At 37.9% G+C, this 72,089-nt stretch overlaps 1 protein-coding gene and 1 non-coding gene across 4 annotated transcripts; both read left to right on the top strand.

The window, feature by feature from the left end:
* Positions 1–46,548: 46,548 nt before the first annotated feature.
* On the top strand, positions 46,549–46,656 carry LOC112793900 (small nucleolar RNA R71). The gene has a single exon (XR_003198587.1). It is a non-coding gene; the product is annotated as a small nucleolar RNA R71 (small nucleolar RNA).
* A 9,358-nt stretch (positions 46,657–56,014) lies between these two features.
* On the top strand, positions 56,015–59,523 carry LOC112790752 (uncharacterized). 3 transcript variants are annotated; one of them, XM_025833290.3, is made up of 9 exons: positions 56,033–56,467; positions 56,562–56,627; positions 56,888–57,052; positions 57,323–57,445; positions 57,705–57,787; positions 58,109–58,250; positions 58,407–58,436; positions 58,745–58,814; positions 59,033–59,523. In XM_025833290.3, the coding sequence occupies exons 3-9, from the start codon at positions 57,050–57,052 to the stop codon at positions 59,104–59,106; spliced, it is 525 nt and encodes a 174-aa protein (XP_025689075.1). In that variant the 5' UTR covers positions 56,033–56,467; positions 56,562–56,627; positions 56,888–57,049; the 3' UTR covers positions 59,107–59,523. The 3 variants fall into 3 exon arrangements, with proteins under 3 accessions (XP_025689074.1, XP_025689077.1, XP_025689075.1); XM_025833289.2 differs by lacking the exon at positions 56,888–57,052 and having other exon boundaries at positions 56,015–56,467; positions 56,562–56,593; XM_025833292.3 differs by lacking the exons at positions 56,888–57,052; positions 58,745–58,814 and having other exon boundaries at positions 56,015–56,467; positions 56,562–56,593.
* Positions 59,524–72,089: the final 12,566 nt, after the last annotated feature.

Genomic DNA, 72,089 nt, shown 5'->3' with positions numbered 1-72,089 from the left:
TAGAGGAAAAAGTGATCGTTACTAATGTTCTCGAACCCACATTCTCACTTAACGTTAACACCACTAACGTCCTAACTAACGTCCATGCCTAACTCACACTTTTTTGCAAGCAAAGCTGAGCCCACTGAAGGTTGTAACTGCTTCAACTCAAGATCAAAGGCCCATATCCAAGACTTGAAGAACTTACTAGAAGATCAAGAAGAGTAGTATATATAGGAGTGGTTTTGAACTAGAAGGGAGCGGGGCAATTTGGAGAACTACACCTTGTATATTTACTTTTCTGCACTTTTCTAGTTACTGGGGAATGTACTCTTCTCTACCATTTTCCATTTCCAGAGCTATGAACAACTAAACCCCATTTTATTGGGTTAGGGAGCTCTATTGTAATTTGATGGATCAATTATAGTTTACATTCTTCTTCCTCTTTCTTTTCTCTTGATTTAATAGAAAGCTTTCGATCTTAATTCAATTGGTTAGTTGTCTTGGAAGAGAAACTCTCCATAATTGGATCTCCTCTGAGCCTTGGAAAAGGGATGAGGAGATCATGCTAGAAATGCTTTCTCGTGTTGGACCAAATTGGGGTTTGGACGGATATAGTGACATGTAATCCTCCCAACACTTTGATTTGGAAATACATGTGCTATAATCAGTGACCATACTTCATCTATTCCTATGAGCAATTAAATCAAGGAATTGGGCAATTGTTCAAGCTTAGAGAGATTGGGTTGCCAAGGAATTGGGATCAAATCACCTAAGATTGCCAAGGAGATTAATAAATGCATTGATTGAGGAAGAGATGAGAATGAATTTGATCCGGAGAATGCAACATCTCCTAAGCCCAATGAATCCCCCATCTCTGATCTTACACATTCTCTTTAATTTCTGCCATTTATCTTCATGCTCATTTTCCCAAATCCCCATTTATGATTCTGCAATTTACTTTCTGCACTTTACTTTCCTGCTATTTAAATTTTTTGCAATTCTCAACTCAATTTCTGTTAGCTCAACTAGCACATCTTCCCAACTAAAGTTGCTTGACCAATCAATCCATGTGGGATTCGACCTCACTCTATTGTGAGTTTTTACTTGACGACAATTCGGTATACTTGTCGAAGGAAAATTTGTTGATAGACAAGTTTTCGTGCATCAAGTTTATGGCGCCGTTACCAGGGATTGATTTTGTATCGACAATGATTAAGTTGGAAGTTCACTAGATTGAGCATTTTCTTTTGATTGTTTATTTTACCTGATCAATTACTTTTAGTTTCAGTTATTTCCTTCCTCATCCCCTTTCCCCTCTTTGTTTTCTTTTTCTTTGTTATTATTTACAATTCTGCTCACTAACCCACTAACTGTTTGATAAATTGCACCACTCATACTAACAGCCACTCTAACAAGAATAATCTCTTCATTTTACTTCTTGTTGTGTGCTCTATTAGTTTTATGACAGGGAGAAGAAGTCGAGCTTCAACTTTCTTTGATTCGGAACCTGAGAGGACCTTCCTTAGATTAAGGAGGGAAGCAAGAGGGAAAAGAGTTGCTGGTGTTGAAGAAGAAGAAGAATACTTTGAAATAAACATGGAGGAGAACACGGAAAACAACCATGAAGGAGAAGCTCACAACCATGCCAGAGAGGGCCCTGTGAATCATGCTGGGCAAGAGAGAAGAGTTCTAGGCTCTTACATCAATCCAAACCCAGGAAATTGTGGAAGTAGTATCCAAAAGCCAACTATACATGCCAATAACTTTGAATTAAAACCCCAGCTCATCACCCTTGTTCAGAACAATTGTTCATTCGGAGGGAGTGCCCAAGAAGACCCCAATCAACATCTAACCACCTTCCTAAGAATATGTGACACTGTGAACTCTAATGTTGTTCATCCGAATGTCTATAGACTACTTTTGTTTCCTTTTTCACTCAGGGACAAAGCATCTAAATGGCTGGAATCTTTCCCGAAGGAGAGTTTAACAAATTGGGAAGATGTGGTGAACAAATTTTTTGCAAGATTCTACCCCTTAAAGAATTAACAGGCTGAGAGCTGAGGTACAAACTTTTAGGCAATAAGATGGTAAAACTCTCTATGAGGCTTGGGAGAGGTTTAAGGACTTAACAAGAAGGTGCCCACCAGACATGTTCAATGAATGGGTTCAACTACACATCTTCTATGAAGGTCTTTCCTATGAGTCAAAGAAAGCCGTGGACCATTCATTAGGGGGCTCTCTAAACAAGAAGAAGACCATTGAAGAGGCAATAGACGTCATTGAGACTGTACCTGAGAATGACTACTTCTATGCTTCTGAAAGGAGTAACACTTGAGGAGTGATAGAGCTGAACCATATGGATGCACTGCTGGCTCAAAATAAGATAATCACCAAGCAGTTAGCTGACCTTACCAAGAAGGTGGAAGAGAATTAAGTTGCAGCAGTCATCACTTCAGCACCAGCTCAAGAATGAGTGAATGTAGGAGAAGAAGGTGACTGGAAACAAGCCAATTATGTTGGGAACTCACCCAGGCAGACCCATGATCCATACTCCAAAACTTATAATTCTGGTTGGAGAAACCACCCTAATTTTGGGTAGGGAAACCAACAAGACCAAGGCCAAGATCAGAGACGCCACAACTACAATTCCAACAACAATACAACTCACCAACACCCATCACAGAGATCATATCAACACCCACCTAATCACCCTTCTCAACCTCCTAACCTCAACTCACCATCCCCAACCGAAGATAGACTCTCTAAAATTGAGACTTTACTTGAAGATATATGTAAGGAAGTTCAGGACATTAAAGCTTTCTGGGAAGAAGTGCGATCTAATATGCAGAATCAAGATGCTGCCATCAAGAAACTTGAAACACAAATTGGCTACTTATTCAAGCAAGCTCCTGGTCACAATATTCACAGCAACACTAATTCAACTCCAAGGGAGGTGTGTCAGGCCATCACCCTCAGAAACGGGAATGAATTGAAGAAGACCTACAAGAAACCACAAGAGAAGAAATCGGATGAAGAAGAAAAGGAACAAGAGGAAATTCAAGTCTCCACTCCAAAGTCACATCAGGAAGGAGAAGCACCGAAGCCAAACTTCCAAGAGCCCTATACCCTTAGCAATTAAAGAAGAAGGGATAGGACAACCAATTCTCTAGATTCTTGGAAATCTTCAAGAAACTACAGATTAACATACCCTTTGTTGAGGCAATAGAGCAAATGCCACTCTATGCCAAGTTCTTGAAGGAATTGATGACCAAGAAAAGAAGCTGGAAGAACAATGAAACTGTGGTACTAACCGAAGAATGCAGTGCCATCATCCAGCACAAATTGCCCCAGAAATTGAAGGATCTTGGGAGCTTCCAAATTCCTTGTATCATATGGGAAATCACAGTTGAAAAGGCTTTATGTGATTTATGAGCTAGCATAAATCTGATGTCCTTAGTAATGGTGAAGAAAATGAGGATTGATGAGGCCAAACCAACAAGAATATTCCTGCAACTAGCAAACCGATCATTCAAGTTTCCTCACGGAATAGTAGAAGACTTGCTGGTGAAGGTGGGAGACTTTATCTTCCCAGCAAACTTTGTAGTGTTGGATATGAAGGAAGGAACCAAGACTTTTATCATCTTAGGCAGGCAGTTTTTAGCCACTACTGGAGCCATCATTGATGTCCAAAAGGGTGAACTTGTCCTAAGACTACATGAAGAGAAAATGATATTCAATGTGTTCAAGTCCATGAGTTACCCACAGGACTAATTGGGAGAATGTATGAGGTTAGACTCGGTGGATGCTGTAGTACAAGAGACTCTTGAAGAAGAAGAACTTAAGGGGTTAATAGAAGAAGAAGAATCAACATCAAGCAAAGAGGTTGCAACAGCTGAAACTCATGTTCAGAGCACACTAGAGGAGAAGGATGAAAGGAAAGAAGCACCCAAACTTGAACTAAAGGCATTGCCACCCACTCTCAAGTATGCATACTTAGGAAAGAATGAAAGCTATCCAGTAATAATAAATTCATCCCTCATCCAAGAACAGGAGGAAGAGTTACTTCAAGTCTTACAAAAGCATAAGGATGCCATTGGATGGACACTTGCTGACTTGAAGGGAATCAGTTCAGCCATATGCATGCATAAGATACTATTGGAAGAGGATGCCAAACCTTCCATTCAACCCCAAAGGAGGCTGAATCCAGTTATGAAGGAAGTGGTACAGAAGGAAGTCATGAAGCTGTGGCAGGGAGGAGTAATCTACCCAATTTTGGATAGCCCATGGGTCAGTCCCGTCTAAGTGGTCCCCAAGAAAGGAGGAAACACTGTGGTACCCAATGAAAGAAATGAGCTAATCCCTACAAGAACTATCACAGGATGGAGGATGTGTATTGATTACAGAAAACTCAATAAAGCCACAAGAAAGGATCATTTCCCACTTTCCTTCATGGACCAGATGTTGGAAAGACTTGCAAGACACGCATACTATTATTTTCTAGATGGTTATTCAGGATATAACCAAATAGTGGTTGATCCAAGAGACCAGGAGAAAACATCATTTACTTGCCCATATGGAGTGTTTGCCTACAAGCGCATGCCATTTGGGCTATGTAATGCGCCAGCAACTTTTTAACGCTGCATGCTTTCCATCTTCTCGGATATGATAGAGAAGTTCATTGAAGTTTTCATGGATAACTTTTCAGTATTCGGAGATTTCTTTCCTAATTGCCTAAATCATCTGGCCTTGGTATTAAAAAGATGTCAAGAGACCAATTTGGTCTTGAATTGGGAAAAATGCCACTTTATGGTGACAGACGGAATAGTCCTTGGCCATAAAGTTTCTAACCAATGTATTGAGGTAGACAGAGCTAAGGTGGAGCCAATTGAAAAATTACCTCCACCAAGTGATGTCAAGGCAATTAGGAGCTTTTTGGGGGCATACTGGCTTCTACAGAAGGTTTATTAAAGATTTTTCGAAGATAGCCAAGCCCTTAAGCAATCTCCTTATGCCTGATACACCATTTATCTTTGATGAGAAGTGCATGCTTGCATTTGAAAACTTGAAAAAGAAGCTATCCTCGGCTCTTATCATCACTCCACCTGATTAGAATTTGACATTCGAACTGATGTGTGATGCATTTGATTTCGTAGTTGGGGCAGTGTTAGGATAGAGAAAAGAAAATTTGGTGCATGTCATATACTATGCCAACAAGGTCCTCAATGACACTCAACGAAATTATACCACTACCGAAAAGGAATTACTGGCAATAGTTTTTGCATTTGACAAATTTAGATCATACCTCATTGGCTCTAAAGTGATTGTTTTCACTGATCACACAGCACTCAAATATCTATTTGCCAAACAGGAGTCAAAACCAAGACTAATCAGATGGATCTTATTGTTGCAGGAATTCAACATTGAGATTAGAGATAAAAAGGGTGTGGAGAACAAGGTAGCAGATCATCTATCCAGGATTCCTTGTCAGAAAGGTGCTACACATGATATAAGTGTAAATGAGTTCTTCCCAGATGAGCAGTTAATGTTGGTTCACAAGGCACCCTGGTTTGCAGATATTGCCAATTTTAAGGCAGCTGGTGACTTGCCTCCTGGAATCAACAAACATCAAAGAAGAAAACTCATCAATGATGCTAAATATTTCATTTGGGATGAGCCATATCTCTTCAAGAAGTGATCAGATGGAATTATCAGAAGGTGCATTTCAGAAGAAGAGGGACGAGAGGTCCTGTGGAGTTGCCATAGTTCTAGTTTTGGAGGTCATTTTGGAGGAGAAATAACTGCAGCAAAGGTACTGCAATGTGGGTTCTTTTGGCCCACTATCTTCAAGGAAGCTAAGGAACTGGTAAGGAGCTGTGACGAGTGCCAGAGGGCTGGAAACTTGCCTAAGAAAAATGAGATGCCACAGCAATTCATTTTAGAAATCGAACTGTTCGATGTATGGGGGATCGACTTCATGGGACCATTCCCGACCTCATATTCAAACAAATATATTTTGGTGGCAGTGGACTATGTATCTAAGTGGGTGGAAGCCGTGGCAACCCCAATAAATGACAACAAGGTGGTCATAAACTTTCTTAGAAAGAATATCTTCAGCAGATTTGGAGTTCCACGAGCCCTCATCAGTGACGGAGGGAGTCATTTCTGCAATAGACCATTGGAAACCTTACTCCTAAGGTATGGTGTGAAGCATAAGGTTGCCACACCTTATCACCCCCAAACAAGTAGGCAAATTGAGATATCCAACAAAGACTTAAAAAGGATCTTGGAAAAGACTGTGGGGGCATCAAAAAAGGACTAGGCGAAAAAGCTAGATGATGCTCTTTGGGCGTACAGGACAGCCTTAAAAATACCAATTCAGATATCCCCGTATCAACTAGTGTACGGAAAGGCCTATCACTTACCATTAGAGTTGGAGCACAAAGCCCTTTGGGCTCTCAAGATACTAAACTTCGACAGCACTGCTGCTGGTGAAAAGAGGGTCTTGCAGCTGCAAGAACTGGAAGAGTTTAGGTCTCAAGCCTATGAAAACACTAAAATCTATAAGGAAAAAGCAAAAAGGAGACATGATCTCAACCTGGCACCAAGAAGTTTCGAAGAAGGACAACATTTACTCCTCTACAACTCCAAACTGAGGCTCTTCCCTGGAAAACTCAAATCAAGGTGGTCCGGACCCTTTTTGGTCACAAAAGTCTCACCTTATGGACACATAGAAATCATGGAAGAAAGCTCAAGGAGGACATTCACTATGAATGGAAAAAGACTCAAACACTACTTGGGCAGCATGGGGAAAGACCCCAAACAGAAGTATAATCTCAACTAGAGAAGCCACCGTCGAGCTAGCGACGTTAAAAAAGCGTTTTGTTGGGAGGCAACCCAACCTGAGGTAGTTTCTTTTCATTATTATCTCAATAAAGGATTCAAGTAAAATTTGCTGTATTATGAGGAGCTAAGTTTGGTGTTGCACACCAAAACCTTCCAAGGGTGAATGTGACACTCTAAGTTTGGTGTTCCACCAAAGACCCCACATGAAGAGTGCATTGCAACCCTGCGTTGATAAAGCATCTGCTCTAACAAACAGAGAAACTACTTGACAAATGTTTAATCTCTAATGCATAGTTTGCTTTTCTGATTCATAATTGTTCTTAATAAAAGCATACGAGGTTCTGCATGTATTCAAATTGTTGCATTAGGCAAGGAACTAAGTTTGGTATTCTCACACCAAATTAAGTTCAGAAATTCACAAGCATACATACATGCTAACCATTTTTCAAGTGCTTGGGGAAACAAGCAGCTTCCAATAGTTTTACAGGAAGTCAATCAATCTCCGGAAGGAACTATACATCATCATCCAAGGAAGACATCAAGAGGTTGTATTGAACTCTCTCTGAGTGTAACGCTTTGATTGAAAGTATGATTGAATATTATTCTCAGGGATATCCATATTCTGCTTGTTCTCTCCTTAATCACATATAAGTTTGTTGGTCTAGGTCCCTGGCTTTCCATTGTCATCTTGCTTATATGTATGCTTGTCCTTTTAAGTCAATTAAAAAGAAAATGTTATGAAAAAAAATAAGAGTGGGTTCATCTTGTGAAGTGAGTTCTTAAGTTTCTGGTATGCTAATTAATTAGCTAAGTTGGTTCACCAGCAAGGTAATCAGGCAATTATATGCTCTAAATCACATGCTTGGAACACATCCTTTTGAGACCAACCAAATAACATGATCCTAATAAGAAAAGAGAAAAAACAACAAGAGTTTGAAAAGGAAAGGAAAACAATAAGAAATAAGGCTAGGCACCAAGGGTTTGAATATTGAGGCATATGTCTGTGGTGTTCTTGTGCAAGGGATATGCTTGGATGAATAAGCTCTCAGGGGTGCCTTATCACTTGGTAACTTGGGTTAACTAATCCAGGATTATCAGCTGAAAGTCGACTATCAAGAGCAACCTTTGCTACAAAGCACTTAGTAACCCAAAGAGGTGCTGGGCACCAAGGTCTCAAGAAAAAAAAATAACAAACCATGTGCCTGTGATGTGCATGTATGGGGGAAAGATACTTGAGGGAGTAAGTCCTTATGGGTGTCTCAACACCTAGCACATTGAACCAACTGGTTCGGGAGTGTTGGCTGAAAGCTTATCTTAAAGAGTCGCCCTCTCACAGAACACTTAGCCTAAAAAGAAAGCAATAAACCCTGGAAAAGAGGGGAGGATCAATAAATAAGAAGTCTCAAAGGATGCAATCAAGCAAGTATTCAAGGCCATTATAAGGACCTGAAGACCAGTGAAGGAATGAACCCAAGTTGTTATGCATGAAATCCCATAAACCAATAACTTGACTTCTATAACAATGGATAGTTCATCTTGTTCGTTCATTCATTTTTTCTATGTTTTAGTACTTGCTTAGGGACAAGCAAGCTTTAAGTTTGGTGTTGTGATGCCAGGGCATCTTGGCCAGTTTCACTGACATTTTCTTTACTGTTTTAGGGTAGTTTCATGCATTTTCTTAGTAAATAAGCAAGTTTTGGATGAAAATACACTTACACCTTGATTCAAGCAAACATTGTGAACTTTACATGATTTCATGAGAATTAGGCAGGAATTGAATAATATAATTGATGATGCATAATCTCATGACTTGGAACAGAGCTTTGATGCACTTTAATTGCTTGATGTCAGGACAAAGGAAGCAAGAAGGAGCCACGTTAGTTGTCACGTTAAGCTAATTAATGTAACCACTAACGTGGAATGGGAACAAGCTTGTAGCGTTAATGGAAAAAGTGATCGCCAATAACGCCTTCGACGCCATCATAACCCACGTTAGTTGCCACGTTAAGTACATTAACGTGGTAGCTAACGTGGAGGAAAAGAGAAGCTCCAATGTTAATGGTAAAAGTGAATGCCACTAACGTTCCACAAAGGCACATTTAGCCACGTTAATCAAATTAACGAGAACTCTAATGTGGGGGAGAGGAAGCAATCACCAACGTTGGTGACATTCACCTTTGTCACTAACGTTGGACTAAGCCAAGAGTGCCCACGTTAGTGGTCACGTTAAGACCACTAACGTGAAGAGTAACGTGGAGCTAAGCTTGATGGGCCAACGTTAGTGACACTCACCTTTGTCACTAACATTGGAGATGGCAGTCACCACCACGTTAGGGGTCACGTAAATCCAGTTAACGTGAACTCTAACGTGGGAAGGAGGAGCATTTGGAGCATTAGTGACAAAGGTAAGTGTCACTAATGCTCCCGAAGCTTAGGCATGCCCACGTTAAGGGTCACTGGAGAATGTATATTTACTTTTCTGCACTTTTCTAGTTACTGGGGAATGTACTCTTCTCTACCATTTTCCATTTCCAGAGCTATGAACAACTAAACCCCCTTTCATTGGGTTAGGGAGCTCTGTTGTAAATTGATGAATCAATTATAGTTTACATTCTTCTTCCTCTTTCTTTTATCTTGATTTACTATAAAGCTTTTGATCTTAATTCAATTGGTTAGTTGTCTTGGAAGAGAAGCTCTCCATAATTGGATCTCCTTTGAGCCTTGGAAAAGGGATGAGGAGATCATGCTAGAAATGCTTTCTCGTGTTGGACCAAATTGGGGTTTGAACGGATATAGTGACATGTAATCCTCCCAAAACTTTAATTTGGAAATACATGTGGTATAATCAGTGACCATACTTTATCTCTTCCCATGAGCAATTAAATCAAGGAATTGGGCAATTATTCAAGCTTAGAGAGATTGGGTTGCCAAGGAATTGGGATCCAATCACCTAAGATTGCCAAGGAGATCAATGAATTCATTGATTAAGGAAGAGATGAGAATGAATTTGATCCGGAGAATGCAACATCTCCTAAGCCCAATGAATCCCCCATCTCTGATCTTACCCATTCTCTTTAATTTCTGCCATTTATCTTCATGCTCATTTCCCCAAATCCCCATTTAAGATTCTGCAATTTACTTTTTGCACTTTACTTTCCTGCTATTTAAATTTTCTACAATTCTCAACTCAATTTCTGTTAGCTCAACTAGCACATCTTCCCAACTAAAGTTGCTTGACCAATCAATCCCTGCGGGATTCGACCTCACTCTATTGTGAGTTTTTACTTGACGACAATTCGGTATACTTGCCGAAGGGAAATTTGTTGAGAGACAAGTTTTCGTGCATCAATGTAGTTTCTAGAGAGAGAGAGGCTCTCTCCTCTCTCTTAGAATTTAGGATTTGGATTCTGATGAGTGGATAATTTATACGCTTTTTGGCATTGTTTTTAGTATGTTTTTAGTATGTTTTAATTAGTTTTTAGTTAAAATTCACTTTTCTGGACTTTACTATGAGTTTGTGTGTTTTTCTGTGATTTCAGGTATTTTCTGGCTGAAATTGAGGGTCCTGAGCAAAAATCTGATTCAGAGACTGAAAAGGACTGCAGATGCTGTTGGATTCTGACCTTCCTGCACTCGAAGTGGATTTTCTTGAGCTACAGAAGCCCAATTGGCGCGCTCTCAACGTCATTGGAAAGTAGACATCCTGGGCTTTCCAGCAATGTGTAATAGTCTATACTTTGCCCGAGATTTGATGGCCCAAACCGGCGTTTCAAATCAGCTTCACAATTCCCAGCGTTTAACGCTGGAACTGGCATAAAAATTGGAGTTAAACGCCCAAACTGGCATAAAAGCTGGCGTTTAACTCCAGGAAAAGTCTCTACACATGAAAGCTTCAATGCTCAGCCCAAGCACACACTAAGTGGACCCAGAAGTGTATTTTTACGTCATTTACTCATTTCTGTATACCCTAGGTTACTAGTTCACTATTAATAGGATCTTTTGACTTTGTATCTGTACCTCATGACACTTTACACGTTTCTCATTGTATCTTATACGGCATGAGTCTCTAAACCCCATGGTTGGGGGTGAGGAGCTCTGCTGTGTCTTGATGGATTAATGCAATTACTACTGTTTTTCATTCAATCATGCTTGCTTCCATTCTAAGATATCACTTGTTCCTAAACCTGATGAATGTGATGATCCGTGACACTCATCATCATTCTCAACTATGAACGCGTGCCTGACAACCACCTCCGTTCTACCTTAGATTGAGTAGATATCTCTTGGATTCCTTAATCAGAATCTTCGTGGTATAAGCTAGAATTGATGGCGGCATTCAAGAGAATCCGGAAGGTCTAAACCTTGTCTGTGGTATTCTGAGTAGGATTCAAGGATTGAATGACTGTGACGAGCTTCAAACTCCTGAGGGCTGGGCGTTAGTGATAGACGCAAAAGAATCACTGGATTCTATTCCAACCCGATTGAGAACCGACAGATGATTAGCTGTGCTATGACAGAGCGCGTTGAACATTTTCACTGATAGGATGGGAGGTAGCCATTGACAACAGTGAAACCCTACATACAGCTTGCCATGGAAGGAGCCTTGCGTGCTTGAAGAAGAAGACAGTAGGAAAGCAGAGATTCAGAAGATAGAGCATCTCCAAAACCTCAACCTATTCTCCATTACTGCAAAACAAGTATTTATTTCATGTTCTTTTACTTTTCACAATCAACCCTGATAATTATTGATATCCTGACTAAGAGTTACAAGATAACCATAGCTTGCTTCAAGCCGACAATCTCGTGGGATCGACCCTTACTCACGTAAGGTATTACTTGGACGACCCAGTGCACTTGCTGGTTAGTTGTGCGGAATTGCAAAAGTGTGATTGCAATTTCGTGCACCAGATTCCACTTAAAGGATTTAAGATTTCTTCTTTTCAAATTACAGGTTCAATGTTCTTTTTATTTATTTTCTCAATTTGGTTTATGAACTCTTTATGTTTAGATTGATTTTCTTAATTAATATAATTTGAGGTATTTCAGACTTATGATTGTTTTACTCTATTTATGATTTATTTTCCCTTTTGGCTTTGCTTAATTAATTGGTAACACTTGAGTTATCAAACTCAGCAGTAGTTGAAATTGGCAATTGCTGACTAATTTGTACTCTAATAACTCTAGTATTTCTATAGGAGTTGACTAGGACTTGAGGATCAAATTAATTAGTCTGCTTTACTTTCCTTTATATAGTAAGGGCTAACTAAAGTGGGAGCAAAGTTTAATTCTCATCACACCTGATAAGGATAACTAGGAGAGGACTTCTAATTTTCATACCTTGCCAAGAGTTTTCTTAGCTATTGATTTATTAATTCCTGCAATTTATTTCTCTTGTTCAAACCTTTCAAAAACCCAAAAATACTATTTTCCATAACTAATAATAAAACACACCTCCCTGTAATTCCTTGAGAAGATGACCCGAGGTTTGAATAATTCGATTTATAAATTTTACTGGGTTTATTACTTGTGACAACCAAAACTTTTGTAAGAAAGGATTCTCTGTTGGTTTAGAAACTATACTTACAACGCGATTATATTTGTGAATTTCTTTACAGATAGAAAATTTGTTCGTCAATCTCATCCGAAATCGACCTACAGTTTCAGGTAACCCTCGGAACATTGGCGCCATTGCGGGGGAACCTGAAAGTCATCCCACCACCATGGCAGACGACCATGACAACGACCACGATTTGGATCTAGAAGACAGAACGCCGCACAAAAACGTGGACACTACACCAAAAGATATCCCACAACCTAACGGAGACAAAAATTCACCAAACCCGGGAGCCCTTGAGACACTTCAAGATCATTTAAAACAACTTGAGGAAGAAGCTCAACATCAGCGAGAAGCTGGGAAGGACCTACAAAGGGAGATAAGGCGACGCTGGGAATTGGAGGACAAACTCCTAAAACTCGAAGCCGATCTCAAAGTCAAGGCGACTCGATCCACTCACGAGGACAACTCCCACAAGGACCAAGATCCATTTACCAAGGAGATCATGAAGACCAAAATCCCAAAAGACTTTAAATTCTCGGATATGGCTTTATACGATGGCATGGCAGATTTCAGCTATCACCTCAGTAATTTCAGGAGTCGAATGTAACTAACTGACGCCACGGACGCAATCTGCTGCAAAGCCTTCCCGACTACCTTAACAAAAATAACGATTAAGTGGTTCGACAATCTACCCCCCAGGTCCAGCTCAAACTTCGATGACCTAGCCAAAAAGTTTCTAGCTAGATTTTCTATTCAGAAAGAGAAAACCAAGCACGCCCCAAGTCTATTAGGAATCAAACAAGGAGATCAGGAAAGTCTCCACAGCTACATGGAAAGATTCAACAAGGCATGTCTAGACATACAAAGTCTGCCCACAAAAGCGGCCATCATGGGCCTCATCAATGGCCTACGAGAAGGGCCTTTTAGCCAATCCATATTGAAAAAACATCCTGCATCTCTAAATGAGGTACAAGAACGAGTAGAGAAGTATATCAACATGGAGAAAAACTCTCGACTAGGAGAGACCTCAAAATCCGGATTCTCCTACTCCTCCCGAGATAAGGACAAAGAATCCAAGAAAAAAGAAGATCGACATGGGGAAAAGATAAAAAAATACCACAATTATACCCCTCTTCGGGTATCCCTTGTGGATGTCTACAGAGAAGTATGCCATACTGAAAAGATACCTCCAGCTCGACCACTCAAAAGCAAAAGAGGAGGAAACCGGGCAGAATATTGTGAATATCATCGAATCTATGGACATTCCACCAACAAATGTTTCAACCTAAAAAATATCATAGAAAAACTGGTAAGAGAAGGAAAATTAAATTGGTATTTGGCAAGCCGAGCAGACGATCCCAGAAAAAGAAGAAGGGATGAAGATGTCGGACAGGCAGAACGACCACCCTGTACACCCGAGAGACACGTCCACATGATACACAGAGGATTTACGGGAGGCGAGATCTCCAAATCATCTCGCAAAAGATATCTTAAAAAAGTATATCATGTCGAAGGAAAAAAGGAAACACCCGACATCCCCACAATTACTTTTACCAAAGAGGACACATACGGCATCATCTCAGGACACGACATTCCTATGGTCATCACTATCGTATTGGCAAACGCAAATCTCCACCGCACATTGATAGACCAAGGAAGCTCCACCGACATCTTATTCAAAACTGCCTTCGACAAACTCGGCCTAGAAGAAAAAGAACTTAGAGCATATCCGAACAGCCTATTCGGATTGGGAGACACCTCAGTTCAATAACTTGGATACATCTCACTACAAATGACCTTTGGAAAAGAAAACCAGTCAAGAACACTTAAGATAGACTACATCGTGGTCGACGTAAGTTTAGCCTACAATGCCTTAATAGGTCGGACAACATTGAATCAGCTCAGAGCAGTAGTCTTGACTCCACATCTATGCATGAAATTCCCAACTGCAGAAGGAATAGCTACAATAAAAGCAGACCAGAAGATAGCGCGCCGCTGCTACAACGAAAGTTTAAACCTCAGAGGTAGAGGAAAAGAATTCCACACAATCAAACTCGGTGGAGCTCAGAGGCGGGAAGAAATCCCCCCACAACCCGAAGGTGAAGTAGAAAAAGTCCAGATCGGAGATATCCCGGACAAAACAACCAATATCGGTACAATTCTAAAAGGATACATAAAAGAATCACTCGTACAGTTCTTACGAGATAACATCGACCTCTTTCCATGGAAGGCTGCAGACATGCCAGGCATAGACCCCAAGTTAATGTGCCACAAGCTAGCAGTCTACCCAGGATCTCAGCTAGTACAACAAAAATGTAGAAAGCTCAGGCCAGAACGATCCCAAGCTTTGGAAAAGCAGGTACAAGCTCTACTGGAGGCAGGATTCATAAGAGAAGTCACGTACCCACTATGTCTAGCTAACGTTGTCTTGGTGAAAAAATCAAATGGGAAGTGGCAGATGTGCACCGACTACACTGATCTCAACAATGCCTGCCCAAAAGATTCTTATCCACTCCCAAGTATCGACGCTCTGGTAGATGCCTCCTCCGGATATAAATACCTCTCGTTTATGGACGCATATTCGGGATACAATCAAATCCCGATGTATCCACCCAACCAAGAAAAAACCTCATTCTTAACCCCAAAATCAAACTACTGCTACATCGTCATGCCTTTTTGACTTAAAAATGTGGGAGCTACTTATCAGAGATTAATGAATAAGATCTTTATGGATCACATCGGAAAAATCATGGAAGTATATGTGGACGACATGTTAATAAAGACACAAAGTGAAAAGACGCTGCTATCCGACCTCACCCAAGTATTTGACACTATAAGAAGGCATGGCATGCGACTTAATCCTGCAAAATGCACCTTCACAGTAGAAGCTGGCAAATTCTTGGGTTTTATGCTCACACAAAGAGGAATCGAGGTGAATCCGGATAAATAAAGTTGCTACCTTTGTTTTTTTCGAAATAAAGTTGCTAACAGAGAAGCAACTAAAAAGTATCCAACAGTTACCACAAACTATAAAATATAAAAAGTTCAAAGCCCACAAGCCAGGCTATACATAAAAACACTAAAAAAGGATCATTGAGGGTTCGAAGATTTCTCGGCTGCATTAGCACGGGGTGAAGGAGGGCGAGTCTGAATAGGCACCGCATCCACCGTCCCATCATCTTGGTTCAAGATCTGACAATCAGGATCTAACTCGGGACAAATAACTGCAGGGGTTAAAGAAGTCGGCGCAATAGAGACCTTGGCGGAAGGCACAGGAGGAGGATCGACATCATTGGTGCGCGTAAATTGTAATCATCAATGGCGCCATCAACATGGTTCGCACAATTGTAATCTCAACTCTTTATCACAACTTCGCACAACTAACCAGCAAGTGCACTGGGTCGTCCAAGTAATAAACCTTACGCGAGTAAGGGTCGATCCCACGGAGATTGTTGGTATGAAGCAAGCTATGGTCACCTTGTAAATCTTAGTCAGGTAGATTCAAATGGTTATGGATGATATACGAATAAAGCATAAAGATAGAGATACTTATGTAATTCATTGGTGAGAATTTCAGATAAGCGAATGGAGATGCTTTGTCCCTTCCGTCTCTCTGCTTTCCTACTGTCTTTATCCAATCCTTCTTACTCCTTTCCATGGCAAGCTGTATGTAGGGTTTCACTGTTGTCAGTGGCTACCTCCCATCCTCTCAGTGAAAATGTTCTACGCACCCTTTCACGGCACGGCTAATCATCTGTCGGTTCTCAATCAGGTTGGAATAGAATCCAGTGATTCTTTTGCGTCTGTCACTAACGCCCAGCCTTCAGGAGTTTGAAGCTCGTCACAGTCATTCAATCATTGAATCCTACTCAGAATACCACAGACAAGGTTTAGACCTTCCGGATTCTCTTGAATGCCGCCATCAATTCTAGCTTATACCACAAAGATTCCGATCAAGGGATCTAAGAGATAAACATTCAAGCCTTGTTTGCTTGTAGAACAGAAGTGGTTGTCAGGCACTCGTTCATAAGTGAGAATGATGATGAGTGTCACATAATCATCACATTCATCATGTTCTTGGGTGCAAATGAATATCTTAGAACAAGAATGAGCTGAATTGAATAGAAGAACAATAGTAATTGCATTAATACTCGAGGTACAGCAGAGCTCCACACCTTAATCTATGGTGTGTAGAAACTCCACCGTTGAAAATACATAAGAACAAGTTCTAGGCATGGCCGTGAGGCCAGCCCCCATGATCTAAGATAGCATAAGACTAAAGATAGCTACCAAGATGATCTAAGAACTAAACGTCCAAAGATGAGAATACAATAGTAAAAGGTCCTATTTGTAGAGAACTAATAGCCTAGGGTTTACAAGGATGAGTAAATGACATAAAAATCTACTTCCGGGCCCACTTGGTGTGTGCTTGGGCTGAGCATTGAAGCATTTTCATGTAGAGACTTCTCTTGGAGTTAAACGCCAGCTTTTGTGCCAGTTTGGGCGTTTAACTCCCATTCTTGTGCCAGTTCTGACGTTTAACACCGGGCAGTTTTGAGCTGATTTGGAACGCCGGTTTAGGCAATCAAATCTTGAGCAAAGTATGAACTATTATACATTGTTGGAAAGCCCAGGATGTCTACTTTCCAACGCAGTTGAGAGCACGCCAATTGGGCTTCTGTAGCTCCAGAAAATCCACTTCGAGTGTAGGGAGGTCAGAATCTAACAGCATCTGCAGTCCTTTTCAGCCTCTGAATCAGATTTTTGCTCAGGTCCCTCAATTTCAGCAAAAAAATACCTGAAATCACAGAAAAACACACAAACTCATAGTAAAGTCCAGAAAAGTGAATTTTAACTAAAAACTAATAAAAATATAATAAAAACTAACTAAAACATACTAAAAACATACTAAAAATAATGCCAAAAAGCGTATAAATTATCCGCTCATCACAACACCAAACTTAAATTTTTGCTTGTCCCCAAGCAACTGAAAATCAAATAAGATAAAAAGAAGAGAATATGCAATGAACTCCAAAAACATCTATGAAGATCGGTATTAATTAGATGAGCGGGGCTTTAGCTTTTTGCCTCTGAATAGTTTTGGCATCTCACTCTATCCTTTGAAATTCAGAATGATTGGCTTCTATAGGAACTCAGAATCCAGATAGTGTTATTGATTCTCCTAGTTAAGTATGATGATTCTTGAACACAGCTACTTTATGAGTCTTGGCCGTGGCCCAAAGCACTCTGTCTTCAAGTATTACCACCGGATACATACATGCCACAGACACATAACTGGGTGAACCTTTTCAGATTGTGACTCAGCTTTGCTAGAGTCCCCAATTAGAGGTGTCCAGGGTTCTTAAGCACACTCGATTTTTTTTTGTATTCACTGCTTTTTCTTGCTTCAAGAATCATTTTTATGATTTTTCAGACCCTCAGTAACATGTCTCCTTTTTCATCATTCTTTCAAGAGGCAACCATTCATGAACAACAAATTCAAAAGACATATGCACTGTTTAAGCATACATTCAAAAAACAAAAGTATTGCCACTACATCAAAATAATTAATCTGTTATAAAATTTAAAATTCATGCAATTCTTCTCTTTTTCAATTAAGAACATTTTTCATTCAAGAAAGGTGATGGATTCATAGGACATTCATAACTTTAAGGCATAGACACTAAGACACTAATGATCATGTAATAAGACACAAACATGGATAAACATAAGCATAATTTTCGAAAAACAAGAAAATAAAGAACAAGGAAATTAAAGAACGGGTCCACCTTAGTGATGGCGGCTTGTTCTTCCTCTTGAAGATCTTATGGAGTGCTTGAGCTCCTCAATATCTTTTCCTTGCCTTTGTTGCTCCTCTCTCATGATTCTTTGATCTTCTCTAATTTCATGGAGGAGAATGGAATGTTCTTGGTGCTCCACCCTTAGTTGTCCCATGTTGGAACTCAATTCTCCTAGGGAGGTGTTGATTTGCTCCCAATAGTTTTGTGGAGGAAAGTGCATCCCTTGAGGCATCTCAGGGATTTTATGATGAATGGGATCTCTTGTTTGCTCCATCCTTTTCTTAGTGATAGGCTTGTCTGCCACCTTATAGAGTTCTTGGGCTATAACCTCATGAACTTCTACTTCCTCTCCAATTATGATGCTATGAATCATGATAGCCCGGTCTATAGTAACTTCGGACCATCCCCTAGCCACAGGCTTGAGGTCATTCCTTCTCAATTGAACCGGCTTTCCTCTTAAATCTCTCTTCCATTGGGCGCCCTCTTCACAGATGTCTATGAGGACTTGGTCCAATCTTTGATCAAAGTTGACCCTTCTAGTGTAAGGGTGTTCATCTCCTTGCATCATGGGCAAGTTGAATGCCAACCTTACATTTTCCAGACTAAAATCTAAGTATTTCCCTTGAACCATTGTAAGCCAATTCTTTGGGTCCGGGTTCACACTTTGATCATGGTTCTTGGTGATCCATGCATTGGCATAGAACTCTTGAACCATTAAGATTCTGACTTGTTGAATGGGGTTGGTAAGAACTTCCCAACCTCTTCTTCGGATCTCATGTTGGATCTCCGGATATTCACTCTTTTTGAGTTTGAAAGGGACCTCGGGGATCACCTTCTTCATGGCCACAACTTCATAGAAGTGGTCTTGATGCACCCTTGAGATGAATCTCTCCATCTCCCATGACTCGGAGGTGGAAGCTTTTGCCTTCCCTTTCCTCTTTCTAGAGGTTTCTCCGGCCTTGGATGCCATAAATGGTTATGGAAAAACAAAAAGCAATGCTTTTACCACACCAAACTTAAAAAGTTTGCTCGTCCTCGAGCAAAAGAAGAAAGAAGAGAGTAGAAGAAGAAGAAATGAAGGAGATGGAGGAGGCTTTGTGGTTCAGCTAAGGGGAAGAAGTAGTGTTTAGGTTGTGTGAAAATGAAGGAGTGAAGATGGGTTTATATAGGAGTGGAGAGAGAGGTAACGTTCGGCTATGTGAGGGTGGGTTTGGGAGGGAAAGTGTTTTGAATTTGAATGGTGAGGTAGGTGGGGTTTTATGAAGGATGGATGTGAGTGGCGAAGAGAATAGTGGGATTTGATAGGTGAGGGGTTTTTGGGGACGAGGTATTGAGGTGATTGGTGAATGGGTGAAGAAGAGAGAGAGTGGTGGGGTAGGTGGGGATCCTGTGGGGTCCACAGATCCTGAGGTGTCAAGAAAAATTCATCCCTGCACCAAGTGGCGAGCAAAAATGCTCTTTATGCCAATTTTGGCGTTAAACACTGGGCTGGTGCCCATTTCTGGCGTTTAACGCCAACTTCTTGCCCTTTCCTGGCGTTTAACACCAGTCTGGTGCCCCTTTCTGGCGTTAAATGCCCAGAATGGTGCCAGACTGGGGGTTAAACGCCCATTTGCTGCCCTTACTGGTGTTTAAACGCCAACAAGGTCTTCCTCCAGAGTGTGCTATTTTTCTTTCTGTTTTTCATTCTATTTTTTCTTTTTCAATTGATTTTGTGACTTTCCATGATCATCAACCTACAGAAAACATAAAATAACAAAGAAAAAATAGATAAATATAACATTGGGTTGCCTCCCAACAAGCGCTTCTTTAATGTCAGTAGCTTGACAGTGGGCTCTCATGGAGCCTCACATATGCTCAGAGCAATGTTGGAACCTCCCAACACCAAACTTAGAGTTTGAATGTGGGGGTTCAACACCAAACTTAGAAGTTGGTTGTGGCCTCCCAACACCAAACTTAGAGTTTGACTGTGGGGGCTCTGATGAGCGGATAATTTATACGCTTTTTGGCATTGTTTTTAGGTAGTTTTTAGTAAGTTCAAGCTACTTTTAGGGATGTTTTCATTAGTTTTTATGTTAAATTCACATTTCTGGACTTTACTATGAGTTTGTGTGTTTTTCTGTGATTTCAGGTAAATTCTGGCTGAAATTGAGGGACTTGAGCAAAACTCTGAAAGAAGCTGACAAAAGGACTGCTGATGCTGTTGGAATCTGACCTCCCTGCACTCGAAATGAATTTTCTGGAGCTACAGAACTCCAAATGGCGCGCTCTCAACGGCTTTGGAAAGTAGACATCCAGAGCTTTCCAGCAATATATAATAGTCCATACTTTATTCGGAAATTGACGACGTAACTTGGCGTTGAACGCCAAGTACATGCTGCTGTCTGGAGTTAAACGCCAGAAAAACGTCATGATCCGGAGTTGAACGCCCAAAACACGTCATAACTTGGAGTTCAACTCCAAGAAAAGCCTCAGCTCGTGGATAGATCAAGCTCAGCCCAAACATACACCAAGTGGGCCCCGGAAGTGGATTTAAGCATCAATTACTTACTCATGTAAACCCTAGTAGCTAGTCTAGTATAAATAGGATAAGTTACTATTGTATTAGACATCTTTTGACAGTTTAATCTCTTGACTATTCGGTCACTTGATCATGGAGAGGGCTGGCCATTCGGCCATGCCTGAACCTTTTACTTATGTATTTTCAACAGTGGAGTTTCTGCACACCATAGATTAAGGGTGTGGAGCTCTGCTGTACCTCAAGTTTCAATACAATCACTATTACTTTTTATTCAATTCTCTTTTATTCTTATTCCAAGATATACATTATACTTAACTTGATGAATGTGATGATCCATGACACTCATCATCATTCTCACCTATGAACGCACGTGACTGACAACCACTTCCGTTCTACCTTAGGCCGGGCGCATATCTCTTAGATTCCCCAACAGAATCTTCGTGGTATAAGCTAGATAGATGGCGGCATTCATGAGGATCCGGAAAGTCTAACCTTGTTTGTGGTATTCCGAGTAGGATCCTGGGAATCCGGAAAGTCTAACCTTGTCTGTGGTATTCCGAGTAGGATTCCGGTATTGAATGACTATGACGAGCTTCAAACTCCTGAAGGCTGGGCGTTAGTGACAAACGCAAAAGAATCAATGGATTCTATTCCAACCTGATTGAGAACCGACAGATGATTAGCCGTGCTGTGACAGAGCATAGGAACGTTTTCACTGAGAGGACGGGATGTAGCCATCAACCATGGGTGATGCTTCCAGACGATTAGCCGTGCAGTGACAGCGCATAGGATCATTTTCCCGAGAGGATTGAAAGTAGCCACCGATGATGGTGATGCCCTACATACAGCTTGCCATGGAAAGGAGTAAGAAGGATTGAAGGAAGAGTGAGTAGTGAAGCAGAGTTTCAAGCGGAGCACAGCATCTCCATACACCTATCTGAAATTCTCACTATTGATTTACATAAGTATTTCTATCCCTTTTTATTTTCTATTTTATTATTAATTTTCGAAACCATAAACCAATTTAATCTGCCTAACTGAGATTTACAAGGTGACCATAGCTTGCCGCATACCAACAATCTCTGTGGGAATCACAATTTCGTCCACCAAGTTTTTGGCGCCGTTGCCGGGGATTGTTCGAGTATGGACAACTGACGGTTCATCTTGTTGCTCAGATTAGGTAATTTTCTTTTCAAAAATCTTTTTCAAAAATTTTTCTTTTATTTTTCGTTTTTCCAAAAATATTTTCGAAAAAAAATAATAAAAATACAAAAAAAATCATAAAATCATAAAAACCAAAAATATTTTGTGTTTCTTGTTTGAGTCTTGAGTCAATTTTTAAGTTTGGTGTCAATTGCATGCTTTAAAAATTTTTTCTTGCATTTTTTGAAAATTCATGCATTCATGGTGTTCTTCATGATCTTCAAGTTGTTCTTGACAAGTCTTCTTGTTTGATCTTGAGGTTTTCTTGTTTTGTGTTGTTTGTTGTTTTTCATATGCATTTTTCGTTTGTTAGAGTCCATGCATTAAAGATTTCTAAGTTTGGTGTCTTGCATGTTTTCTTTGCATCAAAAATTTTTCAAAATTATGTTCTTGATGTTCATCATGATCTTCAAAGTGTTCTTGGTGTTCATCTTGACATTCATAGTGTTCTTGCATACATCTTGTGTTTTGATCCAAAATCTTTATGTTTTGGGTCATTTTTGTGTTTTTCTCTCTCATCATAAAAAAAATTCAAAAAAATAAAAAAATTATCTTTTCCTTTTTTATATCCTAATTTTCGAAAATTTGAGTTGACTTAGTCAAAAATTTTAAAAATTAGTTGTTTCTTACAAGTCAAGTCAAAGTTTCAATTTTAAAAATCTTATCTTTTCAAAACTTTTTCAAAAATTAAATCTTTTCCTTTTTTTATTAATTTTCGAAAATTTTTTTAAAATATTTTTCAAAATCTTTTTCTTATCTTTTACATCATATTTTCGAAATTTAGCTAACAAGTAAATGTGATTGATTCAAAAATTTGAAGTTTGTTACTTTCTTGTTAAGAAAGGTTCAATCTTTAAATTCTAGAATCTTATCTTTTAGTTTCTTGTTAGTTAAGTAATTAATTTTAATTTTAAAAATTAAATCTTTTCAAAACTAATTTCAATCATATCTTTTTAAAACCATATCTTTTAAAATCATATCTTTTCAAAAAAAATATCTTTTTAATCTTGTCTTTTCATATCTTTTTATCTTATCTAATTATCTTATCTTTTTATCTTATCTTTTTCAAAATTTGATTTCAAAATATCTTATCTAACTTATTTTCTTATCTTTTTCAAATTTGACTTTTTGGTTATTTCTTATCTTTTTCAAAACCACCTAACTACCTTTTCCTCTCTAATTTTCGAAAATACCTCCCTCTTTTTCAAAAAAATTCTTTTTAATTAACTAATTGTTTCAAGTTTTAATTTTAATTTTAATTCATCTTTAATTTTCGAAATTACTAACTCCTTTTCAAAAATATTTTCGAAAATCCCTCTCTCATCTTCTTCTATTTATTTATTTATTTACTAACACTTCTCTTCATCTCTTATCACCTCCCCTATCCTTACTCTTTATACAGACTATTCATCCCTCTCCTTCCATTATCCCCTTTCTTCTTCTACTAATAATAAGGATCCTCTTTACTATGACATAGAAGATTCCTCTTCCTTTTCTTTTCCTCTTCTCTTTCATATGAGCAGGAACAAGGAAAAAGGCATTCTTGTTGAAGCTGATCCAGAACCTGAAAGGACTCTGAAGAGGAAACTAAGAGAAACTAAATTACAACAATTCAGAGACATAGTAGAGCTCAAGGACATCAATGGTCCTTCAAGAAGGCGCCACCCTCACTAAGGTGGACTCATTCCTTGTTCTTAAATTTTTCTTCTGCTTTTCATTTTTTTTATGTTATATGTTTATCTATACTTGTGTCTTTATTACATGATCATTAGTAGTTAGTAACTATGTCTTAAAGTTATGAATAAATCCATTAATCCTTCACCTCTCTTAAATGAAAAATGTTTTAATTCAAAAGAACAAGAAGTACATGAATTTCGAATTTATCATTGAATTTAATTTAATTATATTGATGTGGTGACAATACTTTTTGTTTTCTGAATGAATGCTTGAACAGTGCATATTTTTGATCTTGTTGTTTATGAATGTTAAAATTGTTGGCTCTTAAAAGAATGATGAACAAAGAGAAATGTTATTGATGATCTGAAAAATCATGAAATTGATTCTTGAAGCAAGAAAAAGCAGTGAAAAAGAAAGCTTGCAAAAAAAAAAAAAGTGGCGAAAAAAAAATAAAATAGAAAGAAAAAGAAAAAGCAAGCAGAAAAAGCCAATAGCCCTTAAAACCAAAAGGCAAGGGTGATACGTACAAATGATTTTCACGTACAACCGGCAAGTATACCGGGTCGTATCAAGTAATAAAACTCACAAAGAGTGAGGTCGATCCCACGGAGATTGGTAGATTAAGCAACTTTAGTTAAATGGTAAGTTTAGTCAAGCGAACATGATTTTGATTTTATGAGCAATGTGACTTTTGAACATAATTACAGGAATTTAAATGGCAATTAGGAACAAGAATGTAGAAATAAAATGGAAGTAAATAACTGAAACTTAAATTGCAAGAAACTTAAATGACATCAAAGATAAATTGCAAGGAATTAAAGGTTGCAGAAATTTAAAGAACATAAGAGTAAATAGCAAGGAATAAAGAAACAGAATGTAAATGACAAGAACAATAAATTGCAAGAGTGTAGAAGGGAAATTGGGCAATGGGTATTCAAACACTAAGAGCAAAAGAAATGAAAATTAATGATAGAGAGAATCATTAGGGATCAGAGATGCAAGTTCTCATGAATTGATGTTAGGCAAATCCTTCTCAATCATGGGTATAGATCCATGGCAAGTGGGTAATTGAATCCCAATCTCTTGGTGATTCAATTTCTCTCAACATAACCAATTGCCACTCTCGTGATCTAATTGTTCATGAGAAGAGATGAAGCTCAATTCTAATCCAGCCACACAACTCCCATAATCTCAACTAAGGAAAGTTACATCTCACATACCAACCAAGGTGTATTGATTAAGGAAATCATGAAAGGATGAACTCTAAACTGAATTATGTGGCTCATTTCTTAAATTCACCACACAATTCTCATAGATTAACCCCTCTCTCGATGGTGGTTGAATCTTTGAAGAACAAGAGTTTCCTCTTTGGATTAACCACTTGAATTAAGGAGGAAAAGAGGAGTTCATCAATGCATTCAAACAAGCAGAGCTCTTCCCCCTAATGAAAGTGGGGTTTAGTGAATCATAGCTCCAATTTCAACAACAATTGCCATAAACAAAAATTAAACTAAGTGTGTAGAAAGATGAAGAATAAAAAGGAAATGCTCAAAGACTCAAAACTGAAATTGAGAATTCAAAAATTCATAGATGAAAACTACAAATTAAACTACACTACTACTAAGGAAGAAGAGAAGGGGAAGTGAAGAAGAGTGTATGAAGGGGAGGGGTCCGAAGACCCACTCTCAATGGAGTGTGCCAATTCACAGAATTTCAAATTGGTCTCCTCCGTCCCCCTCCAATCCAACCCCTAATTCTATGAAACTATAGCCTTTATATAGGCTTTCCTAAATTACAAATTGAAATGAAATTAAAATCAAATTACAATTAAATGAAAATCAACTATTCTAGATGATTCTTGTGGCCTTGATTGATTGAGATTTATGGGTTTTGCTTGCTTGAGGTTAGCTAGCTCATGAGTGGAGTTGATGCCCTTTTAAGGAAAACAGAGGAAGCAAAGCTTGTTTACATCAATTCTGGCCCAGTGAACGAGCGTTATTGGCAAACACGCCAATGTTATTGCACGTTGGCAACGTGCTCATGGGTTTCCTGGGCTGGGGCTTGGTGATGGGCGTTGCTAGCCCAAGTTGTTGCCAAACACTTGGCTCTTCTTCTTGGTTTCACTTTTCATGCTTAATGTTGCCTAAACTTTGAGCTTCAATCCTTTGCTTAAATATGAACTATGATATATCATTGGAAAGCTCTTGATGTCTACTTTCTAATGCCACTGAAATCACCTCATTTGGACTTTCCTAGCTCAAGTTATGCTCCATTGAAGAGGGCAAGGTCAGGCTGCCCTGGTTGGGCGTTTTTTGCCAAACACTCCACCAATAACGCCCATGACAACGCCTCTAGCCCAGATTTCTTGGCCTGGGCGTTGTTGCCCAAGTTGCCAAGGAACACGCCAGGCCATTTTACCCTTGGCAACGTGTTCGACTCCCCCTCCTTGGCCTACTCATGCTTCCTTGAATTTCAACCTCATTTCCTTGTTTTTGGGGCCTAAAGATGACTCTGATTCGAGCTTCAATTTCATGCTCCACTATAGACTATTATATATGGTTGGAAAGCTCTGAATGTCAGCTTTCCAACGCAACTGGAATCACTCAATTTGGATCTCTATAACTCAAGTTATTCTTGTTTGAAGATGACAAGGTCAGGCTGCCAGGGTTGCCGGCGTTTTTGACAAACACGCCTTCACATTCTCAAGTTGGCAACGTGGGTTACCTTCTAAGGCTGCTAAGCTTCGCAGGCGTTGCTAGAAAACACGCCTTCACCTTCCCCAAGTTGGCAACGTGGGTTATGCCTCCCAGGGAGCCAAATTTTAGAAAGGGCGTTGCCAACTTGGATTCCAAGTTGCCAACATGTTTAGTTTCTGAGGTTCCAAATAAAGCCAGCTTTTGAAGCTTCAAACGAATGCCAATCCCATACTATGATATATGGTTGGAAAGCTCTTGATGTCTACTTTCAAATGCCGTTGGAATCACCTCATTTGGAGTTTTGTAGCTCAAGATATACTCCATTGAAGGAGGTAAGGTCAGGCTGTCCAGCTCACCAGCGTTTTTGGCAAACACTCCTTTGTTCTTTCAAGTTGCCAACGTGCTAACTTATGCTTCCTAGCTCCAAGCATTGCTGCGTTGTTGATGAGCACGCCAATGCATTCCCAAGTTAGCAACGTGCTCTTCATTCCCAAGGTTGCCTAGCTTGCCTGTATGATGCGTTGCCAAGGAACACGCCTTCAGAACTTGGCGTTGGCAACGTGCATCTTCCTTTCCTGGGCCAAGTCTTCTATTCAGCATTGTTTGCCTGCGTTGTCCTCAAACACGCCCCTCATCTCTAGGCTGGCAACGTGCTCGAGGCTCTGGACTAGCTCCCCAAGGTTGCTTGCTGCGTTGCCAAGGAACACGCCTTCAGAATTTGGCGTTGGCAACGTGCTTCACACCCTTCCTACCCAAGCCTTCTTGCTGCTGGAGTTGTCACCAAACACGCCTTTGTTGGTGGCGTTGGCAACGTCCAAATGAGCTTTCCAAGTTGCTTGGTGTTGCCTTCAAACACTCACCCTTTCTCCAAGTTGGCAACGCCAACAACTCCTCTTCTTCTTGCCCAGTTTGCTTCATTCTTGCTTCAATGCTTTCTTGTTTCATCACCTATCATTAACCAAGGAAACATCCTCAAAGTCTTGCCATCTTATGCAATAATTTTCAAGGGAATCATTACATCAACTTGTTTATAAACTTCTTGAATATTTGCATGAGTTTGGCCAACATTTACCTTGTTCTTGGTGTTTTAATGCATGGAGGTAAAACTCATCAAAATGCTTGTTTATTTCAAAGAAAGTGAATGAAATTAAGCTAAAACTACTTAAGCTAACTAGCTAATATAGCAAATATGCAAACGCATCACAACACCAAACTTAAACCTTGCTTGTCCTCAAGCAAGAAAAGAATCATGCAATAGAGATTGACAATCCAAGGTAAGAAGAATAACAACTCAATGTTCATGGTAAGCTAGTTTTTCTAAGAATGCTACAATCACAAAAGAGATGTAAATGATTGATGCTTCTATCTAGCTCAATTTATGAAATCTTTTTCTTATATTTCTTCCTTGAAACAAGCTTTTGATTTTCTTATTAGCTTCTCCTTTTGGGTGCTTTGCCCCATGAGTTGATAACAAAACTACGACTCTAAATGCTTTGTTTTCAAGTATTACCACTTGATACATAAGCACCACAAGCATTTAATTAGAGGACTTCATTAAGCACATTTATTTCTTTTCTTGACTCTCTAATCATTGATACTCAGAGCCTTGAGCTTTGAGGGAGTGCTTTTGCACTTGAGCCTAGCCTTGACTTCTAAGTGTTTTGTTTTCAAGCATTTTACTTGATACATAAACACCACAAGTACATAACAATGAAATTGTCATTGGTACTCAAAGCCTTCAGCTTTCTCATTCTTTCCCTTTTTCTTTTCTTGCCTTAATTGCATTTGCTTCTTCAAGGTTTTCATGATTTTCAAAAGATTTCACAAAATGTCCTAGATGAAAACTTCAATTAAATAAAATCTAATGTACTTGAGCAACAATCAATCATACTAGCTTTCCAATACTTGTATGCACATACTAAATTCTTCTTTAATTCCTTGTTTGTTTATGATCATGATGCTTTTTTTTTTTGCTTTTGAATTCACAAAACTCAAGTTGGTAGTCATAATGCCACAGCAACATATTGCAAATCAAAATTCAAGCTATGCTTATTCATACCACACATGCATATAAAGAAGGTAATAAGACAATCATACAATTTAAAGTGCTGGAAACAAATGAGAGAAAAAAAAAGAACTTTACAACCTTGTAATTTATCTTCTCTATTGTTGTCCTTTTCCTCCTTTTCTTTCCCTTCCCACACCAAACTTAGAATGATTGCTTGTCCTCAAGCAACAATTAGAACCGTGGCTATGGGGCTAAGATAGATCATGAATGTCTTACACAATGAAATATTAGTAGCACATGTGTTTCAAGTAAGCAAAATTAAAGATAACAATTAAGGCACAAGAGACAAAGACATTTTGATTGCAAACTTAAGAAGGTGAGCACAATACATTGCATAAAAGATAAGTGGCACACCAAACTTAGTGTGACACTTTCACTTGGAATTAATGCAAGTATCCAGTAAAGATTGGAAACAAATTTTGTTGCATAGCAACACCAAACTTAGAATGCAATCATATGTCAATTTATTTGAATTAAAACTAAGCAAATAAAACTATTGTATGTTAAATACAATCACCAAGCTAAGAATCTGTCATGAATAAGGATCTCTTGGTAATGTATTAACAAAAACAGTTAATAAGCAAACTAAATGAAAGCATTTAAAGATAGAAAAATAACTAAAGCAAGTAGAATGCAAAAGTGTCAAATCAAAAGAAAAAACTAAAACTGCAGAGGCATTATGATTATGCAGACAAGTAGTGTTGCTTGAATAAATTGCATAGAAAATAAATGGCACACCAAACTTAGAATCTTGGTGTGTCACTCTCATTTTTGATTTGATGCAATCATCCAAAAAGATTGAAAACAATTTGTTGCAAGGCAACACTAAACTTAGAATGTAACCATATGCCAATTTATTGAATTTAAATAAAACAAAGAACGAAAACAAAGCAGAGAAGAGAAATTATACCTATGGTTGACATGATGTTCACTTTCTTCCTCTTCTTCCAGTTTGTTAATAGGAATGACCTTAAGGAGAAAGGAGATTCAGCTAGTGTCCCCTGTCTTGGCCTCTCCTCAGCAAGCTTTCTTTTGTTAATGGCTTGATTGAGCTTGCTTGCTGGATCAGGGGGAGGATTGCTTGTGGTTGACCCATTTTTCTTCATGAATATTGTCCTTGATAGCTTGGTCACAATCCTCTTCTTGGTGCTTTTGTTAATTGCCTTCACTTCCTTGAATCCAAGTCTTGGTGGTTGTGTGATTGTTGGAGTCTTCTTTTCATCAAAAGCCTTTTGAATTTGTGGTTCTATGAGCCCTTCCTTTTTGCACTTCTCTGTTTCAGTTGAGTGTGATTTCTCTTGAGTGTCTTCCTCACGTTCTTGCTCTTCCACTTCTTCTTTTACACTCAACATTTGCTTTAACAGCTCAATCATGGAAGAGGTTTGTTGTTCTTCCCAAGATTTTTTCATCTCCTCTTCATATTTTTCGATCACAGATTCAAGGGAAGTTTGTGATGGTTGTGAATGTTCATGTTCTTTTATCACCTCAAGTTCAATTTCATTCTCAGCCACCTCATTCTTCATTGAAATTTCACTTGACACATGGACCTCTTTTCCTTGTTTTTCCACTTCCTCACTCACAAATTGGTCTTCATCCTCAATGATTGGCAATCCTAAATGTTTCCTTATTTTCTCTAAGTGCCCATCTATTTTCTCAAAAAGGCTCTCTCGTTCCTCCCAATATTGTTCTTGTCTTTCCAAGAGTTCTCTGGACGTTTGAAGGAGGTCCTCAGCTACTAGCTTAAGAGATGAAGGTTGAGAGAAGTTTTGTGGATATGGATGTGTTGTGGTGAGGTTGTTTTGAGTGGTATGGAATGAATCTTGTGAATTGTGGAATAAGTTTTGTGGTTGGTGGAATGAATTTTGTGGATGATGAGTTGAATTGTATGAATTTTGGAAGGAATTTTGTGTTGAGGCAAACTCAAATGGTGAAGAATTTTGATATGAAAAATTTGGAGGTGAGGTTGGATAATTAAGAGGTGATGGCTCTTGATAAGTGGAATATGGGCTCTCAAATGCTTTCTGGTTTTGCTCCTCCCAGGCACAACTTGAAGAATTGTTGAAATCATCATAGTATGGACAATCTTGTGGTCCTTGGGAGGAATCTTGCATGAATTTGTTGCAAGCATAATCAAGAGATGATGTCTCTTGATGAATAGCATTTGGAGAATTAAAATTCCCTTCCCAGCCATAGTTTGTATCAATGTCATAACAGCATGGTTCACTTTGTGGCTCTGGGAGGAAATTCATTTCTCTTAATTGTTCACACTTTTGTTGATATGTCCAAACACCATGAGGGTAATGACATAAATCAATTTGTGGCTCTGGAGTAAATCTCCATGGATTGGAGTGCTCATAATTTGCAAGTTCTTGGCGATACTCCCAGCCACCATTAGAGATTGGTGGTGGTGGGTGATATCCCAGAAAGTTTGTTTGATCAAAAGATGAGATAAACTCCATTTAAGTTTTGTAGAACACAATCACAAAGCAATTAAAATACATGTCTCAGATGAGAATTTCTTAGTGAGGCAATAACACAAACACCTTAATGTCAAAAAGAAAATAAAAAAAAAATTAAAAGAACTGTACAAAGCAAAAACAAAGAAAATGCTTAATCTAAACTACCATTCACTTAATCATTGTCAATCTTTTCCAATCCCCGGCAACGGCGCCAAAAACTTGATACGTACAAATGATTTTCACGTACAACCGGCAAGTATACCGGGTCGTATCAAGTAATAAAACTCACAAAGAGTGAGGTCGATCCCACGGAGATTGGTAGATTAAGCAACTTTAGTTAAATGGTAAGTTTAGTCAAGCGAACATGATTTTGATTTTATGAGCAATGTGACTTTTGAACATAATTACAGGAATTTAAATGGCAATTAGGAACAAGAATGTAGAAATAAAATGGAAGTAAATAACTGAAACTTAAATTGCAAGAAACTTAAATGACATCAAAGATAAATTGCAAGGAATTAAAGGTTGCAGAAATTTAAAGAACATAAGAGTAAATAGCAAGGAATAAAGAAACAGAATGTAAATGACAAGAACAATAAATTGCAAGAGTGTAGAAGGGAAATTGGGCAATGGGTATTCAAACACTAAGAGCAAAAGAAATGAAAATTAATGATAGAGAGAATCATTAGGGATCAGAGATGCAAGTTCTCATGAATTGATGTTAGGCAAATCCTTCTCAATCATGGGTATAGATCCATGGCAAGTGGGTAATTGAATCCCAATCTCTTGGTGATTCAATTTCTCTCAACATAACCAATTGCCACTCTCGTGATCTAATTGTTCATGAGAAGAGATGAAGCTCAATTCTAATCCAGCCACACAACTCCCATAATCTCAACCAAGGAAAGTTACATCTCACATACCAACCAAGGTGTATTGATTAAGGAAATCATGAAAGGATGAACTCTAAACTGAATTATGTGGCTCATTTCTTAAATTCACCACACAATTCTCATAGATTAACCCCTCTCTCGATGGTGGTTGAATCTTTGAAGAACAAGAGTTTCCTCTTTGGATTAACCACTTGAATTAAGGAGGAAAAGAGGAGTTCATCAATGCATTCAAACAAGCAGAGCTCTTCCCCCTAATGAAAGTGGGGTTTAGTGAATCATAGCTCCAATTTCAACAACAATTGCCATAAACAAAAATTAAACTAAGTGTGTAGAAAGATGAAGAATAAAAAGGAAATGCTCAAAGACTCAAAACTGAAATTGAGAATTCAAAAATTCATAGATGAAAACTACAAATTAAACTACACTACTACTAAGGAAGAAGAGAAGGGGAAGTGAAGAAGAGTGTATGAAGGGGAGGGGTCCGAAGACCCACTCTCAATGGAGTGTGCCAATTCACAGAATTTCAAATTGGTCTCCTCCGTCCCCCTCCAATCCAACCCCTAATTCTATGAAACTATAGCCTTTATATAGGCTTTCCTAAATTACAAATTGAAATGAAATTAAAATCAAATTACAATTAAATGAAAATCAACTATTCTAGATGATTCTTGTGGCCTTGATTGATTGAGATTTATGGGTTTTGCTTGCTTGAGGTTAGCTAGCTCATGAGTGGAGTTGATGCCCTTTTAAGGAAAACAGAGGAAGCAAAGCTTGTTTACATCAATTCTGGCCCAGTGAACGAGCGTTATTGGCAAACACGCCAATGTTATTGCACGTTGGCAACGTGCTCATGGGTTTCCTGGGCTGGGGCTTGGTGATGGGCGTTGCTAGCCCAAGTTGTTGCCAAACACTTGGCTCTTCTTCTTGGTTTCACTTTTCATGCTTAATGTTGCCTAAACTTTGAGCTTCAATCCTTTGCTTAAATATGAACTATGATATATCATTGGAAAGCTCTTGATGTCTACTTTCTAATGCCACTGAAATCACCTCATTTGGACTTTCCTAGCTCAAGTTATGCTCCATTGAAGAGGGCAAGGTCAGGCTGCCCTGGTTGGGCGTTTTTTGCCAAACACTCCACCAATAACGCCCATGACAACGCCTCTAGCCCAGATTTCTTGGCCTGGGCGTTGTTGCCCAAGTTGCCAAGGAACACGCCAGGCCATTTTACCCTTGGCAACGTGTTCGACTCCCCCTCCTTGGCCTACTCATGCTTCCTTGAATTTCAACCTCATTTCCTTGTTTTTGGGGCCTAAAGATGACTCTGATTCGAGCTTCAATTTCATGCTCCACTATAGACTATTATATATGGTTGGAAAGCTCTGAATGTCAGCTTTCCAACGCAACTGGAATCACTCAATTTGGATCTCTATAACTCAAGTTATTCTTGTTTGAAGATGACAAGGTCAGGCTGCCAGGGTTGCCGGCGTTTTTGACAAACACGCCTTCACATTCTCAAGTTGGCAACGTGGGTTACCTTCTAAGGCTGCTAAGCTTCGCAGGCGTTGCTAGAAAACACGCCTTCACCTTCCCCAAGTTGGCAACGTGGGTTATGCCTCCCAGGGAGCCAAATTTTAGAAAGGGCGTTGCCAACTTGGATTCCAAGTTGCCAACATGTTTAGTTTCTGAGGTTCCAAATAAAGCCAGCTTTTGAAGCTTCAAACGAATGCCAATCCCATACTATGATATATGGTTGGAAAGCTCTTGATGTCTACTTTCAAATGCCGTTGGAATCACCTCATTTGGAGTTTTGTAGCTCAAGATATACTCCATTGAAGGAGGTAAGGTCAGGCTGTCCAGCTCACCAGCGTTTTTGGCAAACACTCCTTTGTTCTTTCAAGTTGCCAATGTGCTAACTTATGCTTCCTAGCTCCAAGCATTGCTGCGTTGTTGATGAGCACGCCAATGCATTCCCAAGTTAGCAACGTGCTCTTCATTCCCAAGGTTGCCTAGCTTGCCTGTATGATGCGTTGCCAAGGAACACGCCTTCAGAACTTGGCGTTGGCAACGTGCATCTTCCTTTCCTGGGCCAAGTCTTCTATTCAGCATTGTTTGCCTGCGTTGTCCTCAAACACGCCCCTCATCTCTAGGCTGGCAACGTGCTCGAGGCTCTGGACTAGCTCCCCAAGGTTGCTTGCTGCGTTGCCAAGGAACACGCCTTCAGAATTTGGCGTTGGCAACGTGCTTCACACCCTTCCTACCCAAGCCTTCTTGCTGCTGGAGTTGTCACCAAACACGCCTTTGTTGGTGGCGTTGGCAACGTCCAAATGAGCTTTCCAAGTTGCTTGGTGTTGCCTTCAAACACTCACCCTTTCTCCAAGTTGGCAACGCCAACAACTCCTCTTCTTCTTGCCCAGTTTGCTTCATTCTTGCTTCAATGCTTTCTTGTTTCATCACCTATCATTAACCAAGGAAACATCCTCAAAGTCTTGCCATCTTATGCAATAATTTTCAAGGGAATCATTACATCAACTTGTTTATAAACTTCTTGAATATTTGCATGAGTTTGGCCAACATTTACCTTGTTCTTGGTGTTTTAATGCATGGAGGTAAAACTCATCAAAATGCTTGTTTATTTCAAAGAAAGTGAATGAAATTAAGCTAAAACTACTTAAGCTAACTAGCTAATATAGCAAATATGCAAACGCATCAAAGGGTAAAAAAGATCCAAGGCTTTGAGCATCAATGGATGGGAGGGCCCAAGGAAATAAAATCCAGGCCTAAGCGGCTAAATCAAGCTGTCCCTAACCATGTGCTTGTGTCATGAAGGTCCAAGTGAAAAGCTTGAGACTGAGTGGTGAAAGTCGTGATCCAAAGCAAAAAGAGTGTGCTTAAGAGCTCTGGACACCACTAACTGGGGACTCTAGCAAAGCTGAGTCACAATCTGAAAAGGTTCACCCAGTTATGTGTCTGTGGCATTTATGTATCCGGTGGTAATACTGGAAAACAAAGTGCTTAGGGCCACGGCCAAGACTCATAAGTAGCTGTGTTCAAGAATCAACATGCTTAACTAGGAAAGTCAATAACACTATCCGAAATTCTAAGTTCCTAGAGAAGCCAATCATTCTGAACTTCAAAGGAAAAAGTGAGATGCCAAAACTGTTCAGAAGCAAAAAGCTACAAGTCCCGCTCATCTAATTATAATTAATATTCATTGATATTCTGGAATTTATAGTATATTCTCTTCTTTTTATCCTAATTGATTTTCAGTTGCTTGGGGACAAGCAACAATTTAAGTTTGGTGTTGTGATGAGTGGATAATTTATACGCTTTTGGCATTGTTTTTAGGTAGTTTTTAGTAAGTTCAAGCTACTTTTAGGGATGTTTTCATTAGTTTTTATGTTAAATTCACATTTCTGGACTTTACTATGAGTTTGTGTGTTTTTCTGTGATTTCAGGTAAATTCTGGCTGAAATTGAGGGACTTGAGCAAAACTCTGAAAGAAGCTGACAAAAGGACTGCTGATGCTGTTGGAATCTGACCTCCCTGCACTCGAAATGGATTTTCTGGAGCTACAGAACTCCAAATGGCGCGCTCTCAACGGCGTTGGAAAGTAGACATCCAGAGCTTTCCAGCAATATATAATAGTCCATGCTTTATTCGGAAATTGACGACGTAACTTGGCGTTGAACGCCAAGTACATGCTGCTGTCTGGAGTTAAACGCCAGAAAAACGTCATGATCCGGAGTTGAACGCCCAAAACACGTCATAACTTGGAGTTCAACTCCAAGAAAAGCCTCAGCTCGTGGATAGATCAAGCTCAGCCCAAACATACACCAAGTGGGCCCCGGAAGTGGATTTAAGCATCAATTACTTACTCATGTAAACCCTAGTAGCTAGTCTAGTATAAATAGGATAAGTTACTATTGTATTAGACATCTTTTGACAGTTTAATCTCTTGACTATTCGGTCACTTGATCATGGAGAGGGCTGGCCATTCGGCCATGCCTGAACCTTTTACTTATGTATTTTCAACAGTGGAGTTTCTGAACACCATAGATTAAGGGTGTGGAGCTCTGCTGTACCTCAAGTTTCAATACAATCACTATTACTTTTTATTCAATTCTCTTTTATTCTTATTCCAAGATATACGTTATACTTAACTTGATGAATGTGATGATCCGTGACACTCATCATCATTCTCACCTATGAACGCACGTGACTGACAACCACTTCCGTTCTACCTTAGGCCGGGCGCATATCTCTTAGATTCCCCAACAGAATCTTCGTGGTATAAGCTAGATAGATGGCGGCATTCATGAGGATCCGGAAAGTCTAACCTTGTTTGTGGTATTCCGAGTAGGATCCTGGGAATTCGGAAAGTCTAACCTTGTCTGTGGTATTCCGAGTAGGATTCCGGTATTGAATGACTGTGACGAGCTTCAAACTCCTGAAGGCTGGGCGTTAGTGACAAACGCAAAAGAATCAATGGATTCTATTCCAACCTGATTGAGAACCGACAGATGATTAGCCGTGCTGTGACAGAGCATAGGAACGTTTTCACTGAGAGGACGGGATGTAGCCATCAACCATGGGTGATGCCTCCAGACGATTAGCCGTGCAGTGACAGCGCATAGGATCATTTTCCCGAGAGGATTGAAAGTAGCCACCGATGATGGTGATGCCCTACATATAGCTTGCCATGGAAAGGAGTAAGAAGGATTGAAGGAAGAGTGAGTAGTGAAGCAGAGTTTCAAGAGGAGCACAGCATCTCCATACACCTATCTGAAATTCTCACTATTGATTTACATAAGTATTTCTATCCCTTTTTATTTTCTATTTTATTATTAATTTTCGAAACCATAAACCAATTTAATCTGCCTAACTGAGATTTACAAGGTGACCATAGCTTGCCTCATACCAACAATCTCTGTGGGATCGACCCTTACTCTCGTAAGGTTTATTACTTGGACGACCCAGTACACTTGCTGGTTAGTTGAACGGAGTTGTGAACTATGGTATTGGCATCATGTTTTTGGCGCCATTACCAGGGAATGAAAAGCAATAAATTTTGCAAAATGGAATAACAAGTGAATCACAATTTCGTCCACCAAGTTTTTGGCGCCGTTGCCGGGGATTGTTCGAGTATGGACAACTGACGGTTCATCTTGTTGCTCAGATTAGGTAATTTTCTTTTCAAAAATCTTTTTCAAAAATTTTTCTTTTATTTTTCGTTTTTCCAAAAATATTTTCGAAAAAAATAATAAAAATACAAAAAAAATCATAAAATCATAAAAACCAAAAATATTTTGTGTTTCTTGTTTGAGTCTTGAGTCAATTTTTAAGTTTGGTGTCAATTGCATGCTTTAAAAATTTTTTCTTGCATTTTTTGAAAATTCATGCATTCATGGTGTTCTTCATGATCTTCAAGTTGTTCTTGACAAGTCTTCTTGTTTGATCTTGAGGTTTTCTTGTTTTGTGTTGTTTGTTGTTTTTCATATGCATTTTTCGTTTGTTAGAGTCCATGCATTAAAGATTTCTAAGTTTGGTGTCTTGCATGTTTTCTTTGCATCAAAAATTTTTCAAAATTATGTTCTTGATGTTCATCATGATCTTCAAAGTGTTCTTGGTGTTCATCTTGACATTCATAGTGTTCTTGCATGCATCTTGTGTTTTGATCCAAAATCTTTATGTTTTGGGTCATTTTTGTGTTTTTCTCTCTCATCATAAAAAAAATTCAAAAAAATAAAAAAATTATCTTTTCCTTTTTTATATCCTAATTTTCGAAAATTTGAGTTGACTTAGTCAAAAATTTTAAAAATTAGTTGTTTCTTACAAGTCAAGTCAAAGTTTCAATTTTAAAAATCTTATCTTTTCAAAACTTTTTCAAAAATTAAATCTTTTCCTTTTTTTTATTAATTTTCGAAATTTTTTTTAAAATATTTTTCAAAATCTTTTTCTTATCTTTTACATCATATTTTCGAAATTTAGCTACCAAGTAAATGTGATTGATTCAAAAATTTGAAGTTTGTTACTTTCTTGTTAAGAAAGGTTCAATCTTTAAATTCTAGAATCTTATCTTTTAGTTTCTTGTTAGTTAAGTAATTAATTTTAATTTTAAAAATTAAATCTTTTCAAAACTAATTTCAATCATATCTTTTTAAAACCATATCTTTTAAAATCATATCTTTTCAAAAAAAATATCTTTTTAATCTTGTCTTTTCATATCTTTTTATCTTATCTAATTATCTTATCTTTTTATCTTATCTTTTTCAAAATTTGATTTCAAAATATCTTATCTAACTTATTTTCTTATCTTTTTCAAATTTAACTTTTTGGTTATTTCTTATCTTTTTCAAAACCACCTAACTACCTTTTCCTCTCTAATTTTCGAAAATACCTCCCTCTTTTTCAAAAAAATTCTTTTTAATTAACTAATTGTTTCAAGTTTTAATTTTAATTTTAATTCATCTTTAATTTTCGAAATTACTAACTCCTTTTCAAAAATATTTTCGAAAATCCCTCTCTCATCTTCTTCTATTTATTTATTTATTTACTAACACTTCTCTTCATCTCTTATCACCTCCCCTATCCTTACTCTTTATACAGACTATTCATCCCTCTCCTTCCATTATCCCCTTTCTTCTTCTACTAATAATAAGGATCCTCTTTACTATGACATAGAAGATTCCTCTTCCTTTTCTTTTCCTCTTCTCTTTCATATGAGCAGGAACAAGGAAAAAGGCATTCTTGTTGAAGCTGATCTAGAACCTGAAAGGACTCTGAAGAGGAAACTAAGAGAAACTAAATTACAACAATTCAGAGACATAGTAGAGCTCAAGGACATCAATGGTCCTTCAAGAAGGCGCCACCCTCACTAAGGTGGACTCATTCCTTGTTCTTAAATTTTTATTCTGCTTTTCATTTTTTTATGTTATATGTTTATCTATACTTGTGTCTTTATTACATGATCATTAGTAGTTAGTAACTATGTCTTAAAGTTATGAATAAATCCATTAATCCTTCACCTCTCTTAAATGAAAAATGTTTTAGTTCAAAAGAACAAGAAGTACATGAATTTTGAATTTATCATTGAATTTAATTTAATTATATTGATGTGGTGACAATACTTTTTGTTTTCTGAATGAATGCTTGAACAGTGCATATTTTTGATCTTGTTGTTTATGAATGTTAAAATTGTTGGCTCTTAAAAGAATGATGAACAAAGAGAAATGTTATTGATGATCTGAAAAATCATGAAATTGATTCTTGAAGCAAGAAAAAGCAGTGAAAAAGAAAGCTTGCGAAAAAAAAAAAGTGGCGAAAAAAATAAAATAGAAAGAAAAAGAAAAAGCAAGCAGAAAAAGCCAATAGCCCTTAAAACCAAAAGGCAAGGGTAAAAAAGATCCAAGGCTTTGAGCATCAATGGATGGGAGGGCCCAAGGAAATAAAATCCAGGCCTAAGCGGCTAAATCAAGCTGTCCCTAACCATGTGCTTGTGTCATGAAGGTCCAAGTGAAAAGCTTGAGACTGAGTGGTGAAAGTCGTGATCCAAAGCAAAAAGAGTGTGCTTAAGAGCTCTGGACACCACTAACTGGGGACTCTAGCAAAGCTGAGTCACAATCTGAAAAGGTTCACCCAGTTATGTGTCTGTGGCATTTATGTATCCGGTGGTAATACTGGAAAACAAAGTGCTTAGGGCCACGGCCAAGACTCATAAGTAGCTGTGTTCAAGAATCAACATGCTTAACTAGGAAAGTCAATAACACTATCCGAAATTCTAAGTTCCTAGAGAAGCCAATCATTCTGAACTTCAAAGGAAAAAGTGAGATGCCAAAACTGTTCAGAAGCAAAAAGCTACAAGTCCCGCTCATCTAATTATAATTAATATTCATTGATATTCTGGAATTTATAGTATATTCTCTTCTTTTTATCCTAATTGATTTTCAGTTGCTTGGGGACAAGCAACAATTTAAGTTTGGTGTTGTGATGAGTGGATAATTTATACGCTTTTGGCATTGTTTTTAGGTAGTTTTTAGTAAGTTCAAGCTACTTTTAGGGATGTTTTCATTAGTTTTTATGTTAAATTCACATTTCTGGACTTTACTATGAGTTTGTGTGTTTTTCTGTGATTTCAGGTAAATTCTGGCTGAAATTGAGGGACTTGAGCAAAACTCTGAAAGAAGCTGACAAAAGGACTGCTGATGCTGTTGGAATCTGACCTCCCTGCACTCGAAATGGATTTTCTGGAGCTACAGAACTCCAAATGGCGCGCTCTCAACGGCGTTGGAAAGTAGACATCCAGAGCTTTCCAGCAATATATAATAGTCCATGCTTTATTCGGAAATTGACGACGTAACTTGGCGTTGAACGCCAAGTACATGCTGCTGTCTGGAGTTAAACGCCAGAAAAACGTCATGATCCGGAGTTGAACGCCCAAAACACGTCATAACTTGGAGTTCAACTCCAAGAAAAGCCTCAGCTCGTGGATAGATCAAGCTCAGCCCAAACATACACCAAGTGGGCCCCGGAAGTGGATTTAAGCATCAATTACTTACTCATGTAAACCCTAGTAGCTAGTCTAGTATAAATAGGATAAGTTACTATTGTATTAGACATCTTTTGACAGTTTAATCTCTTGACTATTCGGTCACTTGATCATGGAGAGGGCTGGCCATTCGGCCATGCCTGAACCTTTTACTTATGTATTTTCAACAGTGGAGTTTCTGAACACCATAGATTAAGGGTGTGGAGCTCTGCTGTACCTCAAGTTTCAATACAATCACTATTACTTTTTATTCAATTCTATTTTATTCTTATTCCAAGATATACGTTATACTTAACTTGATGAATGTGATGATCCGTGACACTCATCATCATTCTCACCTATGAACGCACGTGACTGACAACCACTTCCGTTCTACCTTAGGCCGGGCGCATATCTCTTAGATTCCCCAACAGAATCTTCGTGGTATAAGCTAGATAGATGGCGGCATTCATGAGGATCCGGAAAGTCTAACCTTGTTTGTGGTATTCCGAGTAGGATCCTGGGAATCCGGAAAGTCTAACCTTGTCTGTGGTATTCCGAGTAGGATTCCGGTATTGAATGACTGTGACGAGCTTCAAACTCCTGAAGGCTGGGCGTTAGTGACAAACGCAAAAGAATCAATGGATTCTATTCCAACCTGATTGAGAACCGACAGATGATTAGCCGTGCTGTGACAGAGCATAGGAACGTTTTCACTGAGAGGACGGGATGTAGCCATCAACCATGGGTGATGCCTCCAGACGATTAGCCGTGCAGTGACAGCGCATAGGATCATTTTCCCGAGAGGATTGAAAGTAGCCACCGATGATGGTGATGCCCTACATACAGCTTGCCATGGAAAGGAGTAAGAAGGATTGAAGGAAGAGTGAGTAGTGAAGCAGAGTTTCAAGAGGAGCACAGCATCTCCATACACCTATCTGAAATTCTCACTATTGATTTACATAAGTATTTCTATCCCTTTTTATTTTCTATTTTATTATTAATTTTCGAAACCATAAACCAATTTAATCTGCCTAACTGAGATTTACAAGGTGACCATAGCTTGCCTCATACCAACAATCTCTGTGGGATCGACCCTTACTCTCGTAAGGTTTATTACTTGGACGACCCAGTACACTTGCTGGTTAGTTGAACGGAGTTGTGAACTATGGTATTGGCATCATGTTTTTGGCGCCATTACCAGGGAATGAAAAGCAATAAATTTTGCAAAATGGAATAACAAGTGAATCACAATTTCGTCCACCAAGTTTTTGGCGCCGTTGCCGGGGATTGTTCGAGTATGGACAACTGACGGTTCATCTTGTTGCTCAGATTAGGTAATTTTCTTTTCAAAAATCTTTTTCAAAAATTTTTCTTTTATTTTTCGTTTTTCCAAAAATATTTTCGAAAAAAAATAATAAAAATACAAAAAAAATCATAAAATCATAAAAACCAAAAATATTTTGTGTTTCTTGTTTGAGTCTTGAGTCAATTTTTAAGTTTGGTGTCAATTGCATGCTTTAAAAATTTTTTCTTGCATTTTTTGAAAATTCATGCATTCATGGTGTTCTTCATGATCTTCAAGTTGTTCTTGACAAGTCTTCTTGTTTGATCTTGAGGTTTTCTTGTTTTGTGTTTTTTGTTGTTTTTCATATGCATTTTTCGTTTGTTAGAGTCCATGCATTAAAGATTTCTAAGTTTGGTGTCTTGCATGTTTTCTTTGCATCAAAAATTTTTCAAAATTATGTTCTTGATGTTCATCATGATCTTCAAAGTGTTCTTGGTGTTCATCTTGACATTCATAGTGTTCTTGCATGCATCTTGTGTTTTGATCCAAAATCTTTATGTTTTGGGTCATTTTTGTGTTTTTCTCTCTCATCATAAAAAAAATTCAAAAAAATAAAAAAATTATCTTTTCCTTTTTTATATCCTAATTTTCGAAAATTTGAGTTGACTTAGTCAAAAATTTTAAAAATTAGTTGTTTCTTACAAGTCAAGTCAAAGTTTCAATTTTAAAAATCTTATCTTTTCAAAACTTTTTCAAAAATTAAATCTTTTCCTTTTTTTTATTAATTTTCGAAAATTTTTTTTAAAATATTTTTCAAAATCTTTTTCTTATCTTTTACATCATATTTTCGAAAATTAGCTAACAAGTAAATGTGATTGATTCAAAAATTTGAAGTTTGTTACTTTCTTGTTAAGAAAGGTTCAATCTTTAAATTCTAGAATCTTATCTTTTAGTTTCTTGTTAGTTAAGTAATTAATTTTAATTTTAAAAATTAAATCTTTTTCAAAACTAATTTCAATCATATCTTTTTAAAACCATATCTTTTAAAATCATATCTTTTCAAAAAAAATATCTTTTTAATCTTGTCTTTTCATATCTTTTTATCTTATCTAATTATCTTATCTTTTTATCTTATCTTTTTCAAAATTTGATTTCAAAATATCTTATCTAACTTATTTTCTTATCTTTTTCAAATTTGACTTTTTGGTTATTTCTTATCTTTTTCAAAACCACCTAACTACCTTTTCCTCTCTAATTTTCGAAAATACCTCCCTCTTTTTCAAAAAAATTCTTTTTAATTAACTAATTGTTTCAAGTTTTAATTTTAATTTTAATTCATCTTTAATTTTCGAAATTACTAACTCCTTTTCAAAAATATTTTCGAAAATCCCTCTCTCATCTTCTTCTATTTATTTATTTATTTACTAACACTTCTCTTCATCTCTTATCACCTCCCCTATCCTTACTCTTTATACAGACTATTCATCCCTCTCCTTCCATTATCCCCTTTCTTCTTCTACTAATAATAAGGATCCTCTTTACTATGACATAGAATATTCCTCTTCCTTTTCTTTTCCTCTTCTCTTTCATATGAGCAGGAACAAGGAAAAAGGCATTCTTGTTGAAGCTGATCCAGAACCTGAAAGGACTCTGAAGAGGAAACTAAGAGAAACTAAATTACAACAATTCAGAGACATAGTAGAGCTCAAGGACATCAATGGTCCTTCAAGAAGGCACCACCCTCACTAAGGTGGACTCATTCCTTGTTCTTAAATTTTTCTTCTGCTTTTCATTTTTTTATGTTATATGTTTATCTATACTTGTGTCTTTATTACATGATCATTAGTAGTTAGTAACTATGTCTTAAAGTTATGAATAAATCCATTAATCCTTCACCTCTCTTAAATGAAAAATGTTTTAATTCAAAAGAACAAGAAGTACATGAATTTCGAATTTATCATTGAATTTAATTTAATTATATTGATGTGGTGACAATACTTTTTGTTTTCTGAATGAATGCTTGAACAGTGCATATTTTTGATCTTGTTGTTTATGAATGTTAAAATTGTTGGCTCTTAAAAGAATGATGAACAAAGAGAAATGTTATTGATGATCTGAAAAATCATGAAATTGATTCTTGAAGCAAGAAAAAGCAGTGAAAAAGAAAGCTTGCGAAAAAAAAAGTGGCGAAAAAAAAATAAAATAGAAAGAAAAAGAAAAAGCAAGCAGAAAAAGCCAATAGCCCTTAAAACCAAAAGGCAAGGGTAAAAAGGATCCAAGGCTTTGAGCATCAATGGATAGGAGGGCCCAAGGAAATAAAATCCAGGCCTAAGCGGCTAAATCAAGCTGTCCCTAACCATGTGCTTGTGTCATGAAGGTCCAAGTGAAAAGCTTGAGACTGAGTGGTTAAAGTCGTGATCCAAAGCAAAACGAGTGTGCTTAAGAGCTCTGGACACCACTAACTGGGGACTCTAGCAAAGCTGAGTCACAATCTGAAAAGGTTCACCCAGTTATGTGTCTGTGGCATTTATGTATCCGGTGGTAATACTGGAAAACAAAGTGCTTAGGGCCACGGCCAAGACTCATAAGTAGCTGTGTTCAAGAATCAACATGCTTAACTAGGAAAGTCAATAACACTATCCAAAATTCTAAGTTCCTAGAGAAGCCAATCATTCTGAACTTCAAAGGAAAAAGTGAGATGCCAAAACTGTTCAGAAGCAAAAAGCTACAAGTCTCGCTCATCTAATTATAATTAATATTCATTGATATTCTGGAATTTATAGTATATTCTCTTCTTTTTATCCTAATTGATTTTCAGTTGCTTGGGGACAAGCAACAATTTAAGTTTGGTGTTGTGATGAGCGGATAATTTATACGCTTTTTGGCATTATTTTTAGGTAGTTTTTAGTAAGTTCAAGCTACTTTTAGGGATGTTTTCATTAGTTTTTATGTTAAATTCACATTTCTGGACTTTACTATGAGTTTGTGTGTTTTTCTGTGATTTCAGGTAAATTCTGGCTGAAATTGAGGGACTTGAGCAAAACTCTGAAAGAAGCTGACAAAAGGACTGCTGATGCTGTTGGAATCTGACCTCCCTGCACTCGAAATGGATTTTCTGGAGCTACAGAACTCCAAATGGCGCGCTCTCAACGGCGTTGGAAAGTAGACATCCAGAGCGCGCCATTTGGAGTTCTGTAGCTCCAGAAAACCCATTTCGAGTGCAGGGAGGTCAGATTCCAACAGCATCAGCAGTCCTTTTGTCAGCCTTTTTCAGAGTTTTGCTCAAGTCCCTCAATTTCAGCCAGAATTTACCTGAAATCACAAAAAAACACACAAACTCATAGTAAAGTCCAGAAATGTGAATTTAACATAAAAACTAATGAAAAAATCCCTAAAAGTAGCTCAAACTTACTAAAAAACTACCTAAAAACAATGCCAAAAAGCGTATAAATTATCCGCTCATCAGGCTCTGTTTGGCTCTGTTTTGAGAGAAGCTCTTCATGCTTCCTCTCCATGGTTACAGAGGGATATCCTTGAGCCTTAAACACAAGGGATTCTTTATTCACTTGAATGATCAATTCTCCTCTGTCAACATCAATCACAGCCTTTGCTGTGGCTAGGAAAGGTCTGCCAAGGATGATGGATTCATCCATGCACTTCCCAGTCTCTAGGACTATGAAATCAGCAGGGATGTAATGGTCTTTAACTTTTACCAGAACATCCTCTACAAGTCCATAAGCTTGTTTTCTTGAATTATCTGCCATCTCTAGTGAGATTTTTGCAGCTTGCACCTCAAAGATCCTTAACTTCTCCATTACAGAGAGAGGTATGAGGTTTATGCTTGACCCTATGTCACACAGAGCCTTCTTAAAGGTCATGGTGCCTACTGTACAAGGTATTGAGAACTTTCCAGGGTCCTGTCTCTTTTGAGGTAATCTCTGCCTAGTCAAGTTATCCAGCTCTTTGGTGAGCAAAGGGGGTTCATCCTCCCAAGTCTCATTACCAAATAACTTGTCATTTAGCTTCATGATTGCTCCAAGGTACTTAGCAACTTGCTCTTCAGTGACATCTTCATCCTCTTCAGAGGAAGAGTACTCATCAGAGCTCATGAATGGCAGAAGTAAATTCAATGGAATCTCTATGGTCTCAGTGTGAGCCTCAGATTCCCATGGTTCCTCATTAGGGAACTCATTGGAGGCCAGTGGACATCCATTGAGGTCTTCCTCAGTGGCGCTCACTGCCTCTTCCTCCTCTCCAAATTCGGACATGTAGGTCATGTTAATCGCCTTGCACTCTCCTTTTGGATTCTCTTCTGTATTGCTTGGAAGAGTGCTAGGAGGGAGTTCAATAATTTTCTTATTCAGCTGACCCACTTGTGCCTCCAAGTTTCTAATGGAGGACCTTGTTTCAGTCATGAAACTTTGAGTGGTTTTGATTAGATCAGAGACCATGGTTGCTAAGTCAGAATGGCTCTGCTTAGAATTCTCTGTCTGTTGCTGAGAAGATGATGGAAAAGGCTTGCCATTGCTAAACCTGTTTCTTCCACCATTATTGTTGTTGAAACCTTGTTGAGGTCTCTGTTGATCCTTCCATGAGAGATTTGGATGATTTCTCCATGAAGGATTATAGGTGTTTCCATAGGGTTCTCCCATGTAATTCACCTCTTCTATTGAAGGATTCTCAGGATCATAAGCTTCTTCTTCAAATGAAGCGTCCTTAGTACTGCCTGGTGCAGCTTGCATTCCAGACAGACCTTGAGAAATCATATTGACTTGTTGAGTCAATATTTTGCTCTGAGCCAATATGGCATTCAGAGTATCAATCTCAAGAACTCCTTTCTTCTGATTTGTCCCATTGTTCACAGGATTCCTTTCAGAAGTGTACATGAATTGGTTATTTGCAACCATTTCAATTAGTTCTTGAGCTTCTGCAGACGTCTTCTTCAGATGAAGAGATCCTCCAGCAGAGCTATTCAAAGACATCTTGGACAGTTCAGACAGACCATCATAGAAGATACCTATGATGCTCCATGCAGAAAGCATGTCAGAAGGGCACTTTCTGATCAATTGTTTGTATCTTTCCCAAGCTTCATAGAGGGATTCACCTTCCTTCTGTCTGAAGGTTTGAACTTCCACTCTAAGCTTACTCAATTTTTGAGGTGGAAAGAACTTTGCCAAGAAGGCATTGACTAGCTTTTCCCAAGAGTTCAGGCTTTCTTTAGGTTTGTGAGTCCAACCATATCCTAGCTCTGTCTCTTACAGCAAAAGGGAATAGCATAAGTTTGTAGACCTCAGGGTCAACCTCATTAGTCTTGACAGTGTCACAGATTTGCAAGAACTCAGCTAAAAACTGATGAGGATCTTCCAATGGAAGTCCATGGAACTTGCAATTCTGTTGCATCAGAGAAACTAATTGAGGCTTAAACTCAAAGTTGTTTGCTCCAATGGTAGGGATAGAGATGCTTCTCCCATAGAAGTCGGGAGTAGGTGCAGTAAAGTCACCCAGCACCTTCCTTGCATTGTTGGCATTGTTGTTGTTTTCGGCTGCCATATCTTCTTCTCGTTTGAAGATTTCTGTTAGGTCCTCAGAGAGTTGTGCCTTAGCTTCTCTTAGCTTTCGCTTCAAGGTCCTTTCAGGTTCAGGGTCAGCCTCAACAAGAATGCTTTTGTCTTTGCTCCTGCTCATATGAAAGAGAAGAGAACAAGAAAATATGGAATCCTCTATGTCACAGTATAGAGATTCCTTGAGGTGTCAGAGGAAAAGAAAAATGGAAGGAAGAGGTAGAAAATTTGAACTTATCTAGGAAAGATGGAGTTCGAATTGTGCATTGAGGAGTAGTGTTAGTCCATAAATAGAAGGATGTAAGAAGAGGGGAAGAAATTATCGAAAATTAAGTAAGAGATTTTAAAAACATTTTGAAAAACACTAATTGATTTTCGAAAACTAAGAGTGGAAAAGAAATCAAGTGATTTTTGAAAAAGATTTTAAAAAGATATGATTGAAAACTATTTTGAAAAAGATGTGATCAAGAATATATGATTTGAAAAACGATTTAAAAAGATTTGATTTTAAAAATTAATGACTTGGCTAACAAGAAAAGATATGATTCAAACATTAAACCTTTCTCAACAGAAAAGGCAACATACTTGAAATGTTGAATCAAATCATTAATTGATAGCAAGTATTTTTGAAAATGGAAAGAAATTGATTTTGAAAAAGATTTGATTGAAAAGATTTGATTTGAAAAAGATTTGATTTTGAAAAATTTTGAAAACTTAAAAAAAATTGGCATTAAAAACAAAATCTTCCCTCTTGTGCCATCCTGGCGTTAAACGCCCAGAATGGTGCACATTCTGGCGTTTAACGCCCAAAACTCACCCCTTTTGGGCGTTAAACGCCCAACCAGGCACCCTGGCTGGCGTTTAAACGCCAGTTTTCCTTCTTCACTGGGCATTTTGAACACCCAGCTTTTTCTGTGTAATTCCTCTGTAGTATGTTCTGAATCTTCAATTCTCTGTATTATTGACTTGAAAAGACACAAATTAAAATTTTTTTGGATTTTTTAAAAATGAGGAATAATCAAAATGCAACTGAAATCAAATAAACAATGCATGCAAGACACCAAACTTAAAAGTTTGTATACTATTGACACTAACAAGTTGAGAATGCATATGAGAAACAACAAAACACACAAGACAAGAGAATTTAAAGACCAGAGCAAGTAAATCATCAAGAACAACTTGAAGATCACTGAAGACACATGAAAAATGCAAGAAGAACGGAAACATGCAATTGACACCAAACTTAAAATGAGACTAATGTCTCAATAAGAAACATAAAATATTTTTGTTTTTTTTTATTTTTTTAATTTTTTTGGATTTTTCGAAAGTTAAGCGGAAAAGAAAATAAAGATATCAAAATTCTTAATGAGAATTCCAGGAATCATGCAATGTTAGTCTAAAGCTTCAGTCTAAAGGAATTAGACATGGCTAGCCAAGCTTCAGCAGGACACTGCATTCAAGAGCTAAATTGATGAAAATCAATCAGCTTTGGTGATGATAAGAACATCACCTTGAAACACTAGAATTCATTCTTAAGAACTCTGAAGAAAAATACCTAATCTAAGCAAAAAGATGAACCGTCAATTGTCCAAACTCAAACAATCCACGGCAACGGCACCAAAAACTTGGTGCGCGTAAATTGTGATCATCAATGGCGCCATCAATATGGTTCGCACAATTGTAATCTTAACTCTTTATCACAACTTCGCACAACTAACCAGCAAGTGCACTGGGTCGTCCAAGTAATAAACCTTACGCGAGTAAGGGTCGATCCCACGGAGATTGTTGGTATGAAGCAAGCTATGGTCACCTTGTAAATCTTAGTCAGGAAGATTCAAATGATTATGGATGATATACGAATAAAGCATAAAGATAGAGATACTTATGTAATTCATTGGTGAGAATTTCAGATAAGCGAATGGAGATGCTTTGTCCCTTCCGTCTCTCTGCTTTCCTACTGTCTTTATCCAATCCTTCTTACTCCTTTCCATGGCAAGCTGTATGTAGGGTTTCACCATTGTCAGTGGCTACCTCCCATCCCCTCAGTGAAAATATTCTACGCACCCTGTCACGGCACGGCTAATCATCTGTCAGTTCTCAATCAGGTTGGAATAGAATCCAGTGATTCTTTTGCGTCTGTCACTAACGCCCAGCCTTCAGGAGTTTGAAACTCGTCACACTCATTCAATCATTGAATCCTACTCAGAATACCACAGACAAGGTTTAGACCTTCCGGATTCTCTTGAATGCCGCCATCAATTCTAGCTTATACCACGAAGATCCGATCAAGGGATCCAAGAGATAAACATTCAAGCCTTGTTTGCTTGTAGAACAGAAGTGGTTGTCAGGCACTCGTTCATAAGTGAGAATGATGATGAGTGTCACATAATCATCACATTCATCATGTTCTTGGGTGCAAATTAATATCTTAGAACAAGAATAAGCTGAATTGAATAGAAGAACAATAGTAATTGCATTAATACTCGAGGTACAGCAGAGCTCCACACCTTAATCTATGGTGTGTAGAAACTCCACCATTGAAAATACATAAGAACAAGGTCTAGGCATGGCCGTGAGGCCAGCCCCCATGATCTAAGATAGCATAAGACTAAAGATAGCTACCAAGATGATCTAAGAACTAAACGTCCAAAGATGAGAATACAATAGTAAAAGGTCCTATTTGTAGAGAACTAGTAGCCTAGGGTTTACAAGGATGAGTAAATGACATAAAAATCCACTTCCGGGCCCACTTGGTGTGTGCTTGGGCAGAGCATTGAAGCATTTTCGTGTAGAGACTTCTCTTGGAGTTAAACGCCAGCTTTTGTGCCAGTTTGGGCGTTTAACTCCCATTTTTGTGCCAGTTCTGGCATTTAACGCCGGGCAGTTTTGAGCTGATTTAGAACGCCAGTTTGGGCCATCAAATCTTGGATAAAGTATGGACTATTATACATTTCTGGAAAGCCCATGATGTCTACTTTCCAACGCAGTTGAGAGCGCACCAATTGGGCTTCGGTAGCTCCAGAAAATCTACTTTGAGTGCAGGGAGGTCAGAATCCAACAGCATCTGCAGTCCTTTTCAGCCTCTGAATCAGATTTTTGCTCAGGTCCCTCAATTTCAGCCAGAAAATACATGAAATCACAGAAAAACACACAAACTCATAGTAAAGTCCAGAAAAGTGAATTTTAACTAAAAACTAATAAAAATATAATAAAAACTAACTAAAACATACTAAAAACATACTAAAAACAATGCCAAAAAGCGTATAAATTATCCGCTCATCAATCATCATCATCGTCAGGGTCGTCAGGGACAATTTTACCGTCCTTCACAATGTTGTCCAAGTTGAAGAGAGTAAGGTCGAGCTCGGGCGCAAGAACTTGAACCTGCTCCTTCAGGTTTTCATAAGCAGCATTTACGCTGCCTACAAGGTGACCCTGGAGCTCGGCATAATTAGCTCGGGCAGACTCCAAATCCTCCCTGAGACGCATCATTTCCCTATAGGTCGTGACATAGCTCTGCTTGTGCTTCAACGCTATGTCCTCATCCAACTTTGCAGAAGCTGCCAAAGCAACAGTAGTAGTCTTCTCACCCTCCAACTCTCTCTCCAATTTGGTCACCTTCACCTTGAGCTCCTCCTTTAAACCCTTCATCCGGTCGAACTCCAACTTAGCCTCCTTTATAAAGGCCTTAATAGCATGAATGGGAAGATCCTGGGCAGTCTGATATAAAGCCTCCTCCTTGTGTGCCATCTTGACGCTACTCCGAGTAATAAAGTCCAGATGGCAGAGAAGAGAAACATCGTCAGTAGGGATAGTACCATAAGAACCAATTTGCTGGTCCACAAACTCGATAACATCAAAATAAGGGGCATCAAGGTTAAAAGGCTCAGCTGTTTTTTATTTTTTCGAAGGAGGAGCGATAGGTGGAAGTAAAGTAGTAGTAGAAGTCTGAGGAGGATCAACCAGGTGAACTTGAAGAGTGGGGATCATCCTCCTCGAGCCAGGAGAGCACGACACAGACAGTTTAGAAGGAACCTGGCAAGACCCTTCCCTAGTAACCTTGGCCGAAATGTTATGGGCCACCATAACTTTTCTTGCCTTTTTAAAGGCCTTCATAGAGTCGTTATTCTTCGCCATCCCTGAAAAACAAAAGAAACCATAGAAGCAGATTACAAACTAGAAAACAAAGAAAGCAAAGTAAAGTGGAGCAAAATAAAATACCCAGCACAGTTCGGATTAAGGACGAATCCCCCAAAAATTTCTTTGTATCAAGTAGGGAGGCTCTCCCTAAATATCCTCCAAGACAGTCACAAAAGCCTGCTCATCCTCGTCCAATATTTCCCAAGTATACCTAGACACCACTACGTTCTTCTGCCATTCTAAGGGAAAGCGGGGCTCGCCATTCTCATCCAAAAAGAAAGGACGAGCTCCTTCAACAGATCGGATCTTAAAAAAGTAATTCTTAAAATCCCGGAAGGACTCATCATACATGGAAAAAACTTTATGTCCCTGGGCCAACCTAAAAGAAATTCAAGAAGCTTTCTTTTTGGTAGTCCCAGGCTTGGTCAACACAAAGAGATACAGAAAAAGAGTTTGAGAAGGCGTAACACCAAATTCTTGACAAACCAACTGAAAAATCTTAATGAAACCCCAAGAATTCGGATGAAGCTAAGATGGGGCTACATTACAAGACCATAACAGGTCGGTCTCAAAAGAAGTGAAGGGAAGGGTGATGTTCATCTGGCTAAAAAAGAAATCATATGCATAAAAAGGGACGCTCCCCCTGGGTCAGAACAGGGAAGCAGACCCTTTCGTCAGAATCAGGTGCTACCAATTCATAGTTGTTTTCTTGATCCCCACTACTACATATTCGATGATGTTTCTTAAGCTCCACAAAGAATTCTGAATTAGCTAGAGATACACATAGCAACACAAGGGAGTCCAACCAGTCGGACATCCCCTCAGGAACCTTAGAAGACGCCTCGACAATATTTTTGCGAGAAGACATGGCCAACTAATCCTACAAACAATAAAAGAAAATGGATTACTAACCAAAAAACAACTCGGGCGATATTAAAACAACTCGGACAATATGATCTGGAGCAATACAAACAGTAAAAGAAAAGCCCCAAGATACACACAAGGTCCAGGGGCATCCTTTTGGAGGCAGTGACACAGAGCGAAAGACTCAGGAAAACCTATAGAAGCTAAAATAACCTAGCAAAAGACTTTTAAGAAAAAAAGACGCAAATCAGAGCAAGATCACCAAGAAAATTATCGTTCTCTACAAAGCTATCACAACAAAGAAGAGACTTTCTTTCAAATCCACACTCCGAAGAGAAAAATGGATTGTTAAAACCGCCTCTCAACTACAGTTTCAGTATACAAAAACTACCAAGCAACAAAATATACCAAGAAAAAATCATCAAAGACGCAACCTTTCCCAGAATCAAACAAGCCATTATCCCAACAAGCCACAAAATCTACAGAAGTAGTAAACAAACATGTAAAGCCTTAAAACCCCATCCATCAGTAGAAACACCAAACTACACATAAGGTTGAAAGAAAGCCAGAAAAGTACATCACAATGAACAGACAGGCACAGAAACACGAAAAGGTCCAAGCTTTTCGACAATGTGTTCAAACAAAATTTAAACTTTTCCAAGAAATAAAGGAGCAACGAGAAAAGTAAAGAAACGAGAAGCCAACCTGAAAGAAAAAAGCTCTAAAGAAGTTGAAAGACGAAGGAACGAAATTTCCCTTCAAACAAAGCACCAACAATCACCAAACAGCGTCACGAGGAAAAATGCGAATGTGCAAAGTCTTAGGCAAAGCAGAAAGATAGAGAGAAAAGGGGGGAAGTTACAGAGAAGAGAAAAAACCGTTTTCTATGTGTAAAGTTCAAAATAAAAGAAGCAAGAGAAACGGGGCATTAAAAACCAATTAATGAGGGTATTAAAGCCTCGCACATTTCCAAGATAAAAAAGGTTAAAAGCGCGCGCTTCTAAAAGCGAAGGAGAAACGCTTCACGTTCAAGAGCTGCAGCAAAGTCGACAAAATGCATGAGTTTGGCTTTACCGTAAAAGGATCGAAGTCCTAAAACTGAAGACTCGACTTCAGAACAGAAGACCGAGCTCGAGCAGGGGCACTGTTGATACCTTGGGTCGAGCTGTCCGACCCGGGATGTTCTACGGACAAGTTAACCGACCTCTTCAGGTCAGGACAATCCGACCTCTTCTCAAAGAGCTTGGCCAAATTACCAGAAAAGCCCAAAAAAGGGCCCAAATGGAGGACCACGCCCCAAATTCTAAGGCATCCCAAGCCTACAGAGAGAAGGGCGGTTCCCTTGAAGATAAGATGACCTCATTTGAAGATAAAGATAAGATAACTAACTTATCTTATCTAAGAAGGTCACTCTATGCCATTATAAATACACTAGAGCACCCAGGTATAACTCAAACTCTGATTCTACAAAAAACCTGCTTAATACCCTTGCTAACTTAAGCATCGGAGTCTCTTGCAGGTACCACCACCCTCCGGTGAAGAAGGATCAGCAGCATTGCTAGTCCAACAAGTCGGACACGACAGCTCCGGCCGCCACGCACAAGCCGGACACGTCATCTCCAATCAGTACAGAAGGTCTCATCCGAGATCGACCTACAGTTTCAGGTAACCCTCGGAACAGGATTGCTAGTCAACACCACCTTCATTCCTGGGGAAAAACCTTCAGTGGGGATTTTTTTGGTTTATCCATCCCCTGGGTACTTTCTTCTTTTTTGGGACCTCCTCCTTGGTGGATGATGCATTCCCGACACCAAACTTAGGTTTGATGTCAGGAGGGATTTTATTGATTGTTACTAAAGGAGGTTTGAGCTGCAAATTCTGTTGTGTATTATCAGGGGGTTCTTGAAGGTTTGGAGTAATAAGCTCAGTTTGCATGCACCTCTCTTCTTCACCTGCTGAATGTATATCTTCGAAGACATGAAAGACCAGTTGCTCATTATGCACTTTAAGCACTAATTCACCCACCTCTGCATCGATTATAGCTCTCCCAGTGATTAGGAATGGTCTTCCTAGAATTATAGACGCATTTTCATCCTCCCCCGTGTCAAGAATCACAAAAGCTGCTGGGAGGAAGAACTTACCCACTTTGACCAAGATATTCTCCACTAATCCGTATGCAAGCTTTATAGATTTGTCTGCCATTTGTAATGCTATCCTTGTGGGTTGTGCCTCTTGGATTTGTAGCTTCTTCATCACAGACAAGGGCATTAAATTGATGCTTACTCCCAGATCACATAATGCTTTCTCAAAGGTTGTGCTCCCAATAGTGCATGGAATTTGAAAGCTCCCGGGATCCAGCATCTTCCTTGACAAGTTATTCTGAATGATGGCATTACATTCCTTAGTCAGGACCACTGTCTCGTCTCCCTTTAAAGGCTTCTTCTTTGACAACAACTCCTTCGTGAATTTGACATAGAGAGGCATTTGCTCCAAAACCTCAGCAAAATGAATATTGATTTGCAACTTTCTAAAGACTTCCAAGAACTTCAAAAATTGCTTGTCCTTCGTCTCCTTTTGAAGTTTATGAGGATATGGAATTTTAGGCTTGTACTCATGAGCCTTTAGTAATGTAGGATAAGTGTCAAGAGAGTCTGGGAATGGGTTGTCCGCACGCTTTGGAAGGATGCACTCTATTTCTTCCTTTTTCTCCTCTGGAGCTTCTTTTTCAACTAGCTCCTCATTAACTTGTGCTTTCGTACTTGCCACTTGTGCACTTATCAAGGTGATAGCCTTGCATTCCTCTCTTGGATTTGGAATTGTGTTACCAGGAAGGCTATTAGTGGTCCTCTGATCAATTTCATTAACTTTTGTGGCTAATTGACCCATTTGAATCTCCAAGTTCTTGATTGATGCTCTCGTTTCCTGTCTAAAACTTGCCAACATTGCTTCCAGATCATTGTTCTGCTGGGCTGAGAAGTTGCTTGCTGAGATGACTAAAACTAGTGGTTATTAAAATTATTCTGTTGAAATCCACCCTGAGAATTATTATTAAAACTCTGTGGCCTCTGAGGTTGCTCTCTCCACCCAAAATTTGGGTGATTTTTCCACCCCTAATTGTAGGTCTTAAAATAGGGATCATTATTGGGATTTCTACGAGCACTCCCCATGTAATTGACCTGTTCAAAAGAAGATTGAGCATAATTATAAATTTCATTTTGCATAAAATTACCTGTCATGTCATAAGGGGCCTCTTGTGCATTCTGAGTGTTGACAGCTGAAACTTGCATTCTACTCAACTGTTGAGTAATTAGATTCATCTGTTGAGTCAAAATTTTGTTCTGAGCAAGAAGAGCATCAAAAACTTCTACTTTCAACACGCCTTTCTTCTGAGGGGTCTCAGAGTTCACAAGATTCCTATTAGACGAGTATAAATATTGGTTGCTAGCAACCAACTCAATAAGTTCAATAGTTTCCTCAGGTGTCTTCTTTATGTACAATAAACCACTTGAAGAATTATCTAAGCACATCTTGGACATTTCACCTAAGTCTGCATAAAAGATATCTAGTTGCACTACAAGAAAAAAGGCCTATTGTTACACTTTTTTTCTTGCCACACTTTAAAAGCGTGGCCAAAAGTGATCAATGGCCACGCTTTATGAGGATTGCTACTAATTTGTGATTTGGTCACGCTTTTTTTGTCATACTTTAAAAACATGGTGATAGAGAGAATTTGACACGCTTTTAAGAGAGTGGCCACTGATTTATAATTTGGCCATTCTTTTTTTTCCCACGCTTTATAGAAACAAATATGTACACTTTTAAAGCGTGGCTAGTTTGTCAAGATACAAAAACATTTTTAAAGCGTACCTATATCCTTTAATTATTTGGGACCCTAAAAAAACGTGACGAAAGGGTTCCACTTGAAATTTAATTTCTCGCTCAAACACTTAATTTCTTTTTCAGTACATCCATCACTCAAAACAGCCTTCACTTAGAAGTGAGAACCCAAACCCTCGATTCCTTTTCTCCATTAAGAACCCTAAACCTTTGCAGCCCTCTCTCAGCTCGCAGCCCTCTTCATCACTGAGAATCCATCTTCATCTTTCAGCTCATAGCCCTCTCTCAACTTGCAACCCTCTACCCTTCTCTTACAACCCTTTATCCCTCTTTCGCAACTCTTGGAAACTTCAATCGGTGCTACCTCCGTCGGCGCACCCTCCATCGGTGCGCCCTCCGTCAGCGCTCACTCTCACTCGCAAGGCCTCCATCGGCGCTCACTCTCTCTCGCTTAAACCTTACCTCCGCCGACGCTGACTCAATCCTCGCTGCCTCTCCCTCAATCGTCGTTCCTCCCTCAATCGGTGCTCAACCCTCACCATAACACAAGAAGGTACGGATTTAATCCCTTTTGGTTTCTCTGTTTCAAACCCCTACAAATTTCTCTATTTCAACCCTCACCATAACGCTGATTAATGTTTTCCTAGCTTAAATGCTGCAATTTTGCAATAATCTCGTGGTAGGAAGCTAAGCATTTGACCTGAATCAAATAAGTATCCTCTGTTCATACTCTTTTTTTTTGGGCTTGGATATATGTTTTTACTTTTTATCCTAATATGTTCTCTGTGGATATGATTTAGTATAGAGAGAGTTTTACTAATACAAAAGGGAAATGATTTTATAGAGAAAGTGAACTTCTATGTATTTAATGCCATTGGAAACTCAGATTTTATCTTTCCTATAAAAATTCTTCTATTTTTGTATTCTTCACAAATGCCCTTTGTAAAACTAATAAAGATATAAATTCTGTCAGCTGCTGTCTGGTATACCAATGTGTTTTCTAGAAAGTATCATATTATTGTCATGTTTGGAGAGCAGAAATGATGCAATTATTGATCATATTCTTCACGAGTGAGATTTAATTGGAAGAGTTATTAGTGCGGATAAAGATTCTATTCTCTCTGCTGACAAAAATATGGTAAATGGAACTTACTGATTGGAGATTGTCTTGTTCATAACTTAATTGTTACTGTTCAAGCCTTATTTATGGAACTCTTCAAAACTTTGGATGCAAGAAACATAATTTGCTTGTACTAGATCATAGTTATCCTGATTTTCTATTTTATTGAATCAAATTGGAAAATGACGCATAGATAAGCTAGAGTGATAATGCCTAGTTGTACACTTAATCTCCATGTTAACTTTAAGCTTATTATTGCCTCTTCATTAAACTAGTGCTATATTGCAGCCTACTGTACCTGCTATTGGAAAACGGGCACCACGCGTGGGAAATATTGGGCATATTACTCGAGTTGCTAACAAGCTTATTCACTTATCACATAATCGAAGCAACATACTTTCATGTCTTCAGGTTGGTTATGTATTTTTTCTTATGTATAGAAAATTCTGGCCTTTTTGCACCGAACTCCTATTTCTTTTTTATGAGTAGTTAGCCTATGCATTTTTAAATTATAATTTCCTTATGAAATCATGGACAAGCTAACAAGTTGTTGAAAGAATATCTTGCTACTGCTTCTAAAAATCCATGTGGCTGATCTCATTGATAGAAAGTTGCTTTCTAATATATGTAACTTCCATGGAAATCTTGCAACTTGGTTCAACGTCTGCAGGAAAATAAGGAGTGGAATGAATGGCAAGCTAAAGTTCTTCAGGAACGTAATGTGGTTGAGAATGTTCATCGGTGGGCTTGTGGGTAAGTTCTGATCATACTCAACATGTTCTAACACGGTTACTATTCCGGAGAGGATCAAGTTATTTTTGGCATTTAAGAAATTTTGGGTGCTAGCTATGATATGCTTAGTAGTACTGTGATCAAAAGTTAGATTTTATTTTTTGAATAAGGGTTCTGGATTGCATATTTCATTGAATGAAAATGAATCATGTCTGTTGTGTTACCTTCATTTTAATTGTTAAAATGAATAAAATTTAACCACTGAAGTGAAGTTATGATTTATGTGTATACTTAGTTATCCTGTAGGTTGATTGACATATTTCTTTTTTCCTACATGTGCAGGCGTCCAACTGCTTTACATGGTAGGATGAGGGATAGTGATGATGATGACACTCATGACAGGGACTACGATATTGCAGCTTTAGCAACTAATTTGAATCAGGCTTTTGGATATAAAATTTATGGAACTGAGGATAATGAAGAGGTTTGTAGTTGGCATCCTCCCTGGGTGTATTCATGTTCCCATTTTTGTGTGTATATATGTCTATTTTCTATTCTTTTTTCATTTTACAGTCTGCCCAAGGTGGTTTAGGCACTGAACTTAAATGCCAGACTAATTCTTTGATTGGTTTGGTTGCAGAAAAATAACAACATTGAGCGAGATGATGAGGTAGATATTTTGTTTACTCTTGTTAAGTAATGTATTTTTTACTTTTGAGAACCAGTATTTTGTCTCTTAAAAATGTGACCATTTAGAGATTGAATGGCTATCTATTTGCTATTCTGGCGCTGCTGGTCTTGCAAGTATAGCTTGCATGTGCTGTAGTTGTTTTACCATTGGATCATTAGTTGCCTTTTTGTCATTGTCACCAAGTGATATGGTCATTGTCTTGTGCATACTGCATAAGCACAAACTTCTGTTTACCGTGTACTCTTGTTAAATAATTTGTGGCTAATTTAACTATTGTACAAATTAAGGATGTCTACTTCGATGATGACTCTGCCCAAGTAGTCATATCATCCCTAAGATTGGTGAGGATCAAGGAAGGTGAGTCATTTTCATCTTACAACAATTTTGTTTGGTTGAATCTGATTGTCCTATGGATTAATCTGTGATGATGATATTATTTTTAAGAAGTCTTGTGTGCGCATGTTATATTAAGTTAAAAAATTTTGTTCATTACTGGCATGCTGTGCATATATGTTTCTAGGTTTTTTCATTCACATGGTAACATTGGAACTTTTCTTCTTGATGTGTCTTTGTAGAGAATTCCGAGTCGAACGCGTGGCCGCTGACGGCTTATCAATCAGAGCTCGGATTGAAAGTTATGGCGAATTGAAATCGAAGCAAGGGTTTGAGATCCTCCTTCTCCTCCTCCAATGTGTTTTCAACGTGTTGCATTGTTGTTGGGGGAAGGAAGAGCTGATGCTCTTCATATATAATGGGTTAAGTTGGGCCTTGGGCCCATTATGGGCCCGATTCGCCTGGTTCGTCCTGTTCGGTCCAATTTTCGGCCAATTTCTTTAAAATTAGTGTCAAAATTTTTATTTTAATTAATTTTACCACATTAAACTCTAAAATTTCAATTTTTAATTTTCTAGAATAAATATTAATTTATGAGTTAATTATTCGTTAATTATTCGGGTTTTACACCGGAGGCCGGACAAAGGTAATAAAGGTGAGAGATGTTTGTATTGTGTGATGATGTATTATATGAAATGGAGTTAAATGAATTGTGATGATGTATTATATGAAACCTTGACTTGGGATGAGTTATGCAATCTCTTCCTTACCATAACTACAACTATGACAAGTATGATGGATTAATCTCACTAAGTCAACCCTTAACATCGAAGGATAAGTCAAGTGAGCATAATTGTTATTAATCCACATATCCTAGTTAACTTACCAAATTAATTGGTAAAAAGCTAGCGTTTTTGGAAACAATAACAACTAACAATCCAAGAATTATCACTAAATGTTGGACATTATGGCTTTAGTAGTCCATAAATTAATTTCCCCCAAGCTAAGGGGGTGGAAATCTATCCCATAACTAAGATTGGCATTTTATCAAACACATAGAGAGCATAAATATAAAACATGGCAAAATTGGTAAATTAATGAAAGCTATGAATAACCAAATGATCAAAATGAACAAAAGCAATCCAATGAACATATAAAAAACAATTAAACATCAATTAGCCAACTAGAAATTTAAAATTGCAAAACTATGTATATATGGATAAAAGAAAGTAAAATAGAGGAAAGTGGAGAACAAGTGTAGTAATTAAAAGAGAAATTAAACAAATACTTACAATGCAATTGTTATAATTCCAAATCAAAACTTGAAGTAGAAAATGCTACAAATCCTAATTAAACCTAAGAGAGAATTTTCTATACTACTCTACTCTTACTCTTACTATGTGTTTTTTCTAATCTAAAATTGAGCTCTCTTCATATGGCATGAAGTTCCCTTTATATAGCATTTGATTTCAGCCTCCAAGCCTTCAAAAATAGGCCAAAAGAGCCCCAAAACGCGAGTCCACGTGACTTTTTAATGGAGGCACGTACTGGTAACTGTGCGTACGCACAGATGTGTGCGTACGCACACATGTTGATTTCCTTCTTGTGCATACGCACGTAGGGTTGTGCGCACGCACGCATGGCTGTGTGCTTCCTTCTTGTTTTCTTCATGTTTTCTCCCTTTATACATGCTTCCTTCCAATTTTGCCTATCCATTCTTGCCTCTTTAATCTGAAATCACTCAACAAACATGTCATGGCATCAAATGGAATAAAAGTAGAATTAAAGTGCTCAATTTAAGCATAAAAACACATTTTCACATTTAGGTTCAATTTAGGGATCAAACACAAAAATATGCTATTTTGGTGCTTAAGTGTAGGTTTATGTGATGAAATCCACTCAAATCAAACCCAAATATCTCATCAAATATGGATTCATCAATTCCCTCACACTTAAACAATAGCATGTCCTCATGCTAAACCAAACAAGGAGAATGATCGAAAGAGAAACAACTTATTGAATGCAACTACCTATATGCATGCAAGTATACTATATGCTATACTATATACTATATGCATGCAACTTATATATATAATGTACTATGAGTTTGGTAAAAACAAACCAACAAATTTCAAGCAAGAGTATTTACATCTAAGGCTAAGCAAAGAAATAGCTCAATGCAATCACAATTTAGAGAATTGATTTAACTCATCAAAAGATGAAGCAACTTGCAAGAATACATGATAAGAAGTATGGAAACATAGAGTTGAGTGATCGAACCCTCACTAGGTGTGTATACACTCTCAATGCTCAAAAGTGTTTAGGGTCAATCTACTCAAGTCTCCTCTTAATCGTGCTTTCAAGGATTTGCTTTTCATCTAACAATCAACAAATGTGTGATGCATGAGTGCAAGTATCATGAGGTCTTTAGAGGGTTGTAATGGTGTTAGGGTTAAGGTAGGATAAATATGGCTAAGTGGACTTAAGGAATTGGATCTTTGATTAGCTCAAGTGTCCAACTCAACCTACATTAACCAAATAAAAAAAATATGCAACCTAACTTCCCATAATCACATTTTTTATACACATTCATGCATCTTTTTCATCCAAGTCCACATATACATTTCTTATTCATTTTTTTCTTTCTTTGGGGCAACCTTTGTCCCTTCTTATTATTTTTTTTTTCATATTTTCATTTTTCATTTTTTTTCTATTTTTTTTCTTTTTCTATGACAATGCATATGGTTAAAGAAAATTGATACATGAATGTGCACCCATTTTCCAAAATTTTTATCTTTCAATGCCTACCCAATATAAAGCTTTTTATTCACTACTAATCTTTTCCAAAATTTCTCCCACACTTAAATGAAACACACTTTTCAACCTAAGCTAATCAAAGATGCAATTCAAGGTAATTCATGGTTTCCTGCTTAGGGTTGTGACATGCTAACAATTAAAACAAAGGGGATTAAAACGCTCAAAAGGGGTTAACAAAGGTAGCTGCAAGAGTAGGTCTATATGGGTGAGTGGGTTTAAAACAAAAAATGGCATCAATCATGCTAAATGCATTCAAAACATCAAACATTGGACATAAAGAATCAAGCAAAAGCAAAACCAAGATTGCAATCATAGAAGGAGCATAGCACACAATGAACAAAATTTGTGGTTATAATGTGTAACCACTCATTAAGGCTCAACAACTCACAAGGTTTTTCTGTTCTATCTCTCTTCCATATTCTATAAAAATCATTCAAGTAAGTTTTAAAAACAATTTTACAAATCAATTCAATAGAATGCCCTAAAACAAAATACTTGGAAAATCCTTGTTGTTTTCCATCAAAATTATTTCCTATATGTATATATGTTGTGATGGATGCAATTTTTCAAAAATTTTCTAGTTCTATTTCTAATTTTCAACATCGCAAAAACTAACATGAACAATTAGGCAAAATTAAACTAGGTGCTATACTATTCACATCATCCAATCACAACTTCTATCTATAAACTATATACCATGCAAAAGATGCAAAATGCAATAGCTAGAAATAAACTAAGATATATATATACCAAAAGAAAAATGCAATACAACAATCAAAAACACTCAAATATCTACAAGAATCATAATAAAAGAAAACAAAAAATAAAGTGCAAAGTGTTCAGAAAAGAAAGTTTACGCCCTAAAAATGGTGAATCTTCTCCCACACTTAAGCATTGCACGGTCCTCCATGCACGAACACAATTCGGGGAGAATGGCTCTAAAGCGCTCCACCTTCAGCTGGCGGATGCGGGGGCTTGGATTGTGTGGAATTTGCCAAGTGCAATGCATTCTCGGCATCTCCATCCTCGGTGTCTTCCTCCTCTCCTGGCTCCTTGCCTTTATGTCTCATCCTCAAAAAGAGTGAATAAGGTATAATTAGGAATCATAGGGCAAGTAGCACAAAAGGGTAAAGATGGGAGCTCATAAGCATCTAATTGAGGAGTTTGCATAGTCGTCTGGTATGATAAAAAAAATTAGCCATGTGTGTATTCCAATTATGCGCGCGGTTGGAACACACACAACGTCCGGTTAAAATGGCATCCACACAATCAAAAGCTAAGCATGTCTTCCTCAATTAGATGGCCTAGGTTGCAATTAAAGGATAAGCAAGAGATGAGGCCCAAACAAACCCAGGTAACGACAAAAGCGATTTGAGTATATGATGTATTGGATATTGTAATTGTGCAAGTGAAAGCGCAAATTGATATAGAGGCACAATAAACAATAGCCAAACTAATAATGAATAGAAAACTCCTTATTCATCATGAAACATAAAGAAAAATGTCACATGGTAAAAATACTTGTTACAAAAAATGACATGCTTGATAAGAACCAAGTTGAGTCACTCAAACAAATGCAAAGCATTAACAAGGAGCAAGTACCGGTCATGTGACGAATGTAATATGAAAATCATGATAAACAAGTAATTTCAACTCAATTCTCTTAATTCAGTGTGCACTTACATAATTTGTCCTAGCGGTACAATCAAAACATGAGTATTTAAACCCACTAGGAACTAGTAAATTAAGGCAAAGTATAAGTGCATTGGTGAAAACTTCAAGCAACCAGCAATCCAATCAATACCAAGCAAACACTTGCAACTAATTTAATTAACAAATGACTAAACTAAATCTATTATAATTACTAAAATGAAAATGAGATGCAAAAAAATTAAGTAAAGCAAGTAGAGAAACATGGAAAAAGCAAGAAAAGGGAAGGATGGAAGGGGTGGGAGTACGTTAGCGCTTTAGGAAAAATGCAAACAAAATTTTGCCCAAAACAGGGGAGGTGTGCGCTCGCACAACGTGTGCGAGTGCTCTAAACAGAGGGGGACACAAGAAGTATGCGTACGCACAAGCGTGTGCGCACGCACAGAAGTGAAAATTGATGGGGTTCATATGCACATACTATGCCAGCGCTCCCACCAGAGGGAGTGCAAGAGTGTGTGCGTACCCACAGTGAGGTGCGCACGCACAGTGTGCGCAGAAAAGGGATTGAGTGCATACATACGAGCGGGTGCACACGCACAGGGCGCAAAACAAAGGGGGTCACGCGCGCACAAGGCATGTGAGCACTGCCAGCAGAGGCTTTGTAAGGTAGTGTGCGTACGCACAGGACACAAAATTTCGTTGTTGTGTGCGTACGCACAAGTGTGTACTGATGACAGGTCATCTTATGCTAGTTTTACTAGCATTTTTCCTTGCTTTTATTAAGTTTATTACACTTTCTTGCACAATAAGTAATTGATTGGAGTAGAATTTCATGTCTATCATGGCTCAATCAAACATTGTTGATTTTATACAAAATCATGAGATTTATGCTCAATTTAGTTGATTAGTATGAATGATGTAAAACTTTGTGATTTTGGTGAGACTTTGATTGCTTGTTTGGTTGATGGCAGGTGAGAAGATGATGAAAAGAAAAAGTGCAAAGAAGCAAGGTGCAGGCGAACGCTGTGTTCATTTGATGAACGCTATGTTCACACGCAACGCGCACGCATACAAGACGCCTCCACGTGGATGAGCAATTTTGGAAATCCACGCGTACGCACGCATGACGCGTATGCATGCATGACGCGCACGCGTGGATTGAGGATCAGTGTTCACAAGCCAAGAACGCAACATTCATTCTAAGTGAATGCCTGTGATACTTTCAGAATTTGAATTTGAAGATGGGTACTGACGCGCACGCGTGCATGGCGTGCACACGATGATGTGACAAAAGTGATGGTTGGCGCAGATGCGTACAAGACGTTGGAACGCAGAAGTGACATTTCATCATCCACGTGATGTGTGAAGAGCGTTCATGGCGCGAACGTAGCGTTCAGTTAATGAACGCTACCAAGGTACACGCAAGCATGGTTGAAGCTGAAGATCATATCGATGCGCATGCATGCAGTACGCGCACGCGTCGATGGGAAAAACGCAAGGGACACGCACGCACGTAGGACGCACACGCGTCGGTGAAGGAACGCAGCGTTCACTTTGAGAATGCTACGTTCTCCTGAAGCAAGCTCCCAACCACACCAACTGAGGACCCATTTTGATCCATTTCATCAAAGGCCAGAAAGTCCACTCCAAGTACTGGAATGACTAAATTAGAAAGTGTATAAATAGTAGAAAATTCAATTCCATGAAAAAACCTTCTTTTTAATTTTTCATTTTAGCTTTCTTTTAGTTCTTTCTTTTAGTTCTAGATTTGAGTTTATTTTCCCCTTCTGTTTTTCATCTTCTTCTGCCATGTTCTTTTATGTTTTGGTAGTAAAGCAATGATGAACTAAACCCCAATTTTCATTAGTGGAAGGAGCGCTACTATAATTCCAATGAATCAATGAAATTCTTCTTCTTCTCAATTCAATTGTATAGCTATTGGGCATCTTCTATTTTGGTTATGAGTTATTCACTCCGGAAGGGGGTTCAACTCAATTGAATGCAGGTGTGAGCCTTGGAAGGGGAATCGTCTTCATTAGAACTGAAGCTCTATCCTTCACTACTCTCTTGATCAATATCATTCGGGAAGAATTGAGATCTTGAGAGTTAGTGTGGCTAATGGATGAGAGAAATGTGCTCTAACTCTTTTCATGACAATTAGATCAAGAAATTGGCAAGATTGATTGTGATTAGAGAGATTGGATTGCCAAGGAATTGGAATCCAATCAATTTCAATCCGCCATAGATCTATGCTATGATTGAGGAAGGAGTTAAGACCCAATTGATTCATGAAGGATTATAGTATCTCCAATCCCTGATGAATCATTTTCTTTGAATTTTTTTCACTTTGAGTCCTCTGCACTTGCTACAAATTACATTTACTAGTTCTGTTTTGATTCCCAACCCCCAATTCCTTTTATTATTCATGCAATTTAAGTTTCCTTACCATTTAACATTTCTGCACTTTTAATTCCTGCACCTTAAGATTCAGTTATTTACTTTTCTTGCAATTTAAGATTCAGCTCTTCTAATTTCTTGTACTTCAAGTTTCAATCAATTTAACTTCCTGCCATTTGTTTTTTTCTGTCAATTTACTTTTAGCAGTTTAAATTTCTTGTTATTTACTTTCTGTTAAATCAATTCCACTCAATTCATGAATATTTGCTTAACTAAATTCATCACCATACTAAAGTTTCTTGATCCATCAATCCTTGTGGGATCGACCTCACTCTTGTGAGTTATTATTACTTGATACAACCTGGTAGACTTGCCGGTTAGATTGTGTGGAAATCTAATTTTCCATCATCAAGTTTTTGGCGCCGTTACCGAGGATTGATTTAGATTGACAATGATTAAGTAAGTGATAGTATAAATTAATCATTTTCTTTGTTTTTATTAAGCATATTAACTATTTGAGACTTTGCTTCTACTATCCTTAACCTTACTCTAGCAGTAGAGTATTTTGTTTTAGTTTCTGGTCTATTTGTGCTGTATGCCAGGAGGAAGAATAGGTGCATCTACATCTTTTGATTCTGAGCTAGAGAGAAAATTCTTGAGATTGTGAAGAGAAGCAAGAGGGAAGGGAATTATTGGAGAAGAAGAATCAGAAGAGGAAAACCAAGAAATGGAGGGTAACCTCCCTAATCCACCAGAAGAGGTGACCAACAACAATGGTCAACCTCAAAGGAGAGTTCTAGCATCTTACACCTTCCCCAATCCAAGAAATTGTGGGAGTAGTATACTCACTCCCAATGTTCATGCAAATAACTTTGAGTTGAATCCTCAATTTATTACTCTGGTACAGAACAATTGTTCTTATGGAGGAGGTCCACTTGAAGATCCAAATCAGCATTTATCTACCTTCCTGAGGATTTGTGAAACCATCAAGACAAATGGTGTGCATCCGGACATCTATAAGCTGCTTCTATTTTCATTTTCCTTGAGAGATAAGACATCTCAATGGCTGGAGACGTTTTCCAAAGAAAGCATCAACACTTGGAATGATTTGGTGAATAAATTCCTATCTAAATTCTATCCACCTCAAAGGATCATAAGATTGAAGACAGAAGTGCAAACATTCACTCAAATAGATGGAGGATCACTTTATGAGGCATGGGAAAAACATACAAATCTCTGATTAGGAAGTGTCCACCTGAGATGTTTAGTGACTTGGATAGACTTCAAAATTTCTATGAGGGATTGACTCTAAAAGCTCAAGAATCGTTAGACTACTTAGTAGGAGGTTCATTACAACTAATGAAGACAGCAGAGGAAGCCAAAATCTCATAGACACTGTGACCAACAATCAATACTTCTATGCTCATCAGAGGCAACGCCAACAAGTACAAAAGAAGGGTGTGTTGGAGCTAGAAGGAGTGGACACTATCTTGGCACAGAACAAGTTGATGCACCGATGGTGGACGAAATTGTGATCACATCAATGTAGTATTCTTTGTTGTTGTATGGAATCATTATTATGGCACCTATGTGTGGACACAACTCCGTTCAACTAACCAGCAAGTGTACTGGGTCGTCCAAGTAATACCTTACGTGAGTAAGGGTCGATCCCACAGAGATTGTTGGTATGAAGCAAGCTATGGTCATCTTGTAAATCCCAGTCAGGAGGATAAAATTATGGAATTTAGAAAATCAAATATGATTAATAAAAATAAACAGAAAATAAAATAGGATAGAAATACTTATGTAAATCAATAGTGGGAATTTCAGATAGGCGTATGGAGATGCTGTGCTCCTCTTGAATCTCTACTTTCTTATTACATTCATCCAATCCTTCTTACTCCTTTCCATGGCAAGCTGTATGTAAGGCATCACCATCATCAATGGCTACTTTTCATCCTCTCGGGAAAATGGTCCTATGCGCTGTCACTGCATGGCTAATCGTCTGGAGGCATCACCCTTGACAATGGCTACATCCCATCCTCTCAGTGAAAATGGTCCAAATGCTCTGTCACAGCATGGCTAATCATCTGTCGGTTCTCAATCAGGTTGGAATAGAATCCATTGATTCTTTTGCGTCTGTCATTAACGCCCAGCCTTCAGGAGTTTGAAGCCCGTCACAGTCATTCAATACCGGAATCCTACTCGGAATACCACATACAAGGTTAGACTTTCTGGATTCCCGGAATCCTACTCAGAATACCACAGACAAGGTTAGACTTTCCGGATCCCCATGAATGCCGCCATCTATCTAGCTTATACCATGAAGATTCTGTTGTGGAATCTAAGAGATATGCGCCCGGCCTAAAGTAGAACGGAAATGGTTGTCAGTCACGCACGTTCATAGGTGAGAATGATGATGAGTGTCACAGATCATCACATTCATCAAAGTGTTGTGCAACGTATATCTTGGAATAAGAATAAAAGATAATTGAATAGAAAGTAATAGTAATTGTATTGAAACTTGAGGTACAGCAGAGCTCCACACCCTTAATCTATGGTGTGCAGAAACTCCACTGTTGAAAACACATAAGTGAAAGGTTCAGGCATGGCCGAATGGCCAGCCCCCTAAAACGTGAACAATAGCCTCCTAAGATGAAGAATAAAACAAAACTGAGACCAAAGATGTCTAATACAATAGTAACTTATCCTATTTATACTAGACTAGCTACTAGGGTTTACATGAGTAAGTAATTGATGCATAAATCCACTTCTGGGGCCCACTTGGTGTATGCTTGGGCTGAGCTTGATCTATCCACGAGCTGAGGCTTTTCTTGGAGTTGAACTCCAAGTTATAGCGTGTTTTGGGCGTTCAACTCCGGATCATGACGTGTTTCTGGCGTTTAACTCCAGACAGCAGCATGTACTTGGCGTTCAACGCCAAGTTACGTCTTCAATTTCTGAATAAAGTATGGACTATTATATATTGATGGAAAGCTCTAGATGTCTACTTTCCAACACTGTTGAGAGCGCGCCAATTTGAGTTCTGTAGCTCTAGAAAATCCATTTTGAGTGCAGGGAGGTCAGATTCCAACAACATCAGCAGTCCTTTTGTCAGCCTTTTTCAGAGTTTTGCTCAAGTCCCTCAATTTCAGCCAGAAATTACCTGAAATCACAGAAAAACACACAAACTCATAGTAAAGTCCAGAAATGTGAATTTAACATAAAAACTAATGAAAACATCCCTAAAAGTAGCTTGAACTTACTAAAAACTACCTAAAAACAATGCCAAAAAGCGTATAAATTATCCGCTCATCACAACACCAAACTTAAATTGTTGCTTGTCCCCAAGCAACTGAAAATTAATTAGGATAAAAAGAAGAGAATATACTATAAATTTCAAAATATGAATGAATATTAATTCTAATTAGATGAGCGGGACTTGTAGCTTTTTGCTTCTGAACAGTTTTGGCATCGCACTTTTTCCTTTGAAGTTTAGAATGATTGGCTTCTCTAGGAACATAGAATTTCGGATAGTGTTATTGATTTTCCTAGTTAAGCATGTTGATTCTTGAACACAGCTACTTATGAGTCTTGGCTGTGGCCCTAAGCACTTTGTTTTCCAGTATTACCATTGGATACATAAATGCCACAGGCACATGACTGGGTGAACCTTTTCAGATTGTGACTCAGCTTTGCTAGAGTCCCCAGTTAGAGGTGTCCAGAGCTCTTAAGCACACTCTTTTTGCTTTGGATCACGACTTTAACTACTCAGTCTCAAGCTTTTCACTTGGGCCTTCATGACACAAGCACATGGTTAGGGACAGCTTGATTTAGCCGCTTAGGTCTGGATTTGATTTCCTTGGGCCCTCCTATCCATTGATGCTCAAAGCCTTGGATCCTTTTTACCCTTGCCTTTTGGTTTTAAGGGCTATTGGCTTTTTCTGCTTGCTTTTTCTTTTTCTTTCTATTTTTTTCGCCTTTTTTTTTGCAAGCTTTTTTTTCTCACTGCTTTTTCTTGCTTCAAGAATCAATTTTATGATTTTTCAGATTATCAATAACATTTCTCTTTGTTCATCATTCTTTCAAGAGCCAACAATTTTAACATTCATAAACAACAAGATCAAAAATATGCACTATTCAAACATTCATTCAGAAAACAAAAAGTATTGTCACCACATCAATTAAATTAAATTCAAGGATAAATTCGAAATTCATGTACTTCTTGTTCTTTTGAATTAAAACATTTTTCATTTAAGAAAGGTGAAGGATTTATAGAATTTATTCATAGCTTTAAGACATAGTTACAACATCCTAATGAGTGAGGGTGGCGCCTTCTTGAAGGTCCAATGGTGCTTTTTGAGCTCCTTTATGTCTCTTCCTTGCTTCTGTTGCATGATTCCTAGTGATTTTGGTGTTCCTACCCTTAGTTGATTCCAATAATTATGTGGAGGAACATGTATCCCCTGAGGTATCTCAGGGATTTCTTGATGAGGGAATTTCTCATGCTCTCTTGATGTGCAGTCAAATGCTCTTCTACTGAGTTATGGACCCTTGAGATGAATATCTCCATCTCCCATGACTTGGAGGTGGAAGCTTTTTGTCTTCCCTTTTCTCTTTTTTTTCTTTTTTTTTTGAGGTTTTTCTGAATTGTTGATTTTTAGTTTCTCTTGACTTCCTCTTCAGAGTCTTTTCAGGTTCAGGATCAGCTTCAACAAGAGTGCCTTTTTTCTTGTTCCTGCTCATATGAAAGAGAAGAGGAAAAGAAAAGGAAGAGGAATCCTCTATGTCACAGTAAAGAGGATCCTTATTATTAGTAGAAGAAGAAAGGGGATAATGGAAGGAGAGGGATGAATAGTCTGTATAAAGAGTAAGGATAGGGGAGGTGATAAGAGATGAAGAGAAGTGTTAGTAAATAAATAAATAAACAGAAGAAGATGAGAGAGGGACTTTCGAAAATATTTTTGAAAAGGAGTTAGTAATTTCGAAAATTAAAGATGAATTAAAATTAAAATTAAAATTTGAAACAATTAGTTAATTAAAAAGAATTTTTGAAAAAGAGGGAGGTATTTTCGAAAATTAGAGAGGGAAAAGTAGTTAGGTGGTTTTGAAAAAGATAAGAAACAAACAAAAAGTTAATTAGTTAGTTGAAAAAGATATTAAAATCAAATTTGAAAAGATAAGAAGTTAGATAAGATATTTTAAAATCAAATTTTTTGAAAAAGATAAAATTTTGAAAAAGATATGATAAAGAGATAAGATAAGAAGATGTGATAAAAAGATATGTTTGAAAAAGATTTAATTTTTAAAATTAAAATTAATTACTTAACTAACAAGTAACTACAAGATATGATTCTAAAATTTAAAGATTGATCCTTTCTTAACAAGAAAGTAACAAACTTCAAATTTTTGAATCAATCACATTACTTGTTAGCTAATTTTCGAAAATATGATTTAAAAGATAAGAAAAAGATTTTGAAAAAGATTTTAAAAAAATTCGAAAATTAATAAGAAAAAAGGAAAAGATTTAATTTTTGAAAAAGTTTTGAAAAGATAAGATTTTTAAAATTGAAAATTTGACTTGACTTGTAAGAAACAACTAATTTTTAAAATTTTGGACTAAGTCAACTCAAATTTTCGAAAATTAGGAGATAAAAACGGAAAAGATTTTTTTGATTTTTGAAATTTTTTTATGATGAGAGAGAAAAACACAAAAATGACCCAAAACATGAAAATTTTGGATCAAAACACAAGATGCATGCAAGAACACTATGAATGTCAAGATGAACACCAAGAACACTTTGAAGATCATGATGAACATCAAGAACATAATTTTGAAAAAAATTTTATGCAAAGAAAACATGCAAGACACCAAACTTAGAAATCTTTAATGCATGGACTCTAACAAACAAAAAATGCATATGAAAAACAACAAACAACACAAAACAAGAAAACATCAAGATCAAGCAAGAAGACTTGTCAAGAACAACTTGAAGATCATGAAGAAAACTATGAATGCAATGGAATTTTCGAAAATAATGCATAAATTTTAAAAACATGCAATTGACACCAAACTTAAAAATTGACTCAAGACTCAAACAAGAAACACAAAATATTTTTGATTTTTTATGATTTTATGATTTTTTTGTATTTTTATTATATTTTTCGTAAATAAAGTTTGGAAAAACGAAAAAGAAAAGAAAAATTTTGAAAAAGATTTTTGAAAAAAAATTTTTGAAAAGAAAATTACCTAATCTGAGCAACAAGATGAACCGTCAGTTGTCCATACTCGAACAATCCCCGGCAACGGCGCCAAAAACTTGGTGGACGAAATTGTGATCACATCAATGTAGTATTCTTTGTTGTTGTATGGAATCATTATTATGGCACCTATGTGTGGACACAACTCCGTTCAACTAACCAGCAAGTGTACTG

This window comes from Arachis hypogaea, chromosome 3 (genome assembly GCF_003086295.3).
Source record: "Arachis hypogaea cultivar Tifrunner chromosome 3, arahy.Tifrunner.gnm2.J5K5, whole genome shotgun sequence".
NCBI classification, from domain to species: Eukaryota; Viridiplantae; Streptophyta; class Magnoliopsida; order Fabales; family Fabaceae; genus Arachis; species Arachis hypogaea.
Note: the sequence above shows the minus strand (reverse complement) of the source record. Positions and strands in the feature narration are given on the sequence as shown.

Excerpts from the sequence above, each read along its gene's own strand:
- LOC112790752 (XM_025833289.2), top strand. The coding sequence starts at position 56,567 with ATGCTGCAATTTTGCAATAATCTCGTG. Across the intron at positions 56,594-57,322 it reads AATTTTGCAATAATCTCGTG|CCTACTGTACCTGCTATTGG; the intron begins GTAGGAAGCTAA and ends GCTATATTGCAG. Across the intron at positions 58,251-58,406 it reads GAACTGAGGATAATGAAGAG|AAAAATAACAACATTGAGCG; the intron begins GTTTGTAGTTGG and ends GTTTGGTTGCAG.